Source organism: Carassius gibelio, chromosome B16, assembly GCF_023724105.1.
Source record: "Carassius gibelio isolate Cgi1373 ecotype wild population from Czech Republic chromosome B16, carGib1.2-hapl.c, whole genome shotgun sequence".
NCBI lineage: Eukaryota > Metazoa > Chordata > Actinopteri > Cypriniformes > Cyprinidae > Carassius > Carassius gibelio.
The window spans coordinates 29,457,861-29,518,808 of record NC_068411.1 but is presented as its reverse complement, the minus strand read 5'-3'; the positions used below and the strand labels follow the sequence as shown (position 1 = coordinate 29,518,808).

General features: G+C 34.3%; 7 protein-coding genes across 15 annotated transcripts in view; 4 read left to right on the top strand and 3 right to left on the bottom strand.

Annotated features, from left to right (window-relative positions):
• Window positions 1-211: 211 nt before the first annotated feature.
• hamp (hepcidin antimicrobial peptide) lies at window positions 212-2,891 on the bottom strand. Its single transcript, XM_052577668.1, has 3 exons — window positions 2,543-2,891; window positions 1,053-1,139; window positions 212-468 (listed from the first exon to the last, which is right to left on the bottom strand). Exons 1-3 carry the CDS (start codon window positions 2,627-2,629, stop codon window positions 370-372), a joined length of 273 nt encoding a protein of 90 aa, XP_052433628.1. The 5' UTR covers window positions 2,630-2,891; the 3' UTR covers window positions 212-369.
• A 15,292-nt stretch (window positions 2,892-18,183) lies between these two features.
• LOC127974479 (upstream stimulatory factor 2-like) lies at window positions 18,184-29,630 on the bottom strand. Of its 9 annotated transcripts, none has more exons than XM_052577804.1 (11): window positions 29,504-29,630; window positions 29,152-29,191; window positions 28,708-28,794; window positions 26,723-26,794; window positions 26,385-26,483; window positions 25,215-25,302; window positions 23,785-23,823; window positions 21,574-21,632; window positions 21,291-21,385; window positions 21,046-21,174; window positions 18,184-19,281 (listed from the first exon to the last, which is right to left on the bottom strand). In XM_052577804.1, exons 5-11 carry the CDS (start codon window positions 26,434-26,436, stop codon window positions 19,192-19,194), a joined length of 552 nt encoding a protein of 183 aa, XP_052433764.1. In that variant the 5' UTR covers window positions 26,437-26,483; window positions 26,723-26,794; window positions 28,708-28,794; window positions 29,152-29,191; window positions 29,504-29,630; the 3' UTR covers window positions 18,184-19,191. The 9 variants fall into 9 exon arrangements, with proteins under 9 accessions (XP_052433764.1, XP_052433760.1, XP_052433762.1 ...); XM_052577800.1 differs by having other exon boundaries at window positions 26,385-26,464; XM_052577802.1 differs by having other exon boundaries at window positions 26,385-26,487; window positions 29,504-29,629.
• Window positions 29,631-30,711: 1,081 nt separating this feature from the next.
• On the top strand, window positions 30,712-35,527 carry etfb (electron transfer flavoprotein subunit beta). Its single transcript, XM_052577464.1, has 7 exons — window positions 30,712-30,850; window positions 31,726-31,884; window positions 32,940-33,098; window positions 33,191-33,253; window positions 33,457-33,615; window positions 33,844-34,046; window positions 35,068-35,527. The coding sequence occupies exons 1-6, from the start codon at window positions 30,797-30,799 to the stop codon at window positions 34,012-34,014; spliced, it is 765 nt and encodes a 254-aa protein (XP_052433424.1). The 5' UTR covers window positions 30,712-30,796; the 3' UTR covers window positions 34,015-34,046; window positions 35,068-35,527.
• A 1,331-nt stretch (window positions 35,528-36,858) lies between these two features.
• Window positions 36,859-48,302, top strand: vsig10l (V-set and immunoglobulin domain containing 10 like). The gene is made up of 12 exons (XM_052577587.1): window positions 36,859-37,070; window positions 37,831-38,151; window positions 38,995-39,267; window positions 40,010-40,276; window positions 40,489-40,734; window positions 42,354-42,629; window positions 44,869-44,961; window positions 45,050-45,265; window positions 46,167-46,271; window positions 47,422-47,462; window positions 47,537-47,620; window positions 47,696-48,302. The coding sequence occupies exons 1-12, from the start codon at window positions 37,022-37,024 to the stop codon at window positions 47,756-47,758; spliced, it is 2,034 nt and encodes a 677-aa protein (XP_052433547.1). The 5' UTR covers window positions 36,859-37,021; the 3' UTR covers window positions 47,759-48,302.
• A 936-nt stretch (window positions 48,303-49,238) lies between these two features.
• Window positions 49,239-54,650, top strand: lim2.5 (lens intrinsic membrane protein 2.5). The gene is made up of 5 exons (XM_052577590.1): window positions 49,239-49,488; window positions 52,553-52,745; window positions 53,841-53,990; window positions 54,072-54,206; window positions 54,287-54,650. The coding sequence occupies exons 2-5, from the start codon at window positions 52,571-52,573 to the stop codon at window positions 54,346-54,348; spliced, it is 522 nt and encodes a 173-aa protein (XP_052433550.1). The 5' UTR covers window positions 49,239-49,488; window positions 52,553-52,570; the 3' UTR covers window positions 54,349-54,650.
• Window positions 54,651-55,382: 732 nt separating this feature from the next.
• Window positions 55,383-56,382, bottom strand: si:ch211-231m23.4 (free fatty acid receptor 2). The gene has a single exon (XM_052577589.1). It carries the CDS (start codon window positions 56,380-56,382, stop codon window positions 55,465-55,467), a length of 918 nt encoding a protein of 305 aa, XP_052433549.1. The 3' UTR covers window positions 55,383-55,464.
• A 1,886-nt stretch (window positions 56,383-58,268) lies between these two features.
• nek10 (NIMA-related kinase 10) overlaps window positions 58,269-60,948 on the top strand; it is a 17,910-nt gene continuing 15,230 nt past the window's right edge. Inside the window, exons 1-6 of the mRNA XM_052577591.1 lie at window positions 58,269-58,382; window positions 59,776-59,865; window positions 59,948-60,005; window positions 60,504-60,613; window positions 60,689-60,787; window positions 60,864-60,948. Coding sequence (XP_052433551.1) covers window positions 59,804-59,865; window positions 59,948-60,005; window positions 60,504-60,613; window positions 60,689-60,787; window positions 60,864-60,948 — 414 coding nt within the window. The 5' untranslated portion in view covers window positions 58,269-58,382; window positions 59,776-59,803. The remainder of the gene's footprint in view (window positions 58,383-59,775; window positions 59,866-59,947; window positions 60,006-60,503; window positions 60,614-60,688; window positions 60,788-60,863) is intronic.

The following is a 60,948-nucleotide window of genomic DNA, read 5'->3' as shown; positions in this document are numbered from 1 at the left end:
TTAGCGCCCCCTAGAGATTCACCACAGATTGACCTCAACTAACAACAGTACAATAATAAAATAATTTTATTACAAATATCCTAAAGATTTTAATCATTGTACACATGCATAAAAAATATACATATAAAAACATACAAAAGCATGAAAAGAAAAACTAGATGAGTTCTCATGTTAGTTAAATTTCAGTAACTGCAACTCTTACTAAGCAGTATGCATGGAGACAAACCTGCATTTATACCCGTTTCAAACAACTTGATGCCACAGGGAAAATCATTTCCGCAGGGTTTTTAAAGACAAAAGTCCAAATAAGTTAATGTTTCAAAGAAACTCTTTTCCTGAGCACACAGAACTTGATAAAATGACACAGGATCAGAATTTGCAGCAGTATCCGCAGCCTTTGTTGCGGCAGCAGTTGCAGCAGTATCTGCACAGGGACAGATTGCTTTGACGTTTCACCCTGAAGAAAGTCTGTCGGGGGGGGAAGGAGATGCATGTTATTTAGGGCCTCCTTAACACATTCAATTAAACTGTAAAAAAAATTAACAATAATTAATTATATTAAGTATAACATATTAATCAATTAATAAAGTTGTCAATTAATAATAGTTTTCATAGCTTGGAATGACCCAGATGTAGAATATATAGGGTGTTTGATTAAATTTTTTTTTTTTAAATGTGGAAACAAATTATAATTAATTTAAAACCAATGTCAAAATAATTAATGATAAAAATATTATTAAATAATAAATCGTTTAAATATGAATATAAATAATATAAAAAAATTGATTAAACATAAGTAAACAAATATTCAAAATTATTAAGTCTATTAATTATGTACATTGTGTGTGTTCATGTGTAATTAAATTTGATTAAATATAAATGTACAAAAAAAAAATATATATATATATATATATATATAAATTAATTAGTAATAGTAATAATTAGTTATAAAAATATAAAATAATTAATAAGAAAAACATATACAAAATAAAAAAGTATTTCATTAAGTTTAATTTAAAAATAAATAATATATATAAAAAATTGTTGCTTACATTTGGATTTGTTTGTTCCTGAGAAGTTTCTGTCAGGTGCTGGTTCTCCTGTGGTGTTTCACTCTCCACATGATGCTCATCTTCAGTCTGTTGATGAAGTATAGAAGGTAAGACTTCAAAATAGGTAGTATGTTTTTCATTCGGGTAGCAAGATCAGACAGAAGTTGCATGACATTTAAATGTTCAGTAAGTGCAGTATGCAGTGTTGGGTATAGTTACTTTGGAAAGTAGTTAGTTAGGTTACAACGTTACCATCAATTAAAAGTAATCAGTTATGATACATCGTTACCTATTCATAAAAGTAACGCGTTAGAGTACTCATGCGTTACCAAAAATTAAAAGCCGTTTGCAGTGGCTCACACATGACAGACACAGCCCCTGGCCCCTTTAAATGCACCTAGAAGTCGTGACTCCTGACAATGAATAACGTCAATCATCCAACTAAATTATCACCGCGCGATAACAATAACAGGAAAGACAGTCAGCAATCGGCTATTCCACATGGCGTTTTATTTATTTATCACAGAACATATTATTAATCAAAATTCGCACCTAACGTAACCAAGTATGCTTACTTGTAAACACAACCTTAAACAGGCTTGCAGATTTAAATCCATTTAAAAATGATGAACAACCAGCCAGCCAATGATCTAACAGAAATTAACAGCTGCCTGTCAAACAAAAATGATAACAAACCGAATTAAATCCTTCACTGCCACACAGGCAAATGACAAATCGCTTAATAGCCGAACTAATTATTATTAAAGTGTCACTCACAGTCACAAGCCTAAATTCGCTTTAACACAGTCCTCTTACATTTACTCTTCAAAGTAGTGATTAAAACGTAGCGTTAAATTTGAGGTAGAATTTTTGGCGACAGAAGCTTTTCACCAAAGCAGTGTGCATTTTACCGTTATGTTCTTTTGTTTTTCGTTGACAAATTGAAAATAATGTGCGTACTTCCATAAACCAAACGCTGTCCTCTCTGCTATCTTGCCGGGAGTTCGAAAAAAAAAAAAACCACACACACACACACAGGGTCAGGCGCAGGGCACAGACGCATCACAGCCATTGACTTTACGATCACAGAGCTTCGGCTCCGCTGATACATCCGCAGGTGGCACAGTAGACCTAGGCATACTGTCTGACAAAAAGCAGGCTGCAGTCGGGATTTTCCTTTCCTTAAAATAACGGATTACTTTTTTTTAAAAAAAATAACGAAGTTACTGATTACTTACGCACGAAACTAACGCGTTAAGTTACACATTTCAGGAAAAAAGTAATTAGAGTACTCTAACGCGTTACTTTGTAACGCGTTACCCACAACACTGGCAGTATGTGATTATGTAAAGATGTTTAATATGACTATTTCACGGTAAGACTTAGTATGAAGCATGCATTGAAAGTTATTAATATTACTGATGGTTCTGCATGCATGTAAGTTTGCCTAATGAAAGACCTGTCCATGATGTTTGAGCACAGACGCTCACCTGTGTGAAGGGAACAGCTGCGGTCTGGAGGAAACAGACACATGTGATGATGACTGCAGCAGCGAGAGCCACACGTGTCAGCTTCATTATCACTTCTAGCGCTGAAGGTGGTTCTTCTCTTGAGGAGCTGAGGATGATATCTGCTGAAGTGATTCCTCTGTTCTTCTGCTCTGATATTTATATCGAGAGCCCTTTGACCTGCGAGACTCTTCCTGTCAGCTCTTACACAACACTGGAAACTCTCAGCAGCAGCACAGCTGTGGAAATCACAGCAAATCTCCAGGATGGAGATGAAGGGATGAACGAATTAACCAATGCATGAATCAATCACTCAGTCAATCAACCAATAAGCCTTGCACTAATAAATTGATTTCCATGTAAGTCTACCTGAACTCCACAGCCTCGATACAGAGAAAATGTCAGTTTTAAATGATATAGTGTCAAAAGTTCTGTTTTAAACGACATATTATTTTCATTCATACTTCAGAATCAATATAATTATTTGGTTGTCTATTAAAGTATATCACCAGACATTTAAAAACATGACAGCCAAGGTTTTTCATTATGACGCCAAAATAAATAAATAAATAAATAAATAATTATATCTATGATTTTATATATATAAATTGTTTATATATATATATATATATATATATATATATATATATATATATATATATAATATTGGTGTCATAATGAGAAAAAAAAATATCTTGGAAAAGCAAAAATGATAATGTATACGGCATGAAATTATACCACACTTTTGTTCAAAGAATAAATTAGTCAATGAAAGAAAGATCAATTTTGTAATTAATTTATTGGTAAAACCTAAGAACTTACAAAATAATAACAAATTCAATATTTAAATAAATATAAATAAAATTCTATATTATTTAATGTATTGTAATGTGTTTTAACAGTAACAAATTATATTTCCTTGTAATGTTCATGTTAGAAAATATCTCCCATGTACTTTTGTATTGTACTATTTCTAGTGAAATTTTCATACTTCCTTCTTATATGCCACTATCTTTTTTAAAGCTGATATTTATTTTTTTAAAAAGGTCTACAAAAATAAATTGGAACTGAAATTAAAATGTTAAATATATAAAAAAAAAACTGTTAACTAAAAACTGTTTTTTTTTTTTATTGCCGATACTTGTATTGTTATGGCACAAATATAAATATTCATTATGATAATAAAACTATATATACTCTAAAATAATAAATACTCTAAAATGAATCAGAATTTTATTGGAAATGTTTAATATTCTAATATATAATAAAATGTGTGTGTGTGTGTTTATTAGTATTTTGAATTAGTTTTAATTTTCATGTTTTTTTGTTTGTTTTTTTTACAATTTATTTGAGTGGTTTATTTTAATAGTTTGTGTGTGTGAGTGTTTGTGTGTGTGTGCGCGCGCGCGCACAAATGTTTATTTAGTGTTTTTTTCAGGTTTAATTGAATTCTTTAGAACAAAAGGTTTTTAAGATATTATATATATATATATATATATATATATATATATATATATATATATATATATATACTTTTTTTTGGTCATTTCGTTGTGTGTATCAGTCATTTTTATGTTTTTTTTATTATTAAATATTTAGGCTTAGTTTATATGATAAAATAAGTTTATATATATATATAGAGAGAGAGAGAGACAGAGAGAGAGAGATACATTCTTTTTTTTTTGGTAATTTAGTTGTGTTTATCAGTCATTTTTATGTTTTTTTAATTATTATAAAATATTTCGGTTAAGATTATAAGATAAAATAAGTTTTGTATTTTCTTCGAGATGATTAAAAGTGTATGTTTTTAGTTTCATTTAGGTGAAACCGTGTGTCTCTTTCAAAAGCCTGATTCATGATTCCCCTGCATCCTCTCTTTAAAGCGGTGCAGCTGTGGTGGTGATGTCTGCAGTGTTTCTCAAGAGCTGTGTGTTGGTTGGAGATTGACGCCAGGGCTATCAGCCAGGATCTTCTGCTCAAACAGACGCAGGCGCCACAGCCCGTCTCTCTCCTCTGTCCCGGGACAATGACCCCTCTCCTCCTCTCTTACCTGCACGGATCCTGCCTTACTCATCACTCGCACATTCCCAAACACAGATCACCACCAAAACATGACAACCGATATCCAGCCAAAAAGCCTGCTCTAATGGAAGCAGGTGAAAACAACCTGCAAAACTGAGCTACTGCACAAACAAACGCTGCTGGAAAGGTGCTGTGTTTGTTTGGTCTGCTACACTCTTAAAAATAAAGGTCCTTCACAGTGCCATTTTTGTCTAAATGTCTAAACTTTGAACATTTGAAGAACCTTTCACCAAAGGTTTTTTTTTTTTTTGTGGCGAAAGAAGATTCTTCATATTATAAAAAGGTAAGAAAGAGATGAGCCTTTGACTAAATGGTTCTTTGTGGAACCAAAAATGGTTTTATGGCACCGCTGCGAAGAACCTTTAAAGCACCTTTGTTTTTAAGAGTGTAACTGGTGTTTTTAACAGCTGGACTTTGACCAAATCAATCTTAAACCACCCAAACATACCAACTTCATGCTGTGTTTTTAGAAATACATAAAGCTGCCTTCACTGGATCGATATTTTCACGTTCTGAAGGCTTCAAGTGCCAGTAAAACCAAGTAAAAATGCACATGCTTTTCCAAACAGCTGTAATTTTCGCTGCATTGCATGTAGGCGTTCTGCGCATGCGCAGTGTGAAACACAGGACGCTATAACACAGTGATCCTCAAATCTGGCCCGCGAGATCCACTTTCCTGCGAAGTTTAGCTCTAACCCTAATCAAACACGCATGAGTTTGCTAATCAGTGTCTTTAGGATCATTAGTAAATCACAGGCAGGTGTGTTTAATTGGAGTCTGCGCTAAACTCTGCATGAAACTCGCGAGCCAGATTTGAGGATCACTGCTATAACAGGAAGAAGAAGCTCCAGCGTATCAACTACCAAAGTCGTCTCTGTTTATCGATCTTGGCATGAATGTATTTGAGAGTAACTGGGGTAAAACCTTAAGCTTCTTCGGTGTTTTCGTCGCAGCGCTCGCCGCTGTTTTTTACTATCTTGAGAATTCAGAGATCGACGAGACTTTCCTGACCTGAATAAATTGTCACACTGCCCATGCGTGAAATGCGTTAAAAACAACTAATTAACGCCGTTAACGCGCTATTTTTGACAGTCCTAATATAAATAAACATTTAGGACAGTAATATACATTTTAAAAGTAGAAAATTTTGTCTTTATAGGCTATCCCTTGTAAAATGCAGGGATATTTACTCAACATCTAATAAATTACAAATATTATAAATCTATTCCTGTATAATATGTATAATTCATGACTGTAGAATAAACCATGGGCGAGGCTAGCCCTTTTTTAGGGGTGCTTCAGCACCCCTAAAAAGGAGCTCAGCACCCCTAAAACTTGGAGTGAGAAATGTTGTTATTCTCATTTTTTTGTTCGTCTTTTACACGGTTAAATAATGTCCAAAACATACTTCGTAGTTTGTGGTTTAAAATGCATGTGTTAAGGAGGAAAATGAAAACATCCCAGCATAGCAAATGGTGTCATCCTCTTCTCTTCTACTTCTCCTCTGTACCTGCACCGCTCAGCACCACCGTCATCCAGCGCGAAACACGCAGAGTGAGATGTTGTGTTGTGATCGTTTGTGATGCAACTAAGTTGCTCCAAAGCTGTGTCTGACAGTTCTTTCCTTTTACCTAGAGTTGTTCCGATTCCGAAACCATATCGTTGAGTACTGGAGTCAATATCCTGAATCACCATGGTGGTACACCTATAATAAGTGTTTATTTTCGGCCTATTTCAGTCCGGCGGGTCGCCGCCGCTGTGGAGTAGCACAGGACCTGGGTGACTCGTCCATAGTCATAAACCGAGAGAAGTAACGCCGGTTACAATGTTCTTCCGCAAGACGCATGTAGTTCTGTTTATTAACTGCTAGAGCGTGAAACAAAAACAGAAGCGCGACAAATAAACTGCGTACCTGTGTAGTGCGTACGTGTGTCTCTGTAGTTAAAGTTTATCTTTAATTTGTTACTCATTTGAACAATCGGGAATCATGTAAACATGACGTCACTTGCGTCTTTTCTGCTCAGTCGTCATGGAAACATGAAGCCCTGGCGTTTGGAGTGAAAACAAACGACGTATCACTGAAAACACTCACTGTGGCTTTTTTAATGAATTGTTATCAATTCCTAGATTTATATCTGTTATTTTTCAGTTGTGGTTGACTATCAAACTAGACAATAAAAGAAAGTTTTATGTTTTTTTTTTGCTGTATTTATTCATTAACCACACACAGGATTTAACCTGAACCAGGCTTAACTCCTTAACTCCTAGCATTACTCTCTCTCTCTCTCTCTCTCTCTCTCTCTCTCTCTCTCTCTCTCTCTCTATATATATATATATATATCTGTGTGTGTGTGTGTGTGTGTGTGTGTGGCCTGGCAGTGAGCAATGGACATACGAAAATTCTTTAAAAGAAAAAAGACAGATTCAGGTGAGAGACTAGGGACAGTCCATAATGACCTCTGTTTTTTTTGTTTTTTTCTGAAAAGTGTTAACCTAAAGTAACAGATAATGCAAACCAGCTGTTTTTGTATCAAATTACTTATCTAGGCAATGGTCCCCTGCTTTTATTATTATTATTATTATTTTCAAACTCACTAGCTTCTCTTGTGAAATGAATTTGTAATTTAAAAAAGTTAAGCCCAATAATAATAATAATAAAGACATTTAAAATGACACGCCTCTGTGTGCCTTTTGATCATGTCATTAAAATCTGCAAATGGTCTCATGGTCTCATTTTTGTGACATGACAAACTGACCTCAACTCTCCTGCCTACAATATATTTGTGTATGATTGTCAGTGCCAAGGGAAAGAGAGGGAGATGGCGAAGGAGAAAGGGAAAGGGAGAGCATGGAGGAAGAACCAGGTGAGGAAACAATAAATTGACATATAGTGAATAGTGGCAAGCAAAACATTAACTACTCATACTCCTATACAAACTTATTGGCATTAAGTAGCCTATATTACATTTTATTTTGTTGTAACATTATTTTACACCACATTTTTTCATAATAAAGGAGGAGGAAAACAACAGGGAGAGTCCATAAGGGATGAAAGGGGAATTGACTAGTGAAAGAAATGAAGAGATAGCGAGAGTGCAACATACAGACCACCAAGACTGAGATAAAGGGAGCAAATATGTATGCCATTATGGCTGATGAGGCCAGGGATGGAAAGACAGAACAGTTGACATATTGTTTGTTTTTGTGTAAAAATAGGCTGGGTGGTAGCATTGGGGCTCATTGGGTGCTCAGCACCCCTAAAGCTCTGACCCTAGAATCGCCCCTGGAATAAACCCTAAAATAAAATAAAATAAAATAGCAAAACTGTCATGAAATAAAACAACACAATTATAAAATGGAAAATTTTTTGCAATTTTAGAAGAAAATTGCAGACGGCACTTAGAAGCTTTTGCATCTAAAACTCTATATATATATATATACATATATATAGTGTCACGGGAGGAGCACAAGACAGACACAGTGGGCGTGGCGTCAGGCCTCAGAGAGGCTTTTATTAACAGAAATCATAAAACAAAGGGAATAAAAGTGGCCAAAGGGGGAAAGTGTCCAAAATAACAGGGAATCTGGTGTCCTCGTTGTGCTGCGGGGTTTGTGTGGGTCGGGCAGTGTTCACCGAGGAAGGGTCCAGGCAAGGGGCGGAGTCCGGCGGCCGCACGCGCTCCCCTCCTAGGTCCGGGGCGCGAGGGGCGGCGGCTTCTCCTAGCGGCCGCGTCTCTCTCATTGGCCGCGGCACTGGTAGGGGATGGACGGCCCGGCATCCTGGCCCGTCGGCCGTGTAAACGGGTGCGGTTCTCCTCCGGATCGCGGGTCCGGCAGCTCACGTCTTGGTGGCGCGGGAGTCCCTCAACGCTCCCTTCCTGGACCCACGAGGACACCAGCGTGCATGCACGGGGAAGAGACCGGTCTCCTGAGGAGAGGCGCGTTGGGCTTTTAAACAGCGGCGGTAATGAGGCTCCACTTCCTTCAGGTGTGCCCCATCACACGCCGCCAGCCCTGACTCATCCAGCGCCCCTCCTCTCACACACCCACTCCAGTCGGGAGCCTGGTGAAGGGCGGCGATTTAGGACGGGGTGCCGGTGATAATCAGGGAGGAGGCAGCTGACTCGTCACATTCCCCCTCCCAAGCGACATCCCCGTCATCAGGGCGCCGCCCACACGGGAGTGCTACCATCCTCAACCAGGCTCCAAACGGTCGGAGTGGGCGGGGCTTCCTCTCCGGGCGGTCCTCCCTCTCGCAGCGCACCAGAACAGGGACAGAGAAACCGGGTTTTAGTGACAGCCTCAACCAACCACAGGGTAAAATGACAATGGAAAAGTCACTTACCCCTTGTGTGGTTGGGAGGCTGTCCCCAGTTTTCCTCCGTCCCAGTCTGGGTTCTCACGAACGTTTGCAAGCGAGAGGGAGTGACGTCACCAGACGTTTCCCAACTGCGCTGTCTAGGCTCCGCCTTGCCCGCATTCTCCACCAGTGTCACGGGAGGAGCACAAGACAGACACAGTGGGCGTGGCGTCAGGCCTCGGAGAGGCTTTTATTAACAGAAATCATAAAACACAGGGAATAAAAGTGGCCAAAAGGGGAAAGTGTCCAAAATAACAGGGAATCTGGTGTCCTCGTTGTGCTGCGGGGTTCGTGTGGGTCGGGCAGTGTTCATGGAGGAAGGGTCCAGGTAAGGGGCGGAGTCCGGCGGCCGCACGCGCTCCCCTCCTTGGTCCGGGGCGCGAGGGGCGGCGGCTTCCTCTAGCGGCCGCATCTCTCTCGTCGGCCGCGGCGCTGGTAGGGGATGGACGGCCCGGCATCCTGGCCCGTCGGCCGTGTAAACGGGTGCGGTTCTCCTCCGGATCGCGGGTCCGGCTGCTCACGTCTTGGTGGCGCGGGAGTCCCTCAACGCTCCCTTCCTGGACCCACGAGGACACCAGCGTGCATGCACGGGGAAGAGACCGGTCTCCTGAGGAGAGGCGCGTTGGGCTTTTAAACAGCGGCGGTAATGAGGCTCCACTTCCTTCAGGTGTGCCCCATCACACGCCGCCAGCCCTGACTCATCCAGCGCCCCTCCTCTCACACACCCACTCCAGTCGGGAGCCTGGTGAAGGGCGGCGATTTAGGACGGGGTGCCGGTGATAATCAGGGAGGAGGCAGCTGACTCGTCACAATATATGTGTGTGTGTGTGTGTGTGTAAAATAATCCTACATTTTAGGACACAACTTAAATATTAAATGTAAAAGTCAAAGTCTTCAGAAGAAAAAGCTTGAAATGGTGCCTACACAAGCAAGGTGCTCGCTGTGCTTTTTCTGTCTTCTTCATTTTACAGTTTCACTGCACAACAGTTGTTCCAATGGCTTTTTTTTTTTTTTTTTTTTACCTCGTTTGCTTGCTTTTTCAATTTATTTCTCAATATATTACCAAGAAAGAGACAACGGGCACATGAAGTCATGTAGAACGGCTCCTCGCCATTTCTGTTTATAGTAGACAACAAGTTTTATTTTCAATTTTAATGGTACATGAGGTCTCTATTGTGGCGAGGTGAATGGAGCTACTTGACCTTTAACACCTGATCGACTCAGTTTCTGGACCTGCTGGAGAATAGCAGATGATGGAAGTAGTGCAGAATAGTATGTACCATACTGAATGGAAAGAATGGAAAACACAGTCCAGTGTCTTTGAAAAGCCAACAAGAAAAGGACAAAATTATAATTAATGGATCATCCACTGAAACTTCACTAAGCCTAGAGATAAAAGCATTATTGACCAATCACAGCTGATAATACTGAAAGAAGACATTAATAGACCTCTGTCCAATTTACATGTGAACGATCTGCTTCAGCAGAGATTTCCTGCTAAACAGGAAGCTAATGGGAAATGAAATGTGTCAGATAATCAGATTATAGGTGAAAATGTAGTTACTTCACATATGTTGTGAAATAAAGGGATCTTGACTGAACCATGGCAAGAAAGGAAAAATCATTTCTATAATGATTGTGGATAAAATCCTAATGGGAAACAAAATAGGATAAATAAAAGAACAGAAATAAAGAAATAGACTAAAATAAAAATAAATAAATAATAAAATATATAAAAAATAAACATTTCAAAAGAAAATAACTAAATCAATATGATATATCAAGAATATAATAAATATATAATAAGAAATAACGCAAATACAATACAAAATTATAAATAGACAGAATAAAAATGATCAAATAAAATTTAAAATATTTAAATCAAATAAATAATATAAATAAAAATAATGAAGATGGGGGCCAGCTATTTAGTTTTTTTTTTTTTTTTTTTTTTTGTCTTTTGCAATCTTGAGAGTTTTTCATTAAGATTTTTTAAAATATATATACACATATATAATTATATATTTTGTGTATTTTAGAATGGCACAATACACATCAATTTTAAAAGAAAATACCTTCCTTATCTTTAGCTGCTGATGTCAAAGATCACACGTCCAATCAAAATCCATTTTTTTGCTACAAATTCACTTTAAGTCCAAATTATGCCATTTCACCCTTTCCTCATCCCTCCAGTTTATTCATATGTCTTCCTATTTTATATTTGACCCACACATTCTGTGGTTCTGTTAGCATTTATTCCACCACCTGATCTGATATTTGGGAGTTTCCTCTGCTTTTATTAAGCGCCATCAGATTTTATTTTCATCCAGCCTACTAAATAAATAAAAGGTACATTGATTTTATAGACGAAGGAACTCGTCCAAATGTGTTTGCTTTCGACCTTTTCGCATTTATTCTTGCAAACGACAATGAGATGGCTGTTGCAATGACGAAAAGTGAAGAGGAAGTTCGCCACAAGCTCTTCATAGAAAGTAGAAGAGCATTTCTAAGACTAGATGAGAAGCAGTGGGGGATAGAGGCCTGAACCTGTATGAATAAATAAGTGTGACAAGCTCCTCGCCTGTAATTACAGCACAAACAACCAGCAGCCGAACAATGTCTTCTGCTGAAGCGGCGTTACAGTGCTGTAAAACACAAGCTGACGGGTTCACTGCGCTCTGACATCAGTTCAGCTGCGACAATCAAGTCCTTCAGAAAGAACACAGCGAGGACTCCGCCGGCCCCAAACGTCTCTGTTGCACGAAACAGAGCGCTTTTGTGTGCTTTTGAGAGTCACCCATGATCTCGAGTACAGTGTGGAGACTTATAGACTAAAATACTACATAATTCCACTGAATGTTACAAAAAAGCCTTGCATACACTCCAGAATATCCAATGCATCTGATGCAATGCATACAACGATGCAACCATTCATTTGGATAAAAAAAAAAAAAAAAAAAAGATCTAAACTGCAAAAAGGAAAACCTCTAAAGTAAAACCTTAGGTGCATGTGGTCAGTTATAAAAAATAAAGCATATTAATTTAGAAGAGGATTTAGAAATGTAAACTCATGTACCAAGTACAACAACAGTATTTCGGATTTATCAAGCCAACACAATTAAAGCAGCATCCAGGAAGCGTGATTCTATTGTTTATGTATTTGCTGGATGGTGGGGACACGGGTCCATAGATCAGTCAGGTCAAACAGAGCAGTGGACAGACAGACGCCTCCCTTTGTGTGTCTGACCGGTGGCTCACAGACGCGCCAAAACACAAGACTGAGACCAGACGGGCTGGAAAGTAATGGTGACGGAGTGATGACCTCAAAAATCCAGAAACGAGGCAATCAAGGATGTGTTCTTTCTTTTTAACTGCAGTATTTTTCCTAGTGTTTTTTTTTTCACAGATTGTAATAACAATATTTACAACCTTGGATTTGAATGAAAAAAAAAAAAGATTTAAAAAAATAATCCAAACAGTCCTAATCCTCAGAGATAATTCACAACATTGCAACACTGGATTTAAATTAAACAGACTTTTTGTTATATTTGCCATTTTTTTAATTCTACATTTTTTTTTATAATTAAAAAAATATATTGTAAACCACTAAAAGATGAAATCACAAAATTGCAAAACTGGATTTAAATGAAACATTTATATATATAAATATATATATACACGGGGTGGTTCTAGGGTGAGTGGAGATCCGTGGCTTAGACCGGAAAAATCCATGTATGTGACTTTTTATTTTTATAAATCAGATTTACCTTGTTTAAAATATACAAAAACAATAAAAACAAAAACAAATTTAAAACATTTTATTTAAAGTATTGAGGAAAATACATTTGCTTTTTGCAAACAAAAATGAAGAATTGCAAAACAAAAAAGAAACAGCGCGAAAGCAATGATTTTGCAATACATATTTTCCATGGTCATATCTATTAATTTATTTGCAACGCTGCTTTTATTTTGCGTGTCAGTCTAGTTTGAGCTTGCGATCCCATTTTTCCTTTGCGCGTCACTTTTCTGCACGTCTCTCTTTGTGGCACTGTTTTGACGTAGGGGCGGAGTCAATGGACGGGGGCGTGTACAACATGCCTTCATGGAAGTGACGTCATCGGCCCGAGACGCAGCTCACTGATCCAGGTCCTGTCATGATGAGCAGAGACTTTCGAGTGGATCGTTTATTTTTATTAAGTAGCATTAAAACATTCGTGTTTTCGTTTTACTTTTTTAACATTTTAACATTTTAACATGTTTACAATGTATGTAAATGCATTTACTTTATTAACAAATGTATGTGTATTAGCAGCCTTTGCTCAAGTTAAAGAAGTTGTTAACATGAACATCTGCTGTTTATTTCTCTCGATGTGCACACTTTTATATCATTATGTGTATTGGGATCACAAATCATTTGAGTCAGTTCGGGAGTTCTGAGCGGGATCGCGAATCATTTGAGTCAATTTGGGGATCGCGAATCATTTGAATCAGTTCGGGAGTTCGTAGCGGGATCGCGAATCACTTGAGTCAGTTTGGGAGTTCGGAGCGGGATCGCGAATCATTTGAGTCAATTTGGGCATCGCTAATCATTTGAATCAGTTCGGGAGTTCGTAGCGGAATCGCGAATCACTTGAGTCAGTTTGGGGATCGCAAATCATTTGAAGCAGTTCGGGAGTTCGTAGCGGGATAGCGAATCATTTGAGTCATCTGACTCCAGTTTGGGAGTTGGAGCGGGATTGCGAATCATTTGAGTCAGTTTGAGGATCGTGAATCATTTGAATAAGTTCGGGAGTTCGTAGCGGGATAGCGAATCATTTGAGTCAGTTTGAGGATCGCGAATCATTTGAATAAGTTCGGGAGTTCATAGCGGGATTGCGAATCATTTGAGTCAGTTTGAGGATCGCGAATCATTTGAATAAGTTCGGGAGTTCATAGCGGGATCGCGAATCACTTGAGTCAGTTTGGGGATCGCAAATCATTTGAAGCAGTTCGGGAGTTCGTAGAGGTTTCGCGAATCATTTGAGTCAATTTGGGGTTCGCAAATCATAGCTGTATATGGATAGGCATTTTTAACTAATTTAATAGCTAGTTATAATTACGTTTTCCACGCTTGTTTAGGTGTGAAATGTGAACTTGTATTTTTTGTTTTAATGATGTGCATTTTAACAGTATCAAGTATATTCAAAAACTAAAGGCTAATGTAAAGTTACATGATGAAGTCATACTAGTGACTAATACTAATTTTGTGATTTCATCTTTTTTGTCTTCTAACTTTATAATAATAAAAAAATATTCTGAAAAAATAAAGTTAAATATAAAATATAACCCTACTGACTAGAAGTAATTGATGATTCATATAAAATACAATTAATTTAATATTCATTGCAAAGTTTGAGTGTAAAGAGACTAATACATAATTTGCAATGCATACGGCATGGAGAAAACAAACTGTTGCACTCTATTTTATCCAAGGCATGGCATGCATAAAGAAAATATGCATATAATAGTTTTGGAGCATCTGACATTTGATCAATGAAAGCAGCGTTATGTTTTTCATACTGATATGATTGAGATTTCCTGCCGTCTCTGGTGTCATGTGCCGTTCTCCGATAGTTGAGGGTCATTTCCTAAGCAAGGTGTGAACAATGATGAATGATGAGGAGAATTATAATGAGTGAAGAATCCCTGGAGACGCAGAGGTGGTTGAGAATAAATGAAGTCTGAAACAAGAAAAGATATTAGCCAAGCGTTCGCTCTGTTTTCACGAACAATCAGATAAAATCGTCCCAGCTGTGACTCTAACCTCATTTAAAGACACAATAGAGACAGTTATGAATTGAGAGAGATTGAGTGAGCTGTGCTTTCCTCTTCCAAACTATTATCTCTCAGGTCATTTGTATGAGACCGGCCTACGTTTAAAATACAATACACCAATCACAGGAATGATTTGCCAATCCTGAAAAATCCCTTAGAGTATGATACATTTAATATTTTCACAATGATGATGGATGATTTAAGCAACATTGTGAATAATTGTATTTTTATTTTTCCAGTTCCTCTGTGTCATTACACAAATGTAGACAACCTAAGATGCTTTATGCTAATTTAATTTCTATGCATTTAATAAATCAGTTCAAAACTCAGATTCAATGATTTGCTTTTTTCCCAATTCAATCGGTTAATTCTGTAAGTACAAAAAAATATAATTTATAATGTTTGTTTGCTTTAAACAAACAAATTAATAAGCAAATAAATAAATAAATGTCAACACACACACACACACACACATATATATATATATATATATATATATATATATATGGGATATCTAAAATTCTTCAAATTATTTAGTTAGTTAGTTAGTATAGCCCAGCCATAGAAAAGTATTATAGAAATTAAATTATTCGTAGTTCGTAGCGGGATCGCGAATCATTTGAGTCAATTTGGGAATCGCAAATCATTTGAAGCAGTTCGGGAGTTCGTAGCGGGATCGCGAATCATTTGAGTCAATTTGGGAATCGCGAATCGTTTGAAGCAGTTCGGGAGTTCGTAGCGGGATCGCGAATCATTTGAGTCAATTTGGGGATCGCGAATCATTTGAATCAGTTCGGGAGTTCGTAGCGGGATCGCGAATCATTTGAGTCAGTTCGGGAGTTCGTAGCGGGATCGCGAATCATTTGAGTCAATTTGGGGATCGCGAATCATTTGAATCAGTTCGGGAGTTCGTAGCGGGATCGCGAATCATTTGAGTCAATTTGGGGATCGCGAATCATTTGAATCAGTTCGGGAGTTCGTAGCGGGATCCCGAATCACTTGAGTCAGTTTGGGGATCGCAAATCATTTGAAGCAGTTCGGGAGTTCGTAGAGGGATCGCGAATCATTTGAGTCAATTTGGGGATTTCATTTAAAGACACAATAGAAGATGCTAAATCTTTATTAGATTAAAATGCTTTATGCTAATTTAATTTCTATGCATTTAATAAATCAGTTCAAAACTCAGATTCAATGATTTGCTTTTTTTCCCAATTCAATCGGTTAATTCTGTAGGTACAAAAAAATATAATTTACAATGTTTGTTTGCTTTAAACAAACAAATTAATAAGCAAATAAATAAATGTCTATATGGGATATCTAAAATTCTTAAAATTATTTAGTTAGTTAGTATAGCCCAGCCATAGAAAAGTATTGTAGAAATTAAATTATGATTTTATTGTCAACTTAAACAGCTCACAATGGATATTCTTCATGCCTATTTAAAAAATAAATAATTAATAAAATTAAATAAAACAAAAATACATTGACTTGAAATATTGCTTTAAAATGAAAGTATTAGTTAAAATAAATTAGATAAATAATTTACACTCTTTGTTTGGCTTAAAATAAATATTAAGATATATACAACATGAATTGAAAAAACAAATATATATTTATATACACACACACACACACACACACATTATTATTTTTTAGCTGTACAGCCCATCCATTAAAAAAAATTATTATTATTATTATTATTATAGCTATTCCTCACACATTTAATAAAATAACACTTAAAATAACATGGCTATTTAAAATAAATGAGATGTATATTTTGTTTTTATAAATAAATACTTTTTTAGTCATATCGGAAATTTCAAAATACATACTATATACATTATATAAGTTTTAAAATAATTATTTACTTAGTTAGTTAGTCCAGCCCAAAAGCTATTATGATTAACAGAAATGATGATTTTAATCTTCATTTTAATAGCACACAATGGTGACTCTTCAAGCCTTTGTGTAATAACGTTTATTAATAGATCACACAAGGAAATTAACTTTGATTTTTCTCTTTTTTTTACAAGTAAATTTGGTAGTTAAGTCTATAATCATTCAGCAATTTCCTCAAAGCTTAGGTGCTTATAGAGACACTACCTTATCATGCTTCTATTGCAAATTATTATAATGCTGAAACTTTATATTAAAATCCATATAAAGAGCCAAGGAAGTTTAAATAACCTCAGCTACTTAATATCCATGTTAATTACAAGGCCTTCCCAGACCATTACTTTGAAACAAAGTTTATGAAGAGACTGTAAAAGCGATGCTTAGTAAAGTTTCTCCGTCTCTCTGAGGAGAGTTTACAGTCATATTAAAACTCCTGCAATTATTTCTCTGTTTATTTTTCGGTCAACTGTAAGGCCACGAGGGTAATCACTGCTGTTTAGGGCATCATTTATTACAAAATAATTATCATACAGCAGCAATCTGCTTACAGTCCTGTAGAGAAGGTGTGATATTTATCTTGAAGAACTGAAGTGGTTTACATAAAACAACTGACCTGAAGCTGTAGTCTATTAATAACTGCATTGTCTTCAGTACAGTTTTAGTTACATATATTGTTTTTCTCCGCTGTGATGTCTTAAAGGAACAGTTCACCCAAAAACGAAAGCTTTGGGAATATACTCACCCCCATGTTGTTATTTCTTCAATGGATCACGAAAAGAGAATTGAAGAGTCTTCATGCAGCGCTTTTCCATTCAACTGTACTCTGTCAAGCACCATAAAAATAGCCAAAACACAGCTTCTGAAATCATTTGAAATCAGATTTGTACGAGGATTCATTCTCTGAAAATGTTTCCTTTTTCACTTTTTAATTCAAGTATAGAAAGTTTAAATGTGTCATGTCAAATTATGATCAAACTTCATTGGTTTTCACATCACTTTGAGCCATATTTGATTGGAAAGCAATGGTTAATCAATGAATCAGACTTTAAAGAAATAAAAAAGTCCAACCAAGTAAAATATGGACTAAATCTGTTTAGTTTGTTTATGAGCTAACTTGGCTATATTCATGGTGAGAATGGGTCTTACTTCGTTAAAAAACGTTCTATAAAAGTTGACTGAGAAATAAAGCGTTCTGACAGACATTAAACTATTACAATCCATCAAAATATGCTTCAAAGATAATGGATTCTGGCACAAAGAACATAAGTAACATAAAAATAAATAAAAAGAACATAAAAATAAATAAAATAATTTAAAATTCTATTCTTCCAAGGACTGCAAACTATTTAAAAATCCCACCATTTGCAATTTAAGAAAACACCAGCAAATAAAAAAAAACATCTTCATCAATTTGACAACAAAAGAGTTGCAAATCATCACAACACATGCATATAACGAAATGCGCTGCAAATCAAAATGGAAAAAGAACATTTAATTTGTTTTCATGTCTCTTGCTGCTGTATTGTAAGAGCAATGGTTAATCATTGAATAATGATTTAATTATGTAGAAAAATAACAGCCTGGAACAAAACTATTCCATTAATGCTATTCATATAAATATGGCACAAAATGTTCAGGCACTTACCAAGTAAACTAAGAACAAAACCCTAACTTTCGAGGATTGCAAATAGGCTTACTTAGCAACCCAGAAAGGCCATTACATTTCCAGGAGTCAGACCTGCTGATCAGATGAAGGGAACAGAATAATCGTCTAGCACACATTAACAAACACGTCCAGCATTTAGCTACAAGGCTTTGTGAATATTTTTTCTCATTTGCTTCTTAGATTAGGCGATGCTTTCCGAGCTGTCTTCTGAAGACGATCCGAGATAAGAAGCTAATAATCCCAGACGGAGCTCATTTTCTTGCATCAGAGCTTTCTTTCAGCGGGAGCCGTCCGCAGGTGCTTTTGTTCTGATTTTAACACTAAATTTCACTGGAACCGCTAATGAAATTTCATCACGGCTTCATTCATCCCGTAACGACCTTCCCAAACACCACAGAGCGGCAGCTTTTCTCCAGGAGAATTTTAAATTAAACGAGGCATTGCACAAACAACTAATACTCCAAGTAAAGCATGAAGACAAAATTGAAAGCAACAAAGCTGGAAAATTAGGAAAAGCAAACGGAAAATGTCTGGGGTGCTTTATAGAGCGGAGACAACTAAAAACACAGTATAACTACAGTATATTCTTCTCTTTAGTTCAGAGTTATTTAGGAAACACCTGGTGTTGGTGCTAATGGAAACGTCTTGACCTTTGACCTCATCGGTAGCAGGCCGGACTGTATCAGACATCTGAGACAGACTCTCGAGCACAAGCCAGCGTTTGTCATTCGGCTCACTGCAGTCCCGTGTTATTCTCCGAGAGCCTTTTGTCGTCTGGATTGACCAGAATCTCTTTCCCAGAATGCCTGAGGCTCAGTGTGCCGAGGCGTCTGCGATCGTGTCAATGCCGTGATGCTCCAGCTGCGCTCGCAGAAGGCCGTTCTCGCTCTTGAGCTCCTCCAGCTGAAAGCAACAACACAGAAAATGATAGTAAAATATCAAGATGTTTTAGATATATATATATATATATATATATATATATATATATATATATATATATATATATATATATTTATGTATTTGCCAGATACTTTTATGCAAAGCAACAGTGCATTCCAGCCATACATTTTTATTTTATAATAAAATAAATATATAATAAAATTTTATAAATTATAAATAGTAAAATTAAATAAAACTATATATATATATATTTTTTATTTATTTATTTATTTATTTTTTATTTTTTTAACAAAAGTGCCTAGTGCATACTTTGCTGCTTGAGCTACAGGAAGGCTGTATAAATTTTTTTTTAATAAAAATACAATCAATATAATAATATAATATAATATTATAATATTATATAATAGTATTATCAATATAAAAATAAAACAGTATAAATAAAAATTAAATGGAATAAAATGGTAAACAAAAATAGTATTAATATATAATACAAATTAAAAAGTATAAAATGAAATAACACAAATATTACAAATAAAATGAAATGAGTTACTGGGGATATTACATACAAATTATCAAATAGAATAAAATAATAAAAAAAAAAGTATAAAAATAAAATAAGACTATAAAAAAGTACATATAAGTAAAAGTATAAAAGTAAATAACAAATTATACAAATATTAAAATAATAATAATAATAAAAAAAAAAATAAGTAAAAAGTTGCATTACTAGATAAAATTACATCTTTTTTTACCACTCTTTGTCACCCTCTTCTGGTGCAGTGCTTCAGGCTAATAGGTGACGTTTGTGACTTTCTAGTAAAGGAGAGATCGGGTCTGAGAATTAAACTGTGTGTGAAATAATACTGAATGAATGGGTTTGATTATTGAATAACTGTGTATATTTGGAGTATCTTGGAGTATATATTTGGATTTTGTGGGTTAAAAGGAAATGCTAACAAAAAGGAAGAAAATTTCTCTTTGGTCATTTTAAAAGGAGTCTGATAATGTTCATTATGATTTCCAACTAAAATGTGTATTGAATAAAAATCTAATAAGTAACTTCAGCCTACATGTAGGGTAAAGTTAAAAAGCTAAACATTTTACTGTCCGATTTCATTAAAAGGCATTAAATAAAATGTAAAGCAAATGCTTATTTTAATGGCTCTTTGATGTCAAAACATGTATATGCATGTTAATGTAGGCCAGACATATCATGCACTCTCTCTGTCTATCATGGGTTCCTTCATAAAATGCTGAAATATCTAAAAATCTCTAAATAAAGAGTAAAATGTTAATCATTAGATTTCAGGGAATACAGACAAGATTTCCCTGTTTGCTTAAAAAAAATATGTAGGCGTAATCAAACATTCACAACAACAGTGATGTCTAATATGATATCTTTAACATATGCCCATCCACATTTACATATTAACAGCTATTCAGCACCCTTTGATGAACAGCAATAAGAACTTTAAATGAGAAGAGGTCAGCCAATCACAGGAGGTCATTTGCATATAGTCTTAAAGGCACAGTAACATAAATAGCCTGATGAATTCTAAGGAACATTAAAAAGGGGGGGGGGAAGTAATTGTGGCTGTTTGTTTGTGCAAAGAAAAACTTAAATTGACTTAAAATTTAGGAATATGGTTCCTAGGAAAGAAAATGTTGATACAGCCTAAAATAATCAATATGTCAATGCAAAGAATATGGATTGCATGACAATGTCAGTGACGAAGTGTCACTAAGCTGATGTTAAATGCATCATACATGCAGTCTGAGCAGCTCATTGTCCATCTGCACTCTCTCCACTCCTCTCAAACGCTCCTGCAGCTGCTGGTTTAGTTGCTTCAGCTCGCCAATGTAATCACACGCCTTCGACAGGATCCCACCTTTACTCTGGAGGATCGAGAAACGCAATGCATTTGAGAGAGAGATGCAGTTTCAAAGCAACTCCTGCAACTAACAGGTCAAAACTGAGGTCAGATCTTCATTTAATGCATCATGCAGCTCACCGCTCCAGTCTTGGTGCCGTCTATGCTGCAGTCTGGGATGATTTTCGAGAGCGCCACAATCCAGTTGTTGATTTTGTCTCGCCGTCGCCTTTCAACTGCAGATCGACAACAAGAACGATCAGAGGCAAAATCAAAGACATATTGTCCAAAATTGCACTACATGTTCAGTCCATCAACCCTCTACTGGCCTCTACAGGAGGATTCACACCAGTGCCTTCTGAGAGACCGGTCACATTCAGAGTAATCTAGAAACTGTTTCTGAGACTAGATTATGATAACTGACCTTCATTATGTTGTGCTCTTCTCCTCTCGTCTCTAGGAGTGCGCAGAATGTCCATTTTCCTAAAGTAATAATGGGAAATAATATGCATATTTCATACATTTATTCACTTATCTCAGTGAATGCGTTTTGAAAGGCTTAACATCTGCAACCTTATATTTCCTGATATTCAAAACTTCAAACTACTTAAAATCAATCGCAAATAAAGAACAAACACTAAACAAAATAAAAAGGAATAAAAGATGCATATGCGTATATTTCTTAGCTTTAAAATCTCAGTGTAAGTATTTTACAAGGCTTGCAATCTTATCTTTATAAATCATAATATGATCCAAAAAAAAAACCTAAACCTGAATGAATGAATGAATGAATGAATGATTGAAAACTAAACAATGATCAAATAAAATGATGGATGAATAAATAAATAACAAACATTTGAAAATATATAATATATAAATACATAAAACAAATAAAAGAACAAACACAAAATAAAATAAAATAAAATAGAGACTGCGATTTAGTAAAGTTAATTTTATTAAAATGTATTATCTCTAAAGTTATGATTTAAAATGTACTTCTTTGGAAAATAATAATAATAAACAAAATAATTTTTTTTGTTTGGGACTGATTAACAAAAGTATTTAATGTTTAAACACTAGAGACAACCCTTTCAGCCTTACTTAAACTATTTGAAAAAAATAAAATAAAAACTACGGATCAATACTGTGTAAAGCTAACTGTAAAAAAAAATGTGTTTACTGCCTTTACATTTTAAGTTTACTCAACTAAAATATCCAAGTTGTCACTTAGTACAACTTAACATTTCAAGCTGACTAAACATAAAACTTAAACGCAGCATGAACACTTACTCTTTTTATGTGTAAGTGTTTATTAAAAATTTCATCAATGTTGTAAGGATCTCATTTGCTTTTAACATGTATGTAGGCCTATTCATAATAAATCTGCCATCAGCCACCGTACAACTCATGATACCGATATTGGGACATTAAAAAAGCCCATACTGGTCAACCACTAGCAGGTATGAGAAACTTAGTCCCAGCTTAGTAAAGTTGAAGCTATTATTAGTGTGGACTGGCAGATATGTGCGTAAGGTCTCTCTGTCCTTCGCGTCTGATCTCAGGGGAGTCGCAGCATCGGCTGTGTTCATTAGGTTATAAATTGCAGCGCTGCAAACAGCTGCCGTCTGCGACGAGGCCCGACTTTAGCCTAATGACACAACTGTTCTCCGCGTGAATCTTCCCTCAGGTACGCTTTAATTAAGTCACGACTCACAGCGTCGCGTCTGTCTCACCGCACAGGGGAGAACACACAGGGTAAAGAGCGAGACGCTTTATCTGTGCAAATGCATAACAGCAAAAAGTGTTTTTGAACTGAAGATTATTTTAATTTACACTACAGGAAGTCTACATCTACATCTCTTTTTATTAAAAGCACTATACACAGAGGAAGTGGCCTCAGAAGCCTATGGAAGCAGTTTCCGCCACTGACTAAAAAATAAAAAAGGCTTATTATCTTATAATTCTGATTCTGATCAGGATTGTGAGATATAAACACGCAATTATGGGATATAAATTCAGAATTGTTCAATAAAACTCGCAATTCTGACTTATTTTTTCTCTAAATTGCTAGTTTATATATTGCAATTCTGTTTTTTTCTCGCAATTGTGAGTTGAAGTCCAATTTTGAGGTGGGGGGGGGGGGCCGATATGTTTTCAGAATTGCGAGTTTAAATCTTACAATTCTGACTTTATAATTCACAATTGCGGAAAAAAAATCTGATTGCAAGTTTGTTTCAGAATTCTGAGAAAAAAAAGTCAGAATTGTGAAAAAAAAAATAGTTGCAATTATTTATTTTTTTTTTTTTATTCAGTGGTGGAAACGGGCTTCTATAGAAGATTGTGATAAACTAAAGAACCACTGTATACAGTTAAGTGCATAAAATTCTGCGCCATCTGTGGTAGCAAATGGAATTGCAACTAATTTTGTTTGAGAGCCCTGAATGGACAGGACATAATAATATTGTCTCAAGCAATAGCATGTACTTAGGACTGGATTATCTGATAAATAATGGAAAACAGACATGAAACATGTTTTGGAAATTATTACTTTTGCAGCTCTGTATTTTCTGTACGCCTGACAGTTTTGTGTTTATTTGAATTTATTTTGTTAATGGGATGTAAAAGTTCTTCTTACCAGTTAAAACCTTCATGCTCTTGTGCATTGTGTTCACCTCTGCAGAGAAGTGGAAAATATATTTCAGACATTTCAAAAAAGACTTATGAAAAATGATCTAATTAATGACATTTCGGCTTAAACATGGATAGAAAATGAAAGAAACTGTTAGCTTTGATGGTTACCAAAGAAATCTGATGAACACAAAAATCGATTGAGAAATACATTAGAATGGTATACAACTTGCAATTTATGCTGTATTTACACCGGGCAGAATATGCAATTTTTTGTATGCATGGAAGATCTACAAAACATGCAAAAATTTTGGATGAACAATAGAGCAAAACATTATTTTTGACACAATATTTGACCACACTTCAAAATATTTTTTTCTGAGATAATTATTGGTGCCTGCTGAATTAAAATGAGCCATTTAGTTCATGTGACAAACAGCATAACATACTACTTTTTAAATAAAAATGACAAAATAATGCTAATAAATAAATATATTAAACTAATTAAACTAAACTAATTAAATAATTATGCTTAAACGAATATGAAAAATGTTTTAAGTTTTTTAAGTTGAAGTTTTCATCTAATATTTATATTTTATATTAGTGGCAACAAACTGAAATAAAGTTGAATTACAAAATTTATAAAATAATATAATAATTTAATATAATTAAATTAAAACTGAAATTAAAAATAACTAAAACTATGTAGAAGTATAAAGCAAATCCAAATAGCAAAATTATGAAAATATATATTAAATAGTGAATTTAAAATATGAATAAATACTATAATAGCATACATAAAAAAAATAAATAAAAAAAAACACTTGTACTTTGTATCTGAGTGATTAGTATTGCATCCTGAACACAATCCATACTTTCTAACTATAGTGGTTTTTATCCTAGGATCTAATAAGCTGAAGGATTTGGAATTCTAATGGAAGAAAGTAAGATTATGACTCTTGTGCCATTCATTACATAGCATTCATGTCACATGAGCTGCAAAAGCTGTCTGTGTCTGAAAAAAGGATGTTGCAACCGCACATACGTGTGAGCAGCATCACCCATTTTCATTTTAAAACCAGCAGCTTCAAAAGGAAGCACAGCAAACCACGCTCTCCCATTAATTCTGACTGAATCTGAGCACATGATACTGTCAGCAAACAGAATCATGACAAACAGCCCTGCTTTCACATAAATTCGCCAATGCACTGGTGGGATCCCAAGGTTAAAAGGAGAGCAAGGCACAAAAAAGAAAGCATGCAGCGGTGCAACAAAGAACCTCTTAACTAAATCCCATCCCAAATTCAAAAGACTAACCCCAGACGCTGGATTATTTAACCTATAAAGGTGTGAATGTTATGAATTTTGATCAATCTAGTTAAGCTTTAATAGTCAACACCTGTGGCATGCTGTAAATGTAGTTTATCTTGTACTCACACAGTGTAGATATGTGTGCGTGGAGCTAAAGTCCGCTGAGAGGCAGAATGCAGAACATCTGAAGGAGTCATCATCACGAAGAACTGACCTAAATGTGAGAGACCACAGATGTTGTATCGCTACAAATACTAAATTCATATCATATTTACTGCAACCAAGAGAGAACTCATGTTTATCCTGATAAGAGAGTTACTGAGAGTTCAAAGATGGCTGGTATGACTAAAATATTATTTATATACATACATTGTGTGTATGTATACACATATAAAATGATGCATTAAGACCCTTATTTTGTCTAATGGGAAAGTATCTTCTGGAGCTTTTGAAGGGCTGTACTGAATGAAAAAATATGATATTTAGGCAAAATATAAAAAATCTCCATTTGGTTCAAAAGTTTTCACACCCCTGCTCTTAATGCATGGTTTTTCCTTCTGGAGCATCTATGAGTGTTCAAACCTTCTGCAAGAGTTGCATATGGATAATTTAGCTAACAAAATAATATTAATAATTAAGGGTATGTAAACTATTGAATGGGGTTTTTATAAATTCAACTATTATTATTTCTTGTGGACTATATGTAAACACCTTTTATATGAAATATCTCATTCAGTACTAAATAAACAATAGCATGCATTTTGTATTATTCCTCTTATTGTATTAAAATAATAATAATAATAATAATAGTAATAGTAAATAATAGTCAAATCATTAACATTTTGCATTGATTCTGCAACTTTTGACTTCAACTGTACATATATAAAATGTGTGTGTTTTACATTATTAGAAATATAAAATATAACTACTTTGGGATAATCAATAAAAGATAAATAAATAGTTATAAAAAAAAAGATACAATAATGAGATCAATCACCTTTCATTTGTAATTAAATTATAAAAACTGATTATTCACAATAAGTAAACAGTGACATCATCGAATGGATCCTGAAAAGCATGAGCTGCATTTGAAGTCATTGTGAAATGCAGATAAATGCATGCTTTTGAAACTAAACCATCTAACATGAATGAATAATGAATGCATTATTTGATGGAAGAACTCTGTTTTGTGAGGTTTTTAAGAACTTAATTTAACCAAGGAGAAAGCACTGTATAAAGGACAACCGCTCAATCCATTGAAGCATGTTGCATGTGATACTATAAACCGATCCGTACCAGCGGTGTGTGTGAGAGTAGGGTCAGCTGCTGTCTGCATGGACATGGCCATATCTTCTCCAGCAGGACTGTCTTCATTACTGAAAGAGTTTTGAATTACTGTCTGGGAGAAAACAGGCGTGAAATATTATACAACCCACAAACAAATGCAGAACATCTGGCTATTTAGTTAAAGCTGAGTTTGTGTAATTTTCATCTTCTGCTCTGACATGTTGTCACGTTCTGCTGCGCGTCGAATAAGATTTGTGGAACATCACGACATAATGAATAAGCATAAGCGAATGGATTGGGAAGTAAAAGTGGTGCTGATGCAGGGAGCGAGCTGGTTGCTTCCATACCTTCTGGGATTTAGTGATGTTGGATTCAGAGACTACATTAACACCTCTACTCTGCAGTCACTGATCTGTCCCCTGAGGAGGACAAAGACACAGACTTTCATTACTAGGGCTGATAAAAATATTGATTTTTCACATTAATCGTGCATTTCATGAAAATAATCCAAAAATCCAACTCTTCTGCTCACCAAGGCTGCATTTATTTGATAAAAAATGCTGGTGAAACAGCAATAATGTGAAATATTTTTACAATTGAAAGTAACTGTCTTCAATGTGAATATATTTTTTTATTAAATTTATTTTTGTCATGCAATGTAGAATTTTCAGCATCATTACTCCAGTCCTAAGCATCACATGATCTTTCGGAAATCATTCTAATATGCTGATTTTGAGCTCAGTTATTATCAATTATTATTGGATTCTCAATTATTAATATTAGTTATCAATGTTGAAAACAGTTTTTTCTGCTTAATATATTTTTGTGGAAACATGATACATATTTTTTTAAGGATTCTTTGATGAATAGAAAGTTTAATGAAATCTTTTGTAACATAATAAATGTCTTTACTGTTTTCACTTTTTATCAATTTATTGAATCCTTCCTGAATGAAAGTATTACTTTCTTTCTTTAATAAATAAATAAATCTTAAAATACTCTAAAGTTTTAAATGGAAGTGTAGCCCATTTTTAACAAATCAGAACAATCAGAAATGTTTCTTGTGCAGCAAATCAGCATATAATAATTATTTCCTGAAGATCACGTGACTCTGAAGACTGCAGTAATGATGCTGAAAATACAAAATAAATTACATTTTAAAATATATTTAAATAGAAAACAGTTATGTTAAATTATAATAATAATAATTCAGGTTACAGAAACAATAAAAAATCATAATTATTCCAAACCTCGGACATGTACAGTAGTACTTTCCAGATCTTTACCTTTTTTTTAATGACTTAAAACACTAGTAAACTGGTAAAGGAGTAACACAACATTAAAATCCCCATCACATTCATCCCTGAGTACAAGCATGCATGTGGTCATCACACTTCAGCTGATATTTGTGCATAATGTGATGCGATTAAGGTATGGTGACACCCCTACAGGATAATAATCATAAAAACAAGAGCTTCTGCTGTTTTTTTGTCAGCCACAGAACCTGATGCTTAGAGAAAACAGCTGTAATTGGAAGTTTCCAGTGTCTCCTGACTCAATTCTCCATTCATCCATTAGTCCTGCAATGCAGAGAGCCGTGCATGATCTCATTTAAAGGTTTGAATGACGCAGTTGTTCACTAACAGAATAGTATTTGTAAATACCCCCTAACAGCACCCCGCTCCAATCATCTGTCATGTGACACGCCGCCTGACTGACATGTGACTCAGGCCCGGTGCCAATCCCAGCCAGAGATTAGAATCACATGACTGCTAATGGGTAAAACTCAAGAAAACATTTCCCAGGCATATCTCACCACACAAAAGAAAAGAAAAACATGCATAAACATGCATTATTTATTTATTATTTCCACTGTGACATTATCCCTAATTTCCCTTTTTTTCTTGCAGTTTTTCTACATTAACATAATGCATCTGGATATTTTACTTATGAGTTATTTTTTTAAAATTTCCAATTATTCCCAATGGTGATTCTCACTAGGTTACAGTGTAAAAAAATAGATATATATTATTTCTATTATTATTTTAAAACGGCATCAATTAAAAGACAATGCAACACTATTTTACACTAATGAATTTATATATATATATATATATATATATATATATATATTATTTTTTTTTATTTTTTTTTTTTTTTGGGGTGGGGGGGGTGGGGGGGGTGATTTTAAGTAAGATCAAAGAGCTTCTTGACAGATTTCATGAGAGACTAAATGAAAAACATTATCCAGAGAAATAAAGCATCAGACAGACATCAGGAAGTTTGACTCTAATAGAGGATTTATCTATGATGACACTAAAAGGAAACTCACCTGTCTGCTGGTATTTTTTTGTGTGAAACTGATAGTGAATGTTATTATGCACATGAGATAAAGGACGAGGAACACTGGCAGCAACACCTACATCAAGAAAATTATACAGCGGATGGGTAGTTGACAAAAAAAAGTTAATTGATATCAAAATATGACGTTTTTGTTCATAAGTAATTTTATTGATAAGTAATGTAAAAGTCGTTTAATTAAAACGACATGATTTATAGTATATAACATTTCATTTAAAAAAATAGTGTGTTTAAAATCAGTTTTAGATAAATTATAGCACATCATATTACAGGACTTTGTTAAATTTAATTTCATTAAATGCAAATATATTTGGAATACGGTAAAATATCATGAAAAGAGAAATCCGTAACAAATAAAGCATGCATCATGGAAAAATATATCAATCACAAAAAGCATGTGATGCACAAGACATACCTTGTCCAACTATTTGTGGCTGCAGACAAACGTCTTGTTCCTGTGACACATAAGAGTGCAATAATTACAATTACACAAAACTTTGTATAACTTTTCAGCAGATGTTGGTCTCTAAAATATACAAAAACGTTTTGAGGACCAGTAACAGTTTAGGATGTATCCCCAGCTGTATAGAAGATGCACAATGCTTCTTCAATCAAAATGCATTATTAAATCTTTTTTTTTTTTTCAATCAATACATTCACAAACTTACAGTGCATGAAATGTCCTGCATGCATGACATCTTTCTCAAGACTTTGTGCAGTGGTCTGCATTGCTTGAGCCCTGAGCTGTTGGAAGTGTAATGCATTACCTGAGTCTGCCTGAAGAGTGTTAGTAGAGCTCCATCTGATCCATCACTGCACTGAATCAAGCATAGACAGTAAAAGAAAGCTTGGAATCAAGAGACCAAACACTCCAGTCACGTGACAGTCCCGTTCTTCATCTGAGGTTTAATGGTACACCAGCTAATGATGCATCACTGCCACCAACTGAGCTGGAGTGTGGAAGTATACATCATTGTATTCAAATATCAATAATAATTTTATTGCATATTAAATATTATATAAATATTATTTTATAAATATTATATAAATATTATAAATTAAATATTAGTTTATTTTATAAATAAACTTATCTATGAAGTCAGAATTTAAGGATAAAAATATGGTTAAAAAATCTTTCCAAAACTAATAAAACTAAAAATAATCTTCTGAGAAAATTATATTCCAAAGGATTTATTTTACGGTAAATAAAATAGGCAGAAAGGATAAAAAGTGCAAATGCTTGTGATTTCAAAAACATATATACATAGTGGGACATTAATGAGGTCAGAATATTACTGATTATAATATTTTTTATAAATGAAAATAAACACAAAAATAAGGAATAAGCAAAAACAGGCTTTATTTCAAAATCTAGTGAAGCCCATAAAGTACAATATGTATATATATTTCTTATATATGATATAACATCCATCTAATATAACAAGTTTCCAGCTTCGTGATGATTTAGACATTATATATAAAATTACATATATGAAAGCACATTATAAAATTAAATTAGAATTGTATATATCATGTATTAACAAACAAGCAACAAAAGCAAAAATCATAATATTATACCTATTATTATTTATTATATACATGCATACAATACATGAAAAAAATATATATGGTGAATTTATTAGATACACACACATACAAAGTACAATAAACATGTATAAAATAATGTAGAAATAATATGTTATATTATATAATATAATTATATTTGAGAAACTTTAAGAAATCTACATAGTGTGATATTTATTATCACACGAGACTTCTAACTCTTTATTTTACATTGAAAATAACAGCCACAACAGCCACGCGACCTTTAACATACTTACGTAGGAACGACTTTTAAGTGCGTTTCAGACAGAGCGCTAGAGCGTAAGAACATTCCGTGTAACTGATTGGCCAGTTCTCAGTTTTTGATTGACAGCTCTCTGATCTGAGCAGTTCTATTGGCTCACAGAAGGGGCGTTCTTTAAATCCCGCCCCAACTGGTATCACACCGAAACCGCTCGTGTTAAAGTGGATTCATCAGAGCCAGAGGAAGAGTCACGATGAGCGCGCGGGTTCTGGTCGGAGTTAAGCGGGTCATTGACTATGCTGTCAAGGTATACAAAACATAATATTTCAATAAACACATACAGATGCTTTTAATTATGAATAAACGCGGAGTTGCCCTGTTTTAAAACTGATTCCAGACCAGCTGTTCTCTTGATTGAATGAGGTTAGACATGAACACTGGGTTGTTTGATGAAGGTCATTGTTGTTATTATTGTAGTAATTAATATCTGATGAATTATCAATGCAATCTTAATAATAATGAAATTATTATTACAGTGTTCTGCTTCACCTGTTCAGCTGTAGTTTATAAACATGCATATGAATGTGAGTTGTTCAAATACATTTCATAATGTTATGAAATGAAACATAAAGTCATATTTTAATGACATAGAAATAGTTTTCACTCTTCGTTAGCTTTTCATTAAAGTTTACATGATTAATATTGCTTGCTCCTTCTATTGTCTTATAATATATATGTAATTGCATTAAGAAATTTTGTATATGTGCATAACTGCATGTTCAGATTTATATTTATTACACAAGAAAATAGCATGCTTTTATCATTATTAGATGTATAAAATGATGACTAGCAGTATCAGCACTTTTATATTTAATATTTCTGTTCACATATGTGGATCTTCAACCTTATTTCTCATTATCTGGTGAACTTTTATGTAAATTAATCAATAAACTGAAGTAAAAAATAAAAGTTTGTTTATCAGTAGTAAATATTAATTTTAAGATAATGTAAAATGCTGTTTTAGTGCATTTTTAATATTTTGTAAAGAATTAATTGCAGTATATTTGTCATTTAACAGCAAATGAACATGTTGCATGTTACGAGGCATGCACAGCTGATGCATTTATTTTTTAAGTCCTTCTTGAAGTCTCAGCACCGTCTCTATGTCTCTGTCTTACTCAGATCCGAGTCAAGCCAGACCACACTGGAGTGGTTACAGACGGCGTCAAGCATTCGATGAACCCCTTCTGTGAGATCGCGGTGGAGGAGGCCGTCAAACTCAAGGAGAAGAAGCTTGTTAAGGAGGTCGTGGCCGTCAGCTGTGGTCCTCAGCAGGTTCAGGTCAGAAGTGCTCAAGTTTGCCGATGACTCTTCTTGGTGAAGGATGCTAACTAAAGTTGTTGGTTGTGGTTTAAAAGATGCCAAAACTGGGGGAAATTATTAATTGTAAAAAATAAATGATAAAGGCATGGTAAAAGGAAAACTGTCTAGGAGACACATGTAGGCTGTATGATAAATACAATATTTTTAAGTAATAAAATCAGAAATGTTTCTTGAGTTGTATTTTATTCTGATTTCTGAAGATCATGTGACTCTGAAGACCGGAGTAATGATGCTGAAAATACAGCGGAGCATCACAGAAATAAATTACATTTGAACAGATATTCACATAGAAAACAGTTATTTCAAATTGTAATAATATTTCACAATATTGCTGTTTTTAACATATTTTATCAAATAAATGCAGCCTTGGCGAAAAGAGACTTCTTTCAAAAAAAAAAAAGGATTATAATTCATTTTATAAAATAAGAAAATAAGAAATCGCCAACTTGACTATTATAATGTCATATAAAAACAAATTGCAGCTTCTTTAACAGTAAACAGTTTTATGTCTTTATGTTCATTTACTATCATCTGTGAGAAAATGGTATTAAACCGAGGCTATTTGCACGAAGTGAATTTATTTATTTATAAAAAACATATTTTCTTAGCTATGGATTCTATTTACACTAAATTTCTGTATTTTTTCGTTATATGCTGTTTACGCTAAGGGCAATGGATTCTATTTACACCATGTTAAAATTTATACTACTTATTGCAAAAAATGTGCAATTATCTGCACCTCGGTATTGTAGTACATTATAATACAGTATGCAATAACATATTCAGTGTAAATTATAATTTTAATTAAAATGATTAAATTAATGTCACCTTATTGGGACAATAAAGCGATCCCTACACACTACCCGATACTTATATTATCAAACTTTTGATTATTTCCTTCATTTGAAAATAAATGCGTGATGCAATATGACTAAGATGTAGTGTAAAGAGACACTCCGTGTTATTAAATGCCTGTTAATGTTTAATCTTGAAATGAAACATCTGTGTTGCAGGAGACGATCCGGACGGCTCTGGCCATGGGTGCAGACCGTGGCATACACGTGGAAGTGTCCGGAAAGGACTACGAGACACTCGGTCCCCTGCAGGTCTCCAAGATTTTGGCTGCTCTCGCCAAGAAAGAGCAAGCCGATCTGCTCATTCTGGGTAAACAGGTAGCTGCTTTGTTAATTATGCCACAATGATCTCAAATTACTGACTATTCATTAATGGGTTTCATGATATCGTGGTAATATTTCTCCTCTAGGCCATAGATGATGACTGCAATCAAACTGGACAGATGACAGCAGCGTTGCTGGACTGGCCGCAGGTCAGACATCTTCCTCCCATCAGTATGTGTACTGATGCTTGAGAAGGAAAGCATCACTATTACTATGGATTTGAGCACCCTAGCATTTTTTTGCATGGGCAGAGTTCTTCAGAAGATGTCCGAATGGAGTCTAAATTGATGTTTTTGCTGCCTGATGGGGATAGTGAATCTATTAATGGGTTATTTTTTTATCCTTTTCTTAGGGAACCTTTGCATCTGAGGTGACCTTCGAAGCAGACAAGCTGAAGGTGGTGAGGGAAATTGATGGTGGTTTGGAGACCATTATGATCAAATTGCCAGCCGTGGTGACCGCTGACCTCCGTCTCAACACTCCCAGATACGCCACGCTGCCCAACATCATGGTACTGTAATGCCACGCCACACATCGCCAATGATTACAGTACACTAGTGACTCTGAGGTCATGAGTTTGATTCCCATGGAATGCATCAACTGATCAAATATATAGCTTGAATGCAATACAAGATAAAGGTCTGCCAGATATATATACACTACAAGTAAAAATGATGTTTTTTTCTGCTCAGCAAGGCTGCAGAACAAGGCATGTGTAAGCATTTTTGTGTCCTCGTAGAAAGCGAAGAAAAAGAAGATCGCGAATGTGAAGCCTGCCGATCTGGGAGTGGATGTGAGCTCACGGCTGGAGGTGCTGAAGGTGGATGAACCTCCTCAGAGACAAGCTGGAGTCAAAGTGGAGACGGTCGAGGATCTGGTGGGAAAACTGAAAGAGGCTGGAAGAATATAGAGGAAGCAGATGCTGGAGGGCCAACACTGGAGGTGAGAATATCATATGAGTGTTCAATATGCACAAATAAATGAAATGAAACTAAATGTGAGGCCTAGTTAAAGATATTGCATTTAACATGCAAAAAGATTAAATACTATTACCATTAGTAGTTTTACTTCTTGATAATATGTGACCCTGGACCACAAAACCAGTCTTAAGTTTCAGTTTTTCGAAATAAAATGTATACATCATCTGAATAATTAAGCTTTCCATTGATGTATGGTTTGTTATGATAGGACAATATTTGGACGAGATATAACTATTTAAAATCTGGAATCTGAGGGTGCAAAAAAATTAAAATATTAAGAAAATCACCTTTAAAGTTGTCCAAATGAAGTTCTTAGCAGTGTATATTACTAATCCAAAATTAAGTTTTGATATATTTACAGTAGGAGATTTACAAAATATGTTCATGGAACATGATCTTTACTTAATATCCTGATCATTTTTGGCATAAAAGGAAAATCGATAATTTTTACCCATACAATGTTTTTTTTTTTTTTTTTGGCTATTGCTACAAATACACCCCAGCAACTTTAGACTGGTTTTGTGCTCCAGAGTCACTTATATATATATATAATGAGGTGAAAACCTGCCACAAAGACATGATTTCTGAACTGTTCAGCACACTTTCACATGCAGGATTTATTTTATGCATAATCCTGATTTCCACTTTTTCCACTCTTTTGCAGATTATAAGTTAAATGACAAATTTTGAGTGAATACTACTTTGTCATTCAAATGTTACAATTGATTACATTTCACTGCTTTTAAGTGCATTACAGCGAATACATATATATATATATATACATAAAAAAACATTTTTCGAAAACACTGTAAGTGACGGAAAGTTTTATTCATTTTTATTGATATTTTTGAACTCCGCAATATATTTCATCAATCATAAATTATGCAATATTATGCATTTTTTGCAAATAAGCAACATTTTCTTTCCAAGATCCAGATATCTATAATTCCCATATTCTTCTGTCTCGTTTTCTTCTTCTCTAGGTCTTTCATAACTGGTGATGGAGCAACTTTGAGGCAATTAAAGTCTTTTTTTCGGCGCCGTCACAAATCCAGACTGGACCCATGTCGATCACATAGCACCTGCTCCTCTGTGTCTGACTCTCTCTGTTCAGGTGGATGCTGAGAGACACTGCTCCATCAACAGCCACCCATCCCCACGAGGCTTCACCAGTTTTCTTTTCAGTGCATTTCAAGACAAAGTACATCAATATTGAAGGGAACTTTCTAATGCACTAATAAGCCATTAAGTTTGTTTCATTGACACTTTTCTGTGACTCCTGTCATTTATTGTGTAATTAATAATCAGTGTAGTTATGAGTGTAGTTTAATTAAAATTTAACAAGACAGTTTCTCTCAGCATAACAAGAGTAAATCCTGTTACCACAAGCGCCTGATTGTACAGTATCATTTGATGACAATAAAAAGTTATTTTTCATATGCATATTATTATTTGTATTTTTTTGTAGCCTCATTAATATTTTTTTGGGGGGGTTATCTGTGCAATGAATCTTGATGTTGTTTTTCCACTCTTAAAGCTGCAGGCTCGTGTTTGCAATGTTAAAATACGTTTCGCTGTCCCATTTCCAACAGAGAAGATCAGTTCTGTTGTACTGGGCAGCGTGTATTTGTCCTTTTCAAGCTCGTCTAACCTGCTGTGTGGGGATATGATCATGGAAACACACAGATGTCCGCAGTGTTATCATGTGCCACCGGTCTGGTTTACTGATAAACAGAGGCAGTACTGGGAAGCATGTGGGCTCCGCTGAATGAAGACATCAGGTAATCTCACAGTGGGTCACTTCTTTATCTTTCATCTCACTTCTCCTTCAGTGACTCATTACTCTTCAAAGGCATTCTGAAGACAGTTTTTTTTATAACCTAGCAGCACTCAATGATGAGAAAGCTTCAATATATAAATATATATATATAATTATTATTATTTATTTTTTTTGAGAGTTCTTAACTTTTTGTACTCCATTTTCCACAACAATATTCAAATGCCAATTTTCCTGCTTTACTATGCAATGGTTTTACACATAATTTTTAACCCCAAACTACTATAAAATATTTTATTTTAAATCTTTATTTAAAACTGTCCATTGAGATTTTAATAATTTACCTGACTTTTACAGGTTTAGAAATCACGCTTTTGACATTAGGCTTCCTCATATATTCAGATTTTTTTAAATACACTGTAGGTTGAAGGGGTGAAATAAAATAAGAAATATCTTGATTTTTTTTTTTTTTTTTTTTTTTTTGATTTTTTTTTTGTGGTTGTGCATTTTAATTCTTTGTTTTATCTTAATTGTAATTCTTATTAAGAACTCTTTTTTTTTAGTCTAATAATTGCGCTACCTTCATTAAAACAAAATAATCGACTGTATGTTTTTAATGCAGTTTTTGTTTATAGGGATTGATGTTCATCAAAAAAAGAAAGAAAAAAAATCCTGTCATTATTTTCTCACCATCACGTTGTTCTTGTAAACCAGCATGTTTCATACTTTCTACAGTGAAACACAATGACGTTTTAGTCATTTCACTAAGTTATAGAAATTACCGTGAACGCGGGTTTCATGCAGGTTTGGAACAAGTAAATAAAGGCGAAATATGAAACTATCCCTTTAAATCCATGAGGCGAAGCCCCGCCCACTCCTGCTTCCACACCGTCTTCTTACAGTGCAATGCAGTTCAAACTTCTTTTGTACGTCAAATCAAAATGAGCATTCGTATTTTTCTGATTATACATGGACTGAACAGAGGTTTATTTATGTTATACATTGATCTGAAGTGACTGATGGGATGTTTTGTCCAGGTAGAGCTCACCTGTATGGAGGATATTGAGTGATTTCGCACCTGTTCACCATCAGAGGAATATCCCTTCATCATCAAAATGAAAACTCTGACAGACCTACAGGTTTAGTGTGAGTTTGGCGAAATGCAGACGCTGTTTAGTTTGTTTTTTGTGCTTTTGGTCTTCATTACAGGTAAGTAAAATCAAATCTTTAAATATATATTAACTTTATGCTCAATTACAGACTCTAACATAATTTAAACTGAGTAAAAAGGTTTCATTTTTTACTACTACTACTACTACATATAATACTTCTATAATAGCATTGGTGTTCAAAAAATGAAAAGAATGCACACAATACATTTATTTGCATGTAAAATTACATGTAAAACCTTAAGATTCTTTAAAGGATCCTTAAAACACTAATTTTGGAGCATTTATTAAAATTTGTTAATGTTAGTTGATTAAAACTGTTACATAGAATACATGCAACTTTTGATATTAATAATGCATTAGTAAATGTTGAAATTCATGTTAACAAATATTAATAAATGCAGTATAAGTTCATGTTAATAAACAAAAACTTATTGTAAAATTTTATACATTTGTGTTTGAAGCCTTCTAGTTTATTTCCATTTCCATTCTAATATATTTTTAATAATATCTTAATATAGTTATTTAGGTATCATCAAGTTAATCTGTGTTTTGTTGAGAGCACTAAATGTTTTTGATATAACCAAAAAAATCACATTTGCATGTAGTGATTAAAGTAATTGAATGTAAATGTTGTTGATTTAAATCCTGCCAGGGTTGATCTGTAAAGTAAAGTGATCTCAAGCCATATTTAGAAAATAGAAAATCATAGATGCTCTTTGTGCATGTTTGCAACCGCCTTAAAATCACGTCAGAGAGTTTTGCATGATCAGTTATTGCTTGTTCCTCTCCTTTCGTAGGTAATGTATGTGATCTGAGCATCTCACCCAAGGGACCCGTATCCGTTGAAGCTCTTGTGGGCTCCGATGTGACCCTCAGTGTGTCTCACGCTGGTGTCCCTCATCCTGAGGTCATGTGGTTTAAGGGAAACCTTCTGGTTGCCAAATGGACCGTTGGTAACAGCTCACTTTCAGGTGTTGCTTCAGGCGTTTTAAAACCAGAACTCAATGGATCCCTCACCTTCATAAACGTGTCGCTTCGTTATAATGGTACATATACTGTGGAAATGAATAATATTGGGGAGGAAAAGGTCAGCGCTACTTTTAACCTCTTTGTTTATGGTGAGTATTAATAAGATTATATTTGAGAGCATCTGTACTTATCAGTAATTATTCCTGGTTGGCCAAAAAACTAAAATGTGGTAATAGTTAAAAAAGGTACCTGGCAACCTTGTCAGTTTTTAGTTAATTTAATTCTTGATTTATTTGTAAATTATTTCAATATTAAAAAGTGTCATTTTTAATATTTTTCTTATTAAATGTAAAAAAAAAAAAAAAAAAAACGTCTGATTTAACAATACAGTAAGTGATAAATGTAAAACTTACCATGTACCAGGGTTATTATATTTAACTAAAACTAAAATTAAAACTTAATACAAATATTGTTACTTTAAAATAAACTTTAACTGACTTTTTTATTTCAGCCATTTGCTAAGGCAATATTTCTTATTCTAATTTAGTTTAACAATGAACTTCACTAAAACTGAAATATAACTAAGCTTAATAGACTTATAGGAAAAAAAAACATGATTAGGACAAAACACAGAACAGAATATATTAATATAAACCAGATTCAAAATGTACAGTACATTTTTAAAGGTACTACAATAAAACTGGTATGTACATGAACTAATGATTTTATGTTGTTATGTTTCTTAATTATGAAGAGGAAGGCAATGCAATCAAACATTCATTATATATTTGTGAAGTGACTCAATTATTTTAATGCACTTATTTTGCTTTAAACACTGTTGATGTATAATTTGGCTATTGTTAATGACACATGCATAAAAGAGCTTTAATTAGTGTCTTTTAACATTTAGTTGTAAAAATGTTGTTCGAGCTGGTAAATGTGATTTATTAATTTCCATGTATCTCTGTTTGCTTGCATCTCTGTCTCAATAGATATCATCATGAATGTATCCCTGCACAGTGATCCAGGGGACGCCATTGAGGGTCAAGTGAGCTTTACCTTGTATTACAGCACAATGCAAGGGGAGGCCAAAGAGGTGCGCTGGTTCTTTAATGGACTCCAGTTAAGAAATGGATCTCATTATTCCATCAGCGGGAAGAACCTCACTATAAACCAGCCCAGCAGGAACCACACGGGCCGCTACGCTGTGTTACTAACCAACCCGTTCAGCTCTGAGACGCAACACTGGAACATCACAGTGCTGTGTGAGTATATAGCGATTTCGTGTAGTTCAGGCAAAAATGAAAATTTGCAAGTCGTCCAAGATTCAGATGAGTTTGTTTCTTCATGGGAACAGATTTGGAGAAATGCATTGCATCACTTGCTCACCATCGGATGCTCTGCAGTGAATGGGTGCCGTCAGAATGAGAGTCCAAACAGCTGATAAAAACATCAAAAGCAATCCACACCACTCAAGTTAACATCAGTTAAATCCATTGAGACGATTTAGCTTCAAAACATTGCTCACAGCTAAAATATGAGTCCATTATATTGTTTCTGAATCAGGAGAGAAATCTGCACAGATCAAGCACTGTTTACAAGCCATAACAGCTCTACATAAATGGTTTAGTGGATCTTGATATTACAGGAGATTTTCACTGGAGGAAATGTTATTCTGGAAAACCAACTCATATTTTGACCTGAAGCAACAGTTTGAAGTTAAAAACATCTTAATTATTGATTATTGTGGTGTTTTTATCAGCTGTTCAGACTCGCGTTCTGACGGCACCCATTCACTACAAAGGATCCGTTGGTTAACAAGTGATGGAGTGCTACATTTCTCCAAATCGGATGAAGAAACAAACTCGCCTACATCTTGGATGACCGTAGGGCGAGCACATTTCCAGCGGATTTTCATCTTTGCCTGAACTATTTCTTTAAGAGGCTTTCCCAACAGTAGCCCGTTTCATTTCCGACATCTTATTTTCCCTCTTGGGCTGCTCTTAGATGGACCTGATACGCCAGTTCTCAAGGTCAGTCCCACAAAAGCAGTCTTTGTTTCGGGCGAGTCTCCGTTCCTCTCCTGTCGGGCCGAGGGTGAACCGCCCCCCTCTGCCTCATGGTTTTTCAATGGCGAGTCCATTGCATCGTCTACAGCAGGAACAGTCAGTCTCCCCAATGTTAAGACGAGTCAAAGCGGCGTTTATACTTGTGTGATGATCAACACCAGAACTGAGGCGACACTTCAGAGAAACATCACTATAGTTGTCTATGGTAGGAGTTTGCAACTCAAATGTCCTTTTGTAAGCAAAATAAGGGAATACCAGCATGTTAGGATGTTGTGCATCATGTAAATATTCTTCTCCTGACTGTGTTTGTTAAAGCCGTGAGTCATTCAAGACTATGTGTATTTTTTAACAAAGTAAACAGGGTTTAAGGAAGCCAGTAGAGAGCTTTTATTTCTCTTCTTCTTTCCATCATGTCAGAGTCTCCCAGTGGTGGGCCGCTGTGTTCAGTGCAGGCTGTGAATGGAGGCGCAGCGCTGCAGTTCCTCTGTCTGTGGCCAGGTGGCGCTCCGGAAGCGCGAGTGTCGTTTCCCAGCCTGAGTGCCAATGCCAGTGGATACAGCAATTACAGTATGACTGTAAATGACATTCAGAGCTTAAACGGAAGAGAAATCATCTGTAAAGCCGAGCATCCTCTGATTCAGACACAATGCAGTGTCATTCCTCGTAAGTCATGCTCTGTTTCTTTCTGGCGTTTGAAATATTGATACTTAAGTTACAAATTAATTATATTTGGAATTGTGGAGTAATTTTATGGGGAATGTTATTTAGTGTACACTACCAGTCAAAAGATTTGTATTTTTCTTTTTATAAAGAATTCTCTTCTGCTCACCAAGGCTGTGTTTATTTGAATACAGCAAAAGCAGTAATAGTGTGAAATATTTTTACTATTTAAAATATGTGCTTTCTGTTTGAATATATTTTAAAATGCATTTTATTCCTGTGATGCGCAGCTGTATTTTCAGCATCATTCCTCCAGTCTTCAGTGTCACATGATCCTTCAGAAATCATTCTAATATACTGATTTGCTGCTCAAGAAACTTTATTATTAATAATATTATTATTATCCATATTTAAAACTGTTGAGTCAATTTTTTTCTGGAGTCTTTCATTTTTATTTTTATTTATTTTTTTAAGAAAAGTAATGATAAAGACATTTATAATGTTGCAGAATATTTATTTTTCAGATAAATGCTGTTCTTCTAAACTTTCTATTCATCAAAGAAGCCTGAAAAAAGTATACTACACTATTTTCAACATAGTAGTAATAATAATAAATGTCTGTTGAGCAGCAAATCAGAAAATTACTATTATTTTTGAAGGATCATGTGACTGGAGGAATGATGCTAACAATTCAGCTTTGAAATCACAGGAATTAATTACAATCTAAAATATATTCAAATAGAAAACAATTATTTTAAATAGTAAAACTATAAAATGTTTACTGTTTTCCTCTGTACTTTTGGTTCAAATAAATGCAGGCTTGCTGAGTAGAAGAGAATTCTAAAAAAAAAAAAAAAAAAAAAAATTCTTACTGTTCAAAAAAGTTTAAGTGGTAAGGTAAATAAACGGTATACTGTATTCTTAATACATTCAGAAAAAAAAAACATATATTTTAAGGAAGTTTCCAAGTTACATTTATTTGTTAGTTCAGAATTATTAACATTTCATATGTAGTTATGATGAATATTATTTGTAGAAATAGCTCTCATACATGGACTGTATTTTAACTGAAATGAGTGATTCAAATAGCGCATTAATAAACTGATTGGATTTCAATAATAGCAAGCATTTTTGGTTTAAGTGTGTTGCTAAACTACATGATACCCCAAATAAGCCTAAATATACATAGCAAAAAATACAAATTGTATAATAATTATAATCAACATTTATTTTACTCCGTCCACTTCGTAGGCCCAAACCTGCACAAATTCAACATAATTAAACAAATAAATAAATAAGGAAATAAAAGTCTTAATAAAACCAATGCAACTGTTTTCAATAAACATTTTAATGAGTCTGAATGGATTATACCTTGTTATTTGTATTTTATTTTCTTATTTTTATTCTTTCTTATGCATTGATTTATTATTTATATATTTATCCACCACTTTGAGTTGTTTTGTTCACATAGTGTTGCAATGCATTATGGGATCGCTTTATACACATTTTGCTTCAGATGAAAAGTGCTATTTGTGTTGTTGCTTATGTAGAGTGTTCCAAATTGTTCACTGCATTCATTTCAATTAGGATGCATTAGATTATCTCATTGCATTATGTTGCAGGTGGTCCAGTGGATTTTCTCCCAGTAATTTTAATCAGCACGAGTCAAGATGAACAGACATTGGTTGTGATTCACTGCTCTGCTAAAGCTACACCTCAAGCTCTTGTGCACTGGGTCAAGGATGGAAACCTCTTGCAAACTGGGCCCAAATACCAGATCAGTACAAACACAACTCAACTGTTCATTCATGATTTTAATGTCACTACAGACCTCGACACCTACACCTGCACAGCCATCAACCCTCTCGGCAATAAAACTGAGGACACTACTCTACTGGGTATGGATCCATTCTAGATTATCATTAGCAATAATGGGTTTTCGACCTTCCGAAAGTCTATACCACTGATAAACACACATACACACACAATGTATATTGATTTCTGAAGGCACAATTTGTCTGCCTGCACTACTATTTAAAAATTTGGGAGTTTTTTTTTTACTTTTTAAAGAAATTAATACTTTTTTTCAGCATGGATGCATTGTATTAATTAAAAGTCGTAGTTTCCTTAAAGCATTAAGCATTGCATCTGTTTTCAAATCAGCATATTATAATGATTTCTGAAGGATCATGTGACTCAGAAGACTCAGAATGATGCTAAAAAAAATTCAGCACTGCATCATGGGTATAGATTACATCTTACTATAGGCTATATATATATATATATATATATATATATATATATATATATATATATATATATATATATATATATATATATATATATATATATATATAGAAGATGCTTATTTTAGATTTTAATAATAATTCTCAATATTACAATTTTTTTATGTATAATCTTAATCAAATAAATGCAGTCTTGGTGGGCAGAAGAGACTTGGTTTGAAATAAAATAGTTTGAAAGTTAGTGCTGTAACAACAAACTGTTAGAAGAAAGGGATCATTGGGGTTCTATATAGAACCATAGGGTTCTTTACTCAACTCCAAAGAACCTTTTATGCTAAAAAGGTTCTATAATGACAAGAAAAAACCCTTTTGGCACAAAGGGTTCATATCTTGAATTTTGTGATCATTCACATGCATTCATAAATGAATTTGAATACACCGAATAATGCAGTGAAAGAACACACTCAAAATGCACACGCGCACTAGTATGACTTCATCATGTAACTTTACATTAGCCTAGATGCTTGCACTTTTTAGGCACAATTTGTTTAGTTTTTTAATATACTTGATACTGTTAAAAGGCACATCATTAAAACAAAAAGTTCACATTTCACACCTAAACAAGCGTGGAAAACGTAATTAAAACTAGCTACTAAATTAGTTAAAAATGCCTATCCATATACAGCTATGATTTGTGCCCCACTGCTCCGGGTTTGTGCTCACAGTGTGTGTGTGTGTGTGTGTGTGTGTGTGTGTGTTCACTGCTCTGTGTGTGTGCATTTCGGATGGGTTAAATGCAGAGCACAAATTCTGAGTATGGGTCACCATACTTGGCTGAATGTCACTTCACTTTGCGAACTCCAAACTGACTCAAATGATTCGCGAAACCGCTTTGAACTCCCGAACTGACTCAGATGATTCGCGAACCCGCTTTGAACTCCCGAACTGACTCAAATGATTCGCGAAACCGATTCGAACTCCCGAACTGATTCAAATGTTTGCGATCCCCAAACTGACTCAAATGATTTGCGATCCCGCTCCGAACTCCCGAACTGACTCAAATGATTCGCGATCCCGCTACGAACTCTCGAACTGACTCAAATGGTTCGCGAAACCGATTCGAACTCCCGAACTGATTCAAATGATTTGCTATCCCCAAACTGACTCAAATGATTCGCGATCCCGCTACAACTCCCAAACTGGAGTCAGATGACTCAAATGATTCACTATCCCACTACGAACTCCCGAACTTATTCAAATGATTCGCGATCCCCAAATTGACTCAAATGATTCGCGAACCCGCTTTGAACTCCCATACTGACTCAAATGATTTGCGATCCCACTACGAACTCCCGAACTGACTCAAATGACCTGGATCAGTAAGCTGCGTCTCGGGCCGATGACGTCACTTCCAGGGAGGCATGTTGTAGACGCCCCCGTCCCTTGACTCCACCCCCACGTCAAAACAGTGCCACAAAGAGAGAGTGCAGAAAAGTAAAGTGCAAAGGGAAAATGGTATTGCAAGCTCAAACTACACTGACACACAAAATAAAAGCAGCATTGCAAATAACTTAATAGATATTACCATGAAAAATATTAATTGCAAATTCATTGTTTTCTCGCTGTTTCATTTGTTTTGCAATTCTTAATTTTTGTTTGCAAAAAGCAAATGTATTTTCCTCAATACTTTAAATAAAATGTTTTAAATTTGTTTTTGTTGTTTTGTATATTTTAAACAAGGTAAATATTTCTGATTTATTATAATAAAACGTCACATACATGGATTTTTCTGGGCTAAACCCAGGATCTCCACTCACCCTAGAACCACCCCTGGTTCTGTTCATCCTATTAATGCACAGGGATTTTTATGTTTGTTTGTTTTTTAAAAAAGGCCCTCAAATCTCAAATTCGAGTGTTTTCCTGAGTAGTGATCGTACAGAAGTAACTCTAAAGTGGCACGTTCCTCTCACCTCCGTTATTACAGGTAAATGCTAATTATTAACATGCTGCTTGTGAATAATTACAAATAGTATCATATCAGTGCATAATAAAAGTGTCTTTGTATTTTGAAGGCTTTGATATCCAGATGAAGGGCCCAGAGCTCTCAATCCCATCTCATCCCAAACTCAGCATCGCATCAGACTTCCGCACCATCCAATCGAAGCCAGCCTCCACCAGAGCAACCGCCGTCTCAGGACTCGACCCAAAATCCACGTACTACATCAGAATCATCCCTAAAGCCGGCAGAACCGCAGGAGAACAGTCTGAGCAACATCGGATTGGACCAGGTGACGAGAACCACAAATAAGCTTTAAACGGCTCATACCATAAGGAATCAAACGTTTCTTGATCTTTTGAGAAAATAATGATCTTCAACAACTCTTTAGTCCAAAAGTACCATTGATTGAAAGTAAACAGTAAAAAGAAAATACATTAGCCCCAAAACAAAACTGAACCTTTTTGCTGATTTTCCATGTGAGCAGAAAATCAGGAAAAACAAAAACAAATAAATGCATTTATAAGGATCAGGAAAAACAGAATGATGCATATGTAATTAAGTAATGCATTGAGTAGTTCCTCTGGCTCAGTGGTAGATCATTGCATTAGCGATGCAAAAGCTTGTGGGTTCATTTCCCAGGGAGCACACAGTAAAAAAAAAAAAAGAATATCCTGAATGCACTGGAAGTCGCTTCGGATAAAAGTGTCTGCTAAATGCCTAAATGTAAATTTAATAAATGTAAGTAAATTATGTACACTACCGTTCAAACGTTTAGGATCAGTTTGATTTTTAATGTTTTTGAAATGCATTTCTTATGCTTCAGAATTACTAGAAAACAATTAGAAAACAGAAATATTAGGACAGTTTAAAATACATGTTTTGTTCATTTTAAAGTCTTCAGTGTCACATGATCTTCAGAAATCATTCTAATATGCTGATTTGCCGCTCAAGGAACATTTCTGATTATTATCAGTATTGAAAACAGGATTCTTTAATGAACAAAATTTAAAAGGACAGCATTTATTTGAAATAGAAATCTTGTCTTGTATCATAAATTCTCACATTTGAGCAATTTAATGTTTCCTTTCTAAACAGAAGTATTATTTCATTAAAATAAAACTGATCCATAATTCTGCCCTAATTAGTGTTCTTGAAGTCTTGTGAAGCTGGTTGTTGTTGATGTGTTTCAGCTGCTGGACTCAGTGGAGCTGCTATCGCTGGGATCGCTGCTGGAGTCCCCTGCGCTCTTCTCATCCTCCTCATTGTGCTGGCCTTCATCTACTGCGCAAGACGTGGTGAGTGATGCTTCATCCAGCCGTCTAAAGCTCAATTAGTAGAGCATAGTGCCTGCAACACCAGTGTCATGGGTTCAATTCAGTCTGGCTAAACATATTCCATGAATGCACTCAAAATGAAAATGCTGTCATCATTTAAGTTGTTCTAAACACACACAAAATATATTCTGAAGAATGATGGCCATCAGTATTTTTTTGCATACTGTGGAAGTCGATGGCTACCAGTAGCTGTTTTCTTTTTTTATTAACATTCTTCATTATATCTTCCTTTATGTTCAATGAAAGACAGAAAATCATGCAGGTTTGGAACGACATGAGAATGAGCAAATGCTTACAGAATTTTCTATTTGTTAAATAAATCATCTCCTAAATGCATAAATGCTGATCAGTTGATATCCAAGTAAATCAATCTCCAAAATCTACAGTTAGTCAATGCATAATGTTTTTAGATATCAAGTAAAATAAACTTTGAATTTCAGAATGATTCAATTGCAAAAAATTATTCCAACATGTTATTTAGGACCTTTATGCAAAGTGTTTATAAGCCATATGCATATTGCTTTTATAAATAGGACAATGATTCATAGCAGTGTACAATAAATATATCAATTTATTAAAATTAATATTCAGAATAATAATAATACAAAAAATACAGTATAACAGTGTAGTTATAAAAAAAATAGTAAAATTAATTAAATTAGTTGCATTTGTTTCTGGTAATAAATTAATAGCAGTTTGCTGCCTTCATAAAATAATAAATAAACTAATGTGTGGTCACCAGAGTTATTTTAGTAGAAATTAGTTAGATTTCATCTTCATATTATCTGCTTTCATTAACTTATATACATTATATATAAAACTATTATTATTTTTGTTTTTGTGTGCACGCGTGTGTGTTTTAATGCCTGTAAAAAGTTTTTATTATGTTTTGGTTAAATTGGTTTTAGTTATACTTAGCAACTAGCTGAAATAAAAGTTCTTATTTTAAATGTAAGAAATTGTTTTATTTTATTTTTAAGCAACAATTTTTATGTTTTTGTTTTTCAATATTAATCAATAATAACCCTGGCAGTCACCGACGTGTGTTGCATTTTGCCGTGGCTTCAAATGCAGCTTCTTCAATCTAATAAATGAGTGTTTTCCTCCTCAGATGGAGTCCCCAGGTATCCTGTATCGAGAGCAGTGGAGAAGGTAAAGGAGGCTGTTTATCTGTTACTGTGAGCTTGTTCTTCATGTTCTCTCAAGTGTCTTTCTCGTCTCTTCAGGCCGTCTTCTCTCAGTCTACCCTGAACCCTCATCGTCTGTTGAGAGCCAGACTGAAACCACCGCCGGAGTACAGACATCAGCAGGTACGTGCACTGACTCCGCTTCAGTGATGTGTGACATCCTTTTGTGTTTCCTGACTGTTCTTCCATGTGTTGCAGCCTGAACGATCGGCTCATCTGCCGTCTGTGAATTCAAGCGTGAGAATGGCCACCACTGTCTGACTCGGAGAGCCTGAGCTCACCAACATGTAACCTTTAACCTTATCCAGGACATTTGTTGACATGTTGCAGCCCAGACGCGAACCTGTGTCACCCACGTGAGCACCACAGTTACTCCAGCAACATTTAATCTGTTATTCTGTCCAAGTTTATTTTAAATTCACACGTGAGCACTGTATCAAAACTGTATCATTTATTTTAAAATAAGTTCTAATTTTGTTAAGAAATGAATACTTTTATTCGGCATTGATGCATTAAATTGGTCAAAATTGGCATTAATAATGTTCTAAAAGATTTCTATTTCTAGTTCTTTATGAACTTTCTTTTCTTTCTGAAAAAAAATGTATCAGTTTCCACAAAACTATGACGTAACACAACTGTTTTTCAACATTGATAATAATCAGAAATGTTTTTTTGAGCAGCAAATGAGCTTTTAAGAATGATTTCTGAAGATCATGTGACACTGAAGACTGGAGGAATGATGCTGAAAATACAACTTTGCAGCAAAGAAATAAATTACGTTATAGGCTATATTCAAATAGAAAACTGTTATTTAGGATTGTAATAATATTTCACAATTTTTCTGAATTTTTGATCAAATAAATGACTTGATATAATGTAATTTTTCTTAATAAATCAGTAGCCTCCTCTGGAGTTTCAGAGTCTGAGCAATGTGTTAAATTTTGCTCCGATTAAAAAGTCAGAGATCTCAAAATGAACTTGCACATTTCTTATCAAATGATCAAAAATCAAATAATATTCATGTACCTATTATAGATCTGTTCTTTTAATGAATGAAATGGACTTCATTTCTCTAATGGATTTTTTTTAAGGAAAGAAACAACATTTTAAATAATCCTCCTGGAATATAAAATATTTTTTCTGAACCTAATTTTAAACTTTTCTTCCATACAAACTTTTTTCCCTCTGAATGATCAGACAAAAATAATATGATGCACTGAAAACCAGAAGCACTTTTTAATTCAGAAATTGGTAGATTTAACAAATAATAACAAAGAAGCATCACGTAACATTGAATTATACATGCAATTTCGTTGCAAATAGACTGAAATAGAATTGTCTTGTAAAACATCCTCTGATCTTGGTTTTATATACCACTTCTAAAAATATTTTTCAAAATGTGGTCAATTCTACTAGAGGATTTCTGATCTTGCATTAATTTATTACTGCACAGCAGCCACATTAGTATTTTCTCATGCATAAAAACATTTACTAAAGCCGTTGAAAAACTCTCATCTATCACATCAAAATCAAAAGAGAGTCCTGGACATGTGATGTGAGTGAAAATGTGCACAAGCGACATCCTAATGTGTCCACTCATAGTGTGTCACCACATGCACGGCTGAATGAAAGTGTGCGCTTCAGCATGTTGCATTGACATCGCAGCAGTACTGCAAGCCTCTGCACATCACGGTTCCAGAACGGCCAGTACAACAACAAAAAGAGCCTTCCCCCTCCAAACCCCGAGCGCAGACCCGGCCGGCGTGCAGCGGTCACGTGGCTCCCACAGCATCAAGCTCAAGTGCATTTGTTCTGTGTAGCCTGTTTTAAAGGATTTTGCCTCCATCGACAGAAAAGCAGAGAGGATAACTTTTTGGAATTTGGCCTGTCGGGTCCTTTTGACGTTACACTCGCTGCAGGTCCCACTTTCTCTCTTTTCCCCTCTGGGAAGATCAATACTTAAGCAGGTTCCTTTCTCCTGAAGACCTCAGGTAAGGTTCCCTCGGACATCTCGGTCACTGATTAATTCACATTTGTGATGGTTTTCAGGATAAATGTGATCAGTTTCTAGTGAAAAGGCCCTTCAAACTGGCAAACCATATTTAAAGTCTTGAAATGTAATGGTTGAAAAGATGTAATCCTCTTTATTTTTTTTTGTGTATAGTGGTGAACAAAAGTCTCACTTTTTGTAAAAACTTTTATAAAACTAAATGCAAAATCTTTCATTAGAAATTACATATAAATTGGGATTGAAAATAAGTTTTAATCAAAAATAAAAATATCTAATCTTAAAAACTATTTTGTTTAATTTCTACTTTAATGAAAACTTTTTAAAAGTCTATACTGGAAGTGAAAATTACTTTATTATTAAAAGCAACATATTTAATTACAAACTATATTATTATCTAAATAAATAGAACTCCTAAAACTTAAGGAATGAAAGTGTTATCTTTAAAAATATATATTTTTAATTTTTGTTTTAATTTTTTTTTACTTTATTAAAAACCTTTAAGGTGTTGTGAGAATTTCACTTTTAATGAAAGTGTTTCTGAAGACAAAAACTTTTATTACAAATTATATTATGAGAAATTTAAATAATAATAAAAAAATAGCCTTTTGGCATTTACATATTTGTTCATTTATTCATTATTCTGTTCTGCTTTAATGAAAGGAGATGGATGCACACATGCATAAACTTATTGTTTTGTTTTTTATATAATATTTAAACTCCGTTTAAAAACTACATTTATTCGTATATGAAACAGTGTCCCAGGCAATGTTGTGCCATCATGCAGAATCATTATGTTGAAATGCATTTAACAAAGTCTGCAGAAGTTTAGAATGAGTGTTTATACAGATTTAATCTGCAGGATATTTAAGCATTAGTCATATAACAACAAGCAAAAATAACACGTATATCTTATATCTTATATATATATATATATATATATATATATATATATATATATATATATATATATATATCTTAGTAATATTATTCAACATTTTTTATACAGATTTTTCACATATTTAGACTGTTTGTGCTAGAGCGCCCTCTGTGGCAATACTGAGAATGCAACATGCTTGTGTCACATTATGAATTGCTCTTTTTCAAAAGCAACCATATATAATGAAGTTCGATGCATCTGCATTCAGGCTCTTATGTAGATGTCCTAATGATAGCTGTGCATTTCTCCAGGTATTACTGTAGTTTTGGTACACACTGTTTGTTGTCCCTGTGCTGTTTTGCATGAGTTTGTTGTCCAGCTCTATTACGTTACATGTTGTTTTGTGGCATTGCAGTTTGGCTTGCTAAATGGTGTTTGGTCCTTTATGTGAAGTAATGATGTCACATGTTCCGATGTATGAGTAACTGATGCTGCTTTGCTTGTGTAAACTGTGGTGTGGACTGTGAAAACATAGGAAAATTGCTAATGCATGTACAACCATGATGTTGGTCTGGCTTTGTGAGGAATGTGATCAATGCACACTACATTTGCTTTTTATAAAGGAAAATACAAAATAGTTAAATAATGTAAAACATTTCAAAGGTTCTGTTTAATTGAGCTATTGATATGACAGCTGTGCACAGCATATCCTTAAATTAATCCTTAAAATTAGATGTATGCATTCAACAAATGCTTTTATCCAAAGCAACTTATTGGATTCTGTATACAAATTTTTATTAGTTCATGCATTCCCTGCTAATCGAACACATGACCTTTATGTTGCTGTTTGAGCTACAAGAATGTTAAATATATATATATATATATACATATATATATATATACCTGTCTATGGAATACAAGGTCAATTATTGAAATGACATTAATTATAGTCTACAATTACAATTCACTTTAGAAATATTTTGATGATGTGTCATCACTGTTACATTTTAAATACTGAACATTCTACTAATGATGTCCGACTTTAATCTTACAAACTACAAATAAAATCTAAAGAAAATAAATACATGAAATATTTTACATTAAGAAAGCGCATTTTATATAGTTTTTTTATATTTTGGCATTGAGACAGTAAAGTATATTTATTAACCTAATATAACCTTCAAAACACGCTCACGCAGGTTGTCAGACTGAGGACATGCAACAGGAACAAGCACAATTGACAACAGCAGGCGACGAGCCTGTAACTTTGTTGTTGGGTTGATATATCAGTGCTTATATTCCTCTGGTCATAGAATTTTTTTTTTTTTAGATGGATGCTAATGCTTTTTATGTCGGGTTGAATCTGTGATATCTGACCCAGCTTCCATCCTATTGGTTAAATGAGCAGTGGGCGGAGTCACAAAGCCCAAAACTAAAATTGCGACGCGGAACACACATTAAAACGGAAGTACATTTCTGCGACTAAATAATAATTGTAAAAACTAATTGCAACTTTTTAATTGGGAGTTCTGACTAATTTTCTGACTCGCAATTGAATGTTATAAATAAAGTCGACATTATGTGAAATAAGGTCAGAAATGTTATAAACTCTCAATTATGATTTTATTCTTGCAATTACAAGTTTTTATCTTGCAGTTGTGACTTTCTTCTCATAATTGTGTGTTTGTGTGTGACAACATATCAGTGTCCCCATCCCAGAATTGTACTTTATAAAACAATTGTGTGAAAAGAGTCAGAACTGTGAGGAAAAAAATCTCACCTACCTTTTGTTATTTATTTATTTATTTCTTGTGGAGGAAATTGGCTTCCATACATTTCACAGTAGAAAAAAAACATGTAGTGTTGTTTTTTGGAGAAACGTGTAAACATGTTTACTAAATTTCTGATAGCATTATATAAAATATATTATGGTATATTTATGTTTTAATACAGTCCAAATTTTTTTACTTTCACCATCCACTGCACTAAAGTGGAAAAATGTTTTTACAGTTTTCTTCAAATCATTTTAAGAACGAGACATTTAAAGATTCTTTGTGCAGACAAAAATGGTTCTTTTGGAACTTCTGGTTTTATGAGTTCTTGACCTGTGTATATTGTGCATGATGAGCATCTCTGTGTGTGTGTTTGACTGTAATGTGTCTGTCAGTGCGTTTAGTTCCTCAGGATGTACAGCTTTATGGGAGGAGGCTTATTCTGTGCCATTGTGGGCAACATCCTCCTGGTGGTCTCCTTGGCGACAGACTACTGGATGCAGTACAGACTGTCTGGCAGCTTCGCTCACCAGGGCCTGTGGAGATACTGCATGTCTGGCAAGTGCTACACGCAGACCGACAGCATCGGTGAGTGAGTGCAAGATATTATTTACTGCACTGACTGTGTTCAGACATGTTTCCTTAACACACACGCTCTCTCATTAGTCTTACCCTAAATTCATGCACATAAACTGTGAAAAATTATTATCCAGTGTGTATATATATATATATATATATATATATATATATATATATATATATATATATATATATATATATATATATATATATATATATATATATATATATGTGTGTATGTATGTGTGTGTGTGTGTGTGTGTACTTTTCATGTTCATACTTTTCAGTTGGCCAAGATTTCTAAAAATCCTTTCTTTGTGTTGGTCTTAAGTAATATTCTAATTTTCTGAGATACTGAATTTGGTATTTTCCTTAGTTGTCAGTTATAATCATCAAAATTAAATGAAATAAACATTTGAAATATATCAGTCTGTGTGTAATGAATTAATGTAATATACAAGTTTCACTTTTTGATTGGAATTAGTGAAATAAATCAACTTTTTGATGATATTCTAATTATATGACCAGCGTGTGTGTCTGTGTGTGTGTGTGTGTGTGTGTATACAGCCTTGAAAATTTAAATTTTACAATACCCTGATATTTGGTAAATTGGTTATTTAAATGAATAAAAATCAATACCAAAGGCACCTAGTAAAAAGTGCCTTCAATGAAAACTCTTTCGATTTGACATCACAAAGGGCTTTATATTACACTGACCAAATTTATTGCATTTATTTAAATACAGTGCCCGAAAATGGCAAAACATGCAGAGAAATTTAAAAATAACAGACTTCCTGTTGTGTTTTGGACGTCATACCATGATACTTTTTTCAGATGTACATTTTCCCCACTTCTGGAGCATGTGCAAAGTTTCATTACATTTCAAGCATTTTAAGGACCTCAAAAATGGGATTAATTTATAGTGACAAAAAACTGAGCAATTCCAATAGTGTTGGGCCGTACTTACTTCCTCCTTCCAAAGATAAAGCCTGCAGTTTCCTCAAATTTGTGACGTTTAGTGCAAATCATTGTTAAAGTCCAAACATGTTTCTCCATCAGTCTGAGCTAAACTGTCCATGTTTCTTTGTTTCTCTTTAATTGCAGCTTACTGGAACGCGACCCGGGCCTTCATGATCCTCTCAGCGATGTCGTGTTTTGCGGGAATCATCGCAGGCATCCTCTCCTTCGCTCACTTCTCCGCCTTTGAGCGATTCAACCGTTCCTTCGCTGCAGGGATCATGTTTTTTATCTCCAGTAAGTCTTTTCTTTCCAGATGCTTTTACAGGTAGATAATGAACACAAGAAACCATCTGAACTTTTCATTTTTGTCTCCAGCGCTCTTTGTTTTGCTCGCTATGGCCATCTACACCGGGGTGACGGTCAACTTCCTCGGGAAGCGTTTCGGTGACTGGCGTTTCTCATGGTCCTACATTCTGGGCTGGGTGGCTCTGCTCATGACCTTTTTTGCAGGTCAGTACTGGTGGATTTCTTTTAGTTTGATCTCCAGCAAGTCTTGTACGTCTCATGGAAAGTGTGTTTTGTTTTTGCAGGTATATTTTACATGTGTGCCTACAGGATGCATGAATGCCGCAGAGTGGCCGCCCCTCGCTAAAACACAAGAGGACGTTTTCAAGAACTCAAGCAAACACTCAAGTGTCTAAACATGCATATGCAAGTGTTTGGTAGTATGATCTTACTTAAAAAAGCACCAGTGTAAATTGGTAGAGAGATAGAATATGTCACGTTCTGATTCTGCAGGTTTTCCCTCAGGATTTCTTTAGTCTCTATCCCAAAAGATGCACATTTAAGATTGAAATAAATCACACAATCCTGAATGAAACTGAATCATTGTTCATGCACCGATACAAAATCTCAAATAAAATCTCTGATTATTCTCTTCATTCGATGTCATTGTTTAATTATTGACTGACATTAATTAGTGAAGGAAGGTCAACATTTTGGCTGGTAATTTGACATTTCTATGACTATATTGAGGTTTTAACAGCAATTAAATTTCAAAATAACCTGATATTTTTAGGTTTTCATGATGGTGGAAAAAAGAAAAATTCCAAAATATTTAGAATCTGCAGAATATTGTAATTAAACACTTTCATTTTCACTGTTACTTAAAAAAAAAAATCTATATTTTTAAATAATATTGTTTTATTAATATTTTAATGTTTATGTTGTAGATTCATTTTAAAATTCCTTTCTGTATTATTCAGATTTTATTGACAAAATCCATAATTAAGCTATAGGAAAAAGTTTAATATTTATAATATTTTGGTGAAACTCTTCAGATTTTGGCTTTTAATTTGAGATTTCTATTGCTTTAAAATGTATCAAATATTATTAATGTCCATAAACTGATCAGGAAAAAACTCTCAACATTTGGCATTTCTGTTATATTTTACAGGCTTAAAAATAAAAATTGTAAAATTCCTTAGTATTTAGGTTTTCCATGATGGCGGAAATAAAAATAAATTCCAAAACCACCACAGGAAGTGGTTAAATATTCACAGTATTTTAATAAAACAGCAAATCAGACTACAGTTGTTTTAAATTGCAATAATATTTCAGATTTTTACTGTGTTTGGCGAGAATGAGAGACTTCTATTAAAAACATTTTAAAAAAATCGTAGCAACCCCAAACGGTGAGTATTTGAGTATTTAAAATAATTAAATTAATTAATAGATTTAGCAATTTGCATGAAGTCATATCTGATGTTCATTTTGCCACAGTCACAAGTTCAGTTTCACTCTCCTTGGTCTTCTTAGGTTTAATACACCACCTCTTAAGTAAAGAAACCGTTTTGCTTTCACGGAAAGTGTAAGAGGAGAGGTAAAACACAAATGGATCCAGACAGGTGTTGAGGGTGCTGGGCAGGAGCGTGTAGTATCTCCACCATGGGCTGTCGTTGCTGCTGAAACCCACCAGATGAGACATGTTGAAGGGTAAAAAACAGATTAAGAAGATGGTGAGCGTGCACAACGCCATGCCAATGGCCCGTTGCTTTTTCTCTCTACTAATATGAGGCCTGCTGTACAGGATGCAGATACAGCTGATATAGCAGAAGATACAAACTAAGAGCGGCAGCATGAATAGAACCACAAACATTTCGAGTCGAAATGGTAACAAGATCTTCTTTTGCTTCTCTGTGAAGTTTTCATAGCAGACTGTTTTGGGAAGGGTGGCATTGGGATCTGGCATGTGGACAGTGATGAATACGATGCTGCAATGGGCAGCGCTGACCAGCCAGACGATGACGCTTCCTGCTGCGGTGTAAAGCGGCTTACGCATCAGTCTGTATTTGAATGGAAACCCCAGCCCTAAGTAGCGGTCAATGGCTACAGCCATGAGCAACAGGGAGCTGGTGTAAATGGTGGTGAAAAACACAAAAGAGGCAATGGAGCACAGGGTCTGGGATAAATACCATTTCATTCCAATGGCGGCTTCGTACATCTTGAATGGCAGAAAGAGAAGGAAGACCAAGTCAGAAGCCGTCAGGTTGAAGAGCAGGATATCATTCGGACTGGGTTTGTCACCCAGTTTCTTAAAAAACGTGTAAATGCCCAGCAGATTGGCAGGAAGGCCGATCAGAAACGTCAGGATGTAGACGGATAAAATCACCCACTGGTTCGTCATTCTGCACGGGAATGAACTCTGGAAAATATCAAAATGAGATTTACCAAACAATGTATCCATTGTATTATTTATAGGACCATTTAGACAAAATGGTTATTTTATGGCATCGGGAAGCACCTTTATTTTTACGAGTGTGTGGGCTAGACTTTCGGTTAATTAGCCGCTATCATGAAATAACAACGTTCAGTAAATGATAAAACTGTTTGCAATATAAACCAGAGTGTTCATGATTAAGATAAAACATTAAAATAACACCAATTTGCAATATCAAGCAGCAAAAAAAGTGCTTTTGTATGGCTAAAAATAGCTGGAAGGGAATAAGACCGGAAGCAAGAAAAATTCGGAATGACCACACCCATAATTGATTTAGCCAACACTAACGAAACGCTATAGTGGTTTATAATTATAATAATAATAATAATAATTCTTTACATTTATATAGCGCTTTTCTAGACACTCAAAGCGCTTTACATAGACAGGGGGTATCTCCTCATCCATCTCCGTTTACAAATGTATTTAACTTAAAATGTCTGAAACCCTGACGTTCATGCACGGGAAGTTGCACTGAAAAAGTAAACCGTAAGATCAAATAATAAAAAATACAATAATAATAAAAATAATAATAATTTTTAAATTCAATTATCTTACTTTTGTAAAAAGTAATACTAATAAACAGCCATAATGCCCTACAAATTTATTTAGACAAGAAAGTCATTGTATTTTAGCCAAAACCAATTATTTAATCTTGTTTACTTTTATTGTCAATGCAACATCCAGTAAATATCTGAATATTAAATGCACATTTATAATTGTCTTAAAAGGCATTGCAAAACCAAGTTGCATGGTTTGATTTTATTATTATCATTATTATTATTTATATATTTTTGGATTGTTAAACTTTTTTTAATGCAGCATTCTGTGTTATCAGTACACATTTCACTATTTTCTAAGTAGTCTTTTTACCAGTTTTCTAAGTATTTTAGCAGAATTTTTTGTAAAAGCTGTGACTTAAGTGTCCAAATTCTTACAGTATATTTGTCTAAAACCGATAGGTTTAGTTGTTCCTACACAAGGGAAATGACTAAAGTCACTATGAAAACTGCCTTACCACAAACGTCTGTGTGTTTCCTGGTATCTCCTAAGATTGAGGCTGATTTGGTGTGTTATTCCTACAGATCATCCACTGTTAAGCAGAGTTTATTGAACAGGGTGTTTAAGAGATGCTTATTTAAAAACTGTAACTATGAGTGACTGTTAGGGATATTTAGACAGCTAAAGTTCAACTAACATGCAAAACTCTTATTGCCTCTGAATTTGGGAAGCATGCATAATATTTAAATTCGTCGGAGTGCAAACACCATGCAAACCTCAGTGTAAACAACCATGCATCATATCTTTCCTTTCGACAAACACATACTGTATTGACAAAAGGCTACAATAAATTATATTTTTGTATCGGGAATATTTTGACATGAAACATTTTTTTTTTGTCAATGCTTGTAAAACTATATATAATAAAAGTTATTTTGGTCTTACATTTAAATAAAGAGGTTATTAAAGAATTCGTCCAATATTTGTGTGTTATGCATTTTTGTTTATCATTGTAACCTACACTTAGAAATGCATATTTGATTAAATAGTATTAAATATTTATAATTACATTTATATATATATATATATATATATATATATATATATATATATATATATATATATATATATATATATATATATATATATATATATATATATATATATTATAAGTAAAATAATGTTATAATTCATAATTCAAGATCAACGGAAGAAGAGAAACTCGAGCTCATCTTGGAATGTTTGGTTACGTGTCGCCATGGTAACCTCAGACGCCTCAAAGTCGCGTCGTCTGATTGGTTGCTGTGTGTCTTCACGTTCCTGATTCGAGCTTGTGTTGTTTTCTCACAAATATATGACGAGCTTCAGTCATGCGATTCAACGGCCAGAAATATTCCCGATCCACACAGGTGAGAAAATACATCATAAAGCCGTTAAATCTCATTTATACAGCCAGGGGCCTCTAAAAAAGCTATTAACGTTACCTCAGTCACGAATTGAACTGCGTTTTATTAAATACAAACGCCTCTGGCAGTTATTTTAACGATTGATAGCACAAGAGACACTTAAAAAAAAAAAATACAAGTTTGTTGGTATTTACATGATATAAAATCATTAATAATACCGTGGTGAAACTGAGGAAAATGACTTCAAATTCAGAAAATTCCCCAGATGATCTAAGGACACTGAGCAAATATGATTTTAAGCGTTCAAATGTATGTAAAAAGTTATTTTATTCGTCTTAAAATGTAACCGCTAATTGATTTCTCACACTAATGTCATCCCAAACTGCTAACGTTTCTTGTATGGTGTTTTAATTAACGTTAGTTATTTCTAGTCACTTATTTAAAGTTTGTATAAAAAGAAACTTAAAATAAAGGTCAATTTGATAAATATAATAGACCACCATAGTTCAACAACTGATGGATTGTATTAATAATTCATTAATTACATTATGAATAACAAACATAGTTTCATATGAAATGTTCTTTTTAAATATACAAATTATACATCATCTTATTAAACATGTACTGATGTTTATATATTTTCGGAACAGAAATCTGAAGCCAGATTCAAAATTCTGGTTCATTTTGTTGGTTCATTAATGTTTTACATAGTGGATTTCAGATTAATATTTTTATCAGTCCATAAATCTGAAAATACTGTAAAACAACAGCAAAAAAGTCAATTTTTTTATGAATGAAATGTTGTCAGGTGAATGATTTATGAACAAACCCCTCTGTAATAACCTTCAGAATATAGATAGGAATAAAACTATAGAGTGTGGTGAGAAAAAAATTAGAGATTGGTCTTTAAAGATATGTATTGTAATTGAAATCTACTGCTCAGATGCAACTTGATAAGTGCTATAAAATCCAATAACGTTTAATATTTCTCATCTTAAATATAAGTCACTCTTAAAAGCCTGTAAAAATGTGGATCAGTGTGTACCATGTTAATATGAAGACGTGATTTGTGTTTATTAATAAGTTAAATTGATTAAATGATAAATAAATTAATTTAAAATTAGGATTTTAGGACTAAATTAGGACTAAATTAAATATAAACAAAATAGGTTGACTAATTTATGAATAAATTAAATGAATAATAAATTCGTTATAAATTTAAGTTTTTATTTTTGCAATGCAACAACATAATTAATATAATAAAAGTGGATTTTGCATGTTTTTTTTCCCACTTGATCTGTTTCCACAAATCTCAAAATTGACCAGTGCATGAAAAAAAGAAAGTTTTTTCAAATTTTGTCTGTAATTTCCTGCTTTAAGTATTTGTCATCCGCAGACATGAGAGTGATGAAGATATTGTCAACATGCCTCTCCAAGACAGAAAGTCTAGAGGACCAAACAGATCAAACCCCAAACCTAAAGATAAGTAAGTCATCGCCGAAACTATTACTGATGAGATTCTAGTTTCTCTGCTGATATCTATAATGTCTTTTTAAAATATTCTTTAGGGAGCTTCTTGATCTCAAGAGGCTTTTATCACTGATCACAGCTCCAGTGTCAAAACAGGTAAAATTCTGACAATTAGATGTAATTTAAATTAAATGTTTGTTTTTCAGATTACTTAAAGGGGGACAGTTCACCCAAAAATGAAAGTTCTGTCATCATTTACTCATCTTCATGTCATTCCAAACCTGTATGAGTTGCTTTCTTATCAAACAGTTGGTAGTTCCCATTGACTTCCATTGTATTTTTTTCCTACTATGAAAGTCAATGGGAACCATCAACTGTTTGATTACCAGCTATCTTCAAAATATCTTCTTCTATATTCAACATAAGAAAGCAACTCGTACAGATTTGAAATGACATGAGTAAATGATGACAAAATGTTCATTTTTGGGTGAACTGTCCCTTTAAATCTTTAATTTGAAGTACAATTCTTTTTGCTGCTTCAGGAATTGAACTGCAATTTTATTCTCAGTTAAAATCTGAATTGTGCATGAACCTGCTGTGAGTTTAGTTAGTCAATAATTAACGTAGTTGATTCATCTCTGCTCACTATCTCAGGTTTCATCTTTGAATCAATCCAAGGGACGAAAGCCTCAGAACTCCTCAAATGTTCCTGATCACCGGAAAATCGGCACAACCAGCGAAGCATCAGAGCTGGATAACTTCAGGTGCACAGTGTCCCATATTTGTCTCTTAATTTTTCTCTTATTCTTTTGCATTTTGTAACCAGCGTTCATTAACAGTGTGATCTACAGAAATCAGAGGTGTTTTAGTGACCAGCCACATCACAGACTGTTCCTGGACATCTTCACTGCGTTGATCAACAACAGACTCGGTTGCAGGTGTGCATTTATGAGCATGATGCTGAGGGTGTGTGCCAGTTATGGATTATAGACTAGTCTTATTTGTTGTTTTTAGGAGCTGGCTGGACAGCTCTTCCTCGGACAACATCCTAAGAGTTTTAAACTGCTTGAGATTGTTGATCAGGGATCCTCTTCACCAG

Coding starts and splice junctions, on each gene's coding strand:
- hamp (XM_052577668.1), bottom strand. CDS start 2,629: ATGAAGCTGACACGTGTGGCTCTCGCTGCTGCAGTCATCATCACATGT. Junction 1,140..2,542: donor CAGCTGTTCCCTTCACACAG/GTGAGCGTCTGT, acceptor CTTCATCAACAG/ACTGAAGATGAGCATCATGT. Junction 469..1,052: donor AGGAACAAACAAATCCAAAT/GTAAGCAACAAT, acceptor CCCCCCCGACAG/ACTTTCTTCAGGGTGAAACG.
- LOC127974479 (XM_052577804.1), bottom strand. CDS start 26,436: ATGGCCATGTCCATGCAGACAGCAGCTGACCCTACTCTCACACACACC. Junction 23,824..25,214: donor CGCACACATATCTACACTGT/GTGAGTACAAGA, acceptor ACTTCTCTGCAG/AGGTGAACACAATGCACAAG. Junction 21,633..23,784: donor GAGCATGAAGGTTTTAACTG/GTAAGAAGAACT, acceptor TTATTACTTTAG/GAAAATGGACATTCTGCGCA.
- etfb (XM_052577464.1), top strand. CDS start 30,797: ATGAGCGCGCGGGTTCTGGTCGGAGTTAAGCGGGTCATTGACTATGCT. Junction 33,099..33,190: donor TGCTCATTCTGGGTAAACAG/GTAGCTGCTTTG, acceptor TTTCTCCTCTAG/GCCATAGATGATGACTGCAA. Junction 33,254..33,456: donor CGTTGCTGGACTGGCCGCAG/GTCAGACATCTT, acceptor TCCTTTTCTTAG/GGAACCTTTGCATCTGAGGT.
- vsig10l (XM_052577587.1), top strand. CDS start 37,022: ATGCAGACGCTGTTTAGTTTGTTTTTTGTGCTTTTGGTCTTCATTACA. Junction 37,071..37,830: donor GCTTTTGGTCTTCATTACAG/GTAAGTAAAATC, acceptor CTCCTTTCGTAG/GTAATGTATGTGATCTGAGC. Junction 44,962..45,049: donor TCTCACCTCCGTTATTACAG/GTAAATGCTAAT, acceptor TGTATTTTGAAG/GCTTTGATATCCAGATGAAG.
- lim2.5 (XM_052577590.1), top strand. CDS start 52,571: ATGTACAGCTTTATGGGAGGAGGCTTATTCTGTGCCATTGTGGGCAAC. Junction 52,746..53,840: donor CACGCAGACCGACAGCATCG/GTGAGTGAGTGC, acceptor CTTTAATTGCAG/CTTACTGGAACGCGACCCGG. Junction 54,207..54,286: donor GCTCATGACCTTTTTTGCAG/GTCAGTACTGGT, acceptor TTGTTTTTGCAG/GTATATTTTACATGTGTGCC.
- si:ch211-231m23.4 (XM_052577589.1), bottom strand. CDS start 56,382: ATGACGAACCAGTGGGTGATTTTATCCGTCTACATCCTGACGTTTCTG.